Source organism: Benincasa hispida, chromosome 3, assembly GCF_027475165.1.
Source record: "Benincasa hispida cultivar pf3 chromosome 3, pf3_genome.v1.1, whole genome shotgun sequence".
In the NCBI taxonomy this organism is placed as follows: Eukaryota; Viridiplantae; Streptophyta; class Magnoliopsida; order Cucurbitales; family Cucurbitaceae; genus Benincasa; species Benincasa hispida.
In genome coordinates, this window is record NC_143480.1 from 50240803 (window position 1) to 50312891 (window position 72089).

A 72089-nucleotide genomic window follows, 5' to 3' on the forward strand; every position below is an offset into this window, starting at 1 on the left:
ATTGTCCGAAATGAATTTTCTCTTTGGATAATAGGTACTGTAACTAGTATTTCTGTGATTGATTTAGTCGGTATTTTCTTTTATGGTTCAAATTCTGGCTTAAGTTCATCTCTGTAATAATTGGATGAATCCTTCTGATAACATTTGAGAATACAAATTTTTGTTGTACCCCAAAAATGGATTTTTGTTATAATAATTAGTGGATGCAAAATTTTAATGCTTTTATTTTTCTTATCTTCAATCATTGATAAGAACTAAATGTCAAGGGTAATTCAAATTAATCACTTTGACTGATTGCTCTTACATATATTATAAGTAAAAATGCAGTAGGAACTAGAATGAACTAGCAATAAATGCAAGAATATTTACTTATTTACTACGGCAACGTTATCACTATATCTATTCCTTATTCTACTTCTTCTTCCAAGTGCAGGATAACCCCGAGGGGTTGCAGGTTTTTTTCTACTAATTGGGGCCCTCCCTTCACCAACCCCATGGGGATGGTTTATTAGGTTCATAACTACTCCTCTTACTACATTCCACAATCTCCTAGTCAAAATCAAGGAACTATTCATACGTTGTTGAATGGAAATAAAGAATGCCAATCTTTGATAATTTTGTCACCATCGAATTGTTTGCAAATGGATCTATTCAATGATGTAAAAGATTATCATGTCATCAAAGAATCAAGTAAAAAGGATTCTCTAATTGAAATTAGGAATTCTTTAGGACCTTTAGGGGCGGCCCTCAAATTGTGAATTTTTATTCATTGTATGACTTAATAACTCATAATTTGTTCTCCCTAACTAAATATTTGCAACTTGACAATTTAAAACAGGCTTTTCAACTACTTAAATATTATTTAATTGATGAAAACGAGGGGATTTTTAATTTCGATTCATGCAGTAACATTGTATATCTTAAAGTATAATGAGGCTACTACGAAATATTTACTCATGGGTGAGGCAAGTTCTTCTATTCTGATTTATGGTTTCTTTTGGCTATATGGTTCATCTAGAGGAGAGATCGAGCTTCAAGAAATAGTAAATGGTCTTCTCAATATACAAATGTATAACTCTAAGGAATTTTCAATTGTGCTTATATTCATTCTAGTAGGAATTGGGTTCATGCTTTCCCCAGCCTTTTCTCATCAATGGACTTCTAATGTATACAAAGGAGTGTGGTTCGTTCGATAAATTCCTACCTCTCTATCTATTTCTGAGATGTTTGAATTTTTAAAATTTCATGGACATGCAGAAGAGAATACTATCCACACTCTGACCAAGTCATAACTTTTACTTATTCAAATAACTATTAAAGTGAAGCAGGGTCAGGAACAAACATTCTCTTTATGATAAAAGATTCATTTTGCAATTTTGTTATCAAAAGTTTTCTATCAATGCTATTTGTAAATCGAATATGATACAAGTAGTAATCATAGAATAGATAAATTCCAAAATGAATTTTTTCTAAGTGGAGCCTAGATACTTCATTTTATTAGTACAATCGAGAAAATCATAAATTATTCTAATTGATAATATTAATCTAGATACCCAAAAAAATAGATCTAATTGTACTTCACACTCCACATTTTTTATAATAGAATATACAAATTATAGAATTAAAATAATAAAAAAAAATGTGTCACTATATAATTTCTAATTTCAAGTTTCTAATTATAATTACTATTATATTATTTATTATAATAATAACTTGTTATAATTAAAGATAACTTTTTCATAATTGAATGAAATTATACGGTTCTTAATTATTTTTTATTGACATATCTATTTTTCCCATCGGGAATCCTTAGAATTACTACTGCTTAGCTTTCAATTTGCCTCTGACTATCAAATAAAATGTGAATAATCCGTTCTACTCTCTTTGAAACAAGGGATTCTTCACCCATCCTAATTAAATTGATGAGCCCCATCCTAACGAAATTCATTTGATTGATACATGTACACACACGAATTGAACAATGATACACCCACGAATTGAACAATGTCATCATTGTTCAATTCGTGGGTGTACATGTATCAATCAAATGAATTTCGTTAGGATGGAGCTCATCAATTTAATTAGGATCAATCTTATGAGGAAACAATTTATTGCATTGATCAAATTCAATATCAATAAACTATTTTACCTATACTCATTAAATGAATCAAATTTTTCGTTCTTGAATGAGCGACTATATGGATAAGATATATTTATGGAAACTTAGAAAGTTCTTCTGTTAAGTCATGATCAATGAACCTACAAAAACCTTCAAATTGTATCTAATTAAACCCATATATTATAGACATTCTCTTATTTCCATTCCCAAGCATTTTATTTATTTTTCATTTATAAAAATCTCATTATTTGCTTATTCATCATAAGATGGATCGATCAAGCAATGATGGAATTTATATTTTGTTTACTTAATCACATGAGATTTTACCTAACTTCATAGGTGTAATAGATGTAATGCATGAAATATATATAAATTTAGGAATAAAGAGACTTTGATACTTAAATTATAATTTGCAACAACTACCAATGAAATACAAAGGAATCGGTAAATTCTATTTAAACTGATGGAGTTTTGTATAAAATATCTATATCAAAATAAAAGTGAGTCAATTTCTACTATTATTATGATATTCCAATCCGATTTTGTACTATAAATAGATTCGAGATTGGATCTATATAAACGATATAGATTTTTTTGTATTTTTTTATTTTAACAACATGAAATTTTTTCGTAGATTCCACTGTTAAAAAAAAGGGTGCCCCTTATTGCGAATAAAATATTTGAGCTTCCCTCATTCCTTTTATCGAACATAATAATGCGAATCGTGCTTTATTGAGTTCTAATATGCCGAATCAATATTTTTTAATTTAATTTTATGTTATTCTATATAATAATATATGTATGGAAGACATATCCGAGAACTCTTCTTCACATAAACCCCTCGAACTGTCACGAACTCCTTGAACAGTCACGAACTCTCCAAATAGCAACAAGAACAAACCAGAAATGTGAAGACACTACAACTTGGTGACCTCGGTATTCTCAGTGTGAGAACCCAGAAGTGGTGGCCTCTGGCTATTTTGGTTAGGAGGGAGTTTTTGAGTTTTGGAGGAGGAAGATGATTGAAGAAGCTTTCTATCATATAGTATGATGTCTCAATCGTGTAGTGTTAAAGCTCTATCGTATAGGCTCTCAATCTATCGTATAGATTCAATCACTAGTCGTATAGATTAGTTATGAAATAATGAAATCATATTTTATTTATTCCATTTACCATAAAATTCAACTAACCTTCCACTAAGGTGGTTAGAGAGAAAAAGGAAATAATTATCCAAATAATTAATAACATAAATAAATATGATAATCAACTTATCATATTATATTTATAACTTATTGCAATATAAACTATAGTTCTTTTCTCTATTTTATGGAAAATAAATCATATTTATATTAAATTTAACAAATATTTGAATCTCATTCAAATATTTATTTCCTCCAAATAAACTATAATATTTCAAATACATTATATCAATTATATCATATATAATTGAATCAATTTAATTATATCATATATAATTAAATTCCCTCTTATTAATTTGAACAATTCAAATTAACCCAAAAACTGATTCTCATCTAAATCCTTTTGAGCTACCAAAGAGACCTTATGGACCTATATCTTGAAGCTCCAACGGTACGTGAATAATTAATTAAATTCTTTAATTACATTATCCACCATCTGTTAACTGTCTGACACTCCACTAAAGACCGATAGCTACACTCTTCGCACTACAGATATATTTTTGTGTCTATTGGATATAACAAATCAATAGTATGATAACTCTTCACAAATTGCTCGTAAGTACAGCTGGGCCAAATTACCGTTTTGCCCTTATAGTTACCTCTAACTCCTTAAGTACTGTTGATCCCTCTAATGAACAATAGATCATAGTTCTACTATGACTAAACCTCTCTCAGGCCAAGAGAGGGTGTGGCGCCACATTGTTCAAGACCCAGAATCAGCCCTTAAGGAAGCAATTTATCTACTTATCCCTGCTTCAGGGAAGGAGTGAATTCCATCTTGTGTAGCTGAGCTCCAAGCTCCCAATCAGACGAATCCCAAAAATGGTAGACTTGTTGAATTGGCGATCTGGCCACTTTCACCCATACCAATCAAAGGACCGCCCTCATAGGCAGAAGTTCATAACTCCAGGATTAAGGTCATGTTAACTATAGTCATCCTAGTGAAATGAAAGTCTCTATTATGAGACTAAACATTTTGGGGTCCGGTCTTATACAAACTCCTTTTGTATAGAATATCCCCGCTCGCATGTCTAATACACGAATGATCAGGGTCAGATCATTTGTAGCACTTTACAACATTTGTAACTCTTATAAACCAGGCTATACTCGTAGTGTCACCAGGATAAGGTACCCAGCCTTATCCATATACTACAGACCATTTAGATTATCACTTAAACATGATCCACCTGTATGTCTCCACATACATGTTTAAGTTACAACGATAACCTCGGATGTTAGTTTATTGGTTTGTGGTTAATGTAACTAAAATATCACATATTTCATAGACAAAGTGAATAAAATATCAAATATTATTAATCACATACAAGTTTGTTCATACAAGGTTTACAAACTATAGGTCCCTACGAGATTTAGGGCATCAACCTCAACAATCTCCCACTTGTTCTTGTTGGGTTTTATGTCCTAAAACTCATGGTTTGTAAAAATGGAACTTATTCTGAAAATTCAATAAGTTGTTATTGAATATATTGCTTATTAGAAATCCAATAAACCTAAAAGTCCCTTGACTATTACACGAGTACTTGAACTTGTAAAGTGCTACAAACGATGTAATCCTAATTCATACATGTTATGACATGAGGAGTGGGAGCGTCCTGTGCAAATGAGTTTTGTACAAGATCAGACCACAAAATCAATCACTCTTACTTTATAACGTTGTTTACTATTTCAAAGCGATGACCTAGGTAATTGGACCTTAACCCTGAGCTAACTATGAATTCCTATTTTTTCGGGATTATCCTTTGATCTGCAAACGGTGAGAGTAGTCCAACAGCATTACTCAATAAGCCTCCCAATTTTGAGGATAAGACCGGATAGATAGCTGGAGATATAGGGTGCAAGACGGAATTCACTCCTACCCACTAAACAAGAAACCTCAACGTCTCATTGGCCCGAGAGGGACTCAATTTGTTGATTGGATCAAAAATCAATTGTTCATTAAAGGATCAGTGGGACTTAAGGAACAAGAGGTAATTTCGAGGATAAAACAGAGATTTGACCCAGCCGTTATTACAAACAACCTGTGAAGGTTAACTTACTAATTATGGTTATATCAAATGGACATAATATATCTATAGTCAGGGAAGTTCAACTATGAGCTTTAGTGGAGTGACTCATTAGTTAAAAAATGAGGGTTAATTTAGTCTAATGAGTTTAGCCAATTAATCTCAGATCGTTGGAGCCCATCTGTAGGTCCGCGAGGTCCCCCTACTAGCTCGTAAATGGATTAGCTTTAGAGTAGCGTGATAAGTTAATTTGAAATGTTCAAATTAGTTAAACAAAATTGGAGAATTACTATTTAAATATGATTTAAATATATGAAGGTGGAATTGTGTAAAATTAATTTAATATTGATATTAAATTAATTAGAATTATTTAAATTGTTTAAATAATTATTTATTAATTTTATAAAGAAAATTAATTTATGAAATTAATTTTGTAAAATTAATAATATTTTCAATTTTATAAAACAAATTGATTTTTGAAATCATTTTTGAAAAGTTGAAAAAGAAGAAAAACACAAAATGGAATTTGGCATTTTCCATTGTCTTCTTCAAGTAGCTCACCCATAACCCACCATCTTTAGACTTCAATTACTCCAAGCATCAGTTGCATCTCATGCAACCATCTTCATTGCATGATGGTCTGTAATATATTGAGTAGATTGGAGTGAATTTATGGCGATGCAATCGGTAGAATTTTTTTTGAAAAAATCGTGAGAAGAAGGTGTTCTTCCATTGGGTTGTTGTTGTGAGCTATTCTCCAAGTTCCCTTGATTCCAGCTTATTTTAAGTCTCATAACTCAATCTAGAGCTCCAAGAGAATAGTATGAAAGATCTTGAGGTAGTCTACAATAAGAACAAGATTCAGAGAGATTTGCATCTGGAATCAAGCTTTGAAGAAGTTCTACAAAGGTATAACTTGAAACCCATTTATTTTTGCTATAGCATACTTTCGTTTCTACCAAAATTAATGAATTAGAATGTTTATCGATCTTTGTCACTTCTGCTGCGTGCTGATACAATCCAACAATTGGTATCAGAGCATCATTTAAACGTTCAATTCAGTTTAATTTTGGTATGGTGGGTGCTTTATATGAGTTACATGAAACTATTGCATTGATATGGTTTTCTGAGCTTTGGCTTTTAATTTCTCTTTGATTTCTCAATTAAATTTGTAATTGGCTCTTGCTTGATGAGCATATATGTGTTCCCAAGAGTCTGTATTTTATTTGGAGTCATTAGAGTTGAAATTAAGCTGTAATTGAATAAACAAGTGAAGAAGGCCAAGTTACAGATTCTAGTTTATCGGCCTCCATTCATATCGTCGTTGAGGTTCAAAGCTAAACAATCGTTTAGCTTCAGGTGTTAGATGATGTGAAGAAAAGCTAGACGATCGTGTAGCTTCGGGCGTTGAGCATTGAAGTGTTGTGTGCTAGATGATCGTGTACCTGCGGGAGCTAAATGATGCGTTGAATTGCTATACGATGGCACTACACGATCATGTAGCTTCGTGTGGAAGCTAAATGATGCATTGAAGTGTTATGCGATAGCACTACACAATCGCTAACCTTTGTGCGCGCGTTAAACGATCAACTTCAGGTGTTAGACGATAGCACTACGCGATCGTGTAGTATTTGTCTAGCGCTAGACGATGGAGCTGCACGATAGTGTTTGACACTAAACGATCGTGTAGCGTTGTCCGACACTAGACGATGAAACTATGCGATAGAAGGAAAACACTACACGATCCTGTAACTTGGTCAAGCGCTATGCATTGCTGCTACACGATCACGCAAACACTAAACGATCAGGCAAACACATAACGATGGTCGTCATTACTAAACGATGAACTTTAGCGAGATTTTGAGCATGGAGCAAGAACAGCCGGTTCGATTGGTTCTCTTGAGGTCCGGTCTGGTTCAGCCTCAAATGGTTTTTGGCTGGTCCGATTCGGACGGTTCGAGTCTGTTCAAGCTATTTGTGTTTGTTTTGGAGTGGTCTAGAAGCGGTTCAGAAGTTTTTTTGTAATAATTAGGCTTTTGTTTGCTTTTTTATGCAAAAAATAAAACCGTATCAGTTAGTGTTTAATGATTTATGTATGTGATGTATGTAATAATTAAATAAATCTTGTATGTGCATACAGTATGTCATGTAGATTTTAAATCCCACCGTAGGAAGCATGTTACATGTATTGAAAGTATGTTATAAAATTTTATATATATAGTATGCATGTTAGGGTTTCTTTTATTTCATATAATAGTTATATTAGATATTTGAATGCCTTTGTTGTATGTTGTGGATATTTAGAATGTCTAAAATTTTGTAAAACTGTTATAAGATTGGGTTAGACATTTAAAATCCATAACAAAGAATAGCTACATGCTCACTTAGGTTAACCACTCATGTTAATAGTTAAAATAAGTCGTTAAACTTGTAAAACTCGGGTTATAAACTCAACCAATATATAATCTTGTAGAAGGCTGGGGGTACTTAAGTTGACGGTCTACGGAACACCTCTTACCTGGGGATTATGGTCGAATAATTGAGCGTTGGTAACCAATTTTATGAGCATATGTGAGCGGTATGAGGTAATAAAACAATTTATCACCTAGACATTGTAGGTTTAAATCCATTTATAAGTGTTATACTTGGATAAACCACTTAGACTTAGGGTTGTTTTATTAGCCGAAAAGAACCTAAGTATAAATTTATCCAAACATTTAGAACACTTTAGTGGGAGATTAACAGTTATTAGCTCTCACATATTCAAGATTTCACACCGTGAGATCCATGCTCGGTTTCGTATCGCTTTTACCACGACTGCTCCATTCGGACAGTGTTTGCATGGGTCAATAACAAGGTCAATGAGGGAAGTAATTCATAGTAAGTGGGTGAAGGAAATGTGTCAACATTGTCCTATGGTCTCCTCCGTTAGTTTGAACCATGAGATTCCTAAGTTGCGTCTGCTATCGTTTTTAGGCGGGATTAGCAGTGGTTAACCACGACGATCCCCTCGGAGAGTTGTAGCATAGGATTCGGAACAACTTAGGCTTCAGTAAAATGAATAGGATCTTATAGTTCCATCTTGGATATTGTCTTCTACTTCGGAGGCATATTCATGCCGTTCTATAAGATCTGAAAAAGGCAGGTCTACATTTACAAGAATTACTAATTGTTAGCAAAGATCTTGACCAAAAATGATAACTAAATAACTATCGGAACATGAGTTATGTTGGAGATAGTATTTGGTCAAGAATTGTCTTGCTTCTGCAAAGGAATTCTTGACTGTCCCTCGGTAGCAATTGTTCTAAATCACTAAAGTACCGTTGCAAATAAATAATGGTTATGGGTACATTATTATTACTTTGCTAAAACTTGATTGGATTTAAAAGCAATTCACTTATAGAATTTGTTTATAATTTCAGAATGACGAGTACAATAATACAAATTTTGGCTTCAAATAAACTGATCGGGGATAATTATGTGACTTGGAAATAAAATTTGAACATGATACTTGTGATAGACGATTTTTTGTTTGTCTTAACGAGGATTGTCCTCCCATTCCTAGCTCTAATACAACCCGAACTGTTCGGGATGCGTATGAAAGATGGATCAGGGAGAATGATAAAGCCCATGCTTATATCCTCGCCAGCTTATCTGATGTTTTGGCGAAGAAACATGAGGATATAAGTACTGCCAAAGAGATTATGGAATCTTTGTGTGCGATGTTTGGACAACCATTCTTCACCCTGAGGCATGATGCCATCAAGTACGTTTACAACAGCCGCATGAAAGAGGGAACCTCTATTCATGAACATTTCTTGGCAGAAGTAAACGATGCTATTATAGACGAAAGAAGTCAAGTTGGTTTTATTCTAGAATTTCTTCCGAAGAGTTTTCTGCAATTCGGTATGAATGCATGGATGAATAAAATTGAATACAGCTTGACTACTCTGCTGAATGAGCTATAGGCTTACCAGACTATATTGAGAACTAAGGATCTAGAATCAAAAGTAAATGTTGCTGCTGCTGAGAATAGAGGAATGTCCTCCAAGCCTGATGTTGCCTCCTCTTCGTAAAGTAAGAGTATTCTTGTGAATAAGAACAAAGGAAAAAGGAAGAAGAAACCCGCTGGTAAGAAAAGCAAGAAAAACGCTACAGACAAAGGGAAATGTTTCAACTACAACAAAATAGGGCACTGGAAGAGAAATTGCCCTCAGTATCTTACCGAGAAGAGAGCAGAGAAAGCTAAACAGGCAACTTAGTTCCTGAGGACCGCTTACTCAGTTTGACCAGTAGGAGATGTTGTTGCTTGATGATAACATTATCTGCTTTTGTTATCATGTAAAGAACATAATATATATATTTTTATTATAAATGAAATGTTCATTATAAAAAAAATATGTTTGTTCTATCTCATAGCAACTTTTGTTAAGAATCAAATTGTTAAAAGCCATTTGCAAATATTCAGATATTTAAACGGCTAAGATCAAAGTATAATAAGTTTAAAAGATTTCTAAATGTGACTATTAACAAGAGTTTTAAAGACAGGCCAGACGCGTCTTACTCAAAGAGTTGAGAGTACCTCAATGTAGTGGGAGGAAAGTGTACTTCCTGGTCATAATTGAGAATAAGATACAATCTCATATAGTTTAATTAAAAGTCTATTGTACACTAACATGTTTACAATGATTCTCTCGGCTAAAGTGTTTGATAATCACCTAGTAAGACTACGAATACCAGATTAAATAACCTAAGGCAAGTGGAAGCAATATTAGGTATGGGATACCGAATGGTAAACCATGGGTATGAGATGCCCTAGTTTATTGTATTTCTCTATAAAACTTAGAAACTCAGCCTTATATATTGAATATATAAGTTACCACTGGAGTTTTAGTCCAAGTGGGAGTTTGTTGGGTTTTATGTCCAAAAACTCATGGTTTGTAAAAAATAGAACTTATTTTGAAAATTCAGTAAGTTTATATTTAATATATTGCTTATTAGAAATCCAATAAACCTAAAAGTTCCTTGACTATTACATGAGTACTTGAACTTTCTGTGGAGACATAAAAGTGGATTAGGTTCGAGTAAATAGTCAAAAATGATCTATAGTATATGAATAAGATTGGATGCCTTATTCTAGTAACACTATTGGATGTGACCTACTCTGTAGTTGTTACAAAGTGCTACAAACGATGTGATCCTAATTCGTACATGTGACATGAGGAGTGGAGGCGTCTTATACAAATGAGTTTTGTATAAGATCGGACCACAAAATCAGTCACTCTTACTTTATAACGTTGTTTATTGTTTAAGACTGACTATTTCAAAGCAATGACTTAGGTAACTTGACCTTAACCCTGAGCTAACTATGAACTCTTGTTGGTTCGGGATTATCCTTATCTGTAAACGGTGAGAGTAATCAAAAAGCACTGCTCAATAAGTCTTCCATTTTGAGGATAAAACCGGATAGATAACTGGGGACATAGGGTGTAAGACGGAATTCACTCCTACCCGCTGTTAGAGATAGTAGAATGGTTGTTCCCTTTAAGTGCTGATTTTGGGTCTTGAACAAGAGGCCTCACCCTCTCATTGGCTCGAGAGGGACTCAATTTGTTGATTGGATCACAAATCAATTATTCATTAGAGGATCAGTAGGACTTAAAGAACAAGAGGTAATTTCGAGGATAAAACAGATATTTGACCCAGTCATTATTACGAACAACTTGTGAAGGGTTAACTTACTAATCATGGTTATATCGAGTGGACATAATATATCTACAGTGAGGGGAGTTTAACTATGGGCTTTAGTAGAGTGATCCATTAGTTAACGAATGAGGGTTAATTCGGTCTAGTGAGTTTAGCCAATTAATCTCGGATCGTTGGAGCCTATGATCTGTAGTTCCGCGAGGTCCCTCAACTAGCTCGTAAATGGATTAGCTTTAGAGTAGCGTGATAAGTTAATTTGAAATGTTCAAAGTAGAATTAAACGAAATTAGAGAATTAATATTTAAATATGATTTAAATATATGAAGGTGGAATTGTGTAAAATTAATTTAATATTTGATATTAAATTAATTAGAATTATTAAAATTGTTTAAATAATTATTTATTAATTTTATTAAGAAAATTAATTTATGAAATTAATTTTGTAAAATTAATAATATTTTCAATTTTATAAAACAAATTAATTTTGAAATCATTTTTGAAAAGTTGAAAAAGAAGAAAAACACAAAATGGAATTTGGCATTTTCCATTGTCTTCTTCAAGTAGTTCATCCATAACCCACCATCTTTAAGCTTCTATTACTCCAAGCATGAGTTGCATCTCATGCAGCCATCTTCATTGCATGATGGATTGCAATATTTGAGTAGATTGGAGTGAATTTATGGCGATGCAATCGGTAGAATTCTTTCTGAAAAATTCGTGAGAAGAATGTGTTCTTCCATTGGTTGTTGTTGAGAGCTATTCTCCAAGTTGCTTTGATTCCAACTTATTTTGAGTCCCACAACTCAATCTGCCAAAATTAATGAATTAGAGTGCTTATCGATCCTCGTCGCTTCTACTGCGTGTTGATACAATCCAACAGTCCTAAAGCTAGCAGGGTGTGCAAGATAATCAAATTATAAGTACACAAAACAATAAACTAGGGCATAACACGCCCTGTATAAGATCTCCCACTTGCCCTAGTCCAGCCGTGGTTTGTCCCATAGACCCATACTTTGCAGGTGACCCTCAAATACTGTAGCCATGAGGGCCTTCGTAAATGGATCAACAACATTGTGCTCTGAAGCTATCTTTGTGACAATCGCGTCCCCTTGATGCACAATTTCTCGGATGAGATAATACTTCCGTTCTATGTGTTCGCCACGCTTATGACTCCTAGGCTCATGGGAATTAGCCACAACACCATTATTATCAAAATAAAATGTGATGGGCTTTGAGATGTCTGGAACAACTTCCAGATTAATCAGGAATGTCCTGACCTAAGCCAAACGGCCTCCTTAGCAGCTTCACAAGTCGCTACATACTCAGCCTCCATGGTAAAGTCCGTGATGCACTCCTGTTTGGTGCTTTGTCATATTATAGCCCCTCTGTTAAGAGTCTATGTATCCCGTAAGGATCAAATCTTTATAACCATACACAAGCATGTAGTTCCTCGTTCTCCGTAGATACTTGAGAATGTTCTTAACGGTTGTCCATTGATCATATCCTGGATTACACTGATATCTACTGACTATCCCCACTGCATAGCAGATGTCAAGTCTAGTGCATAACCTCGCATACATTAAACTGCCCACGGCAGATGCATAGGGGACCCATCTCATTTCCTCAATCTCTTGATATATCTTAGGACATTGTTCCTTAGACAAAGTAACTCCATGCCTCAAAAGCAATAGGCCTCTCTTGGAGTTTTGCATCGAATATTTGATCAACATCTTGTCAATATATGACACTTGAGATGGTGCTAGCATTTTGTTCTTCTGATCTCGAAAGATTTGAATATTAAGAAAAAACTGAGCCTCTCCCAAATATTTCATTTGGAATTGGGTTGCTAGGCAGTTCTTAACTGTAGTCAGTAAACCTACATCATTCCCAATGAGTAGGATATCATCTACATACAACACTAGAAAAACTACTGAACTGTTGATGATTTTCTTATAGACACAAGACTCATCAACCTTTTGATCAAAGTCGTAATATTTAATCGCAGTATCAAATCTTATATTTCAAGATCAAGATGTCTGTTTCAGTCCATAAATGGATTGATTAATCTTGAAAACCTTTTTCTCTTGACCTTGGACTATGAATCCCTCGGGCTGCACCATATAAATGGTCTCCTCAAGATTTCCATTCAGAAAAGAAGTCTTGACATCCATTTGTCATATCTCATAGTCATAATATGAAGCAATGGATAGAAGGATCTGGATAGACTTCAGCATGGCAATAGGCGAGAAAGTCTCCTCATAGTCGACTCCCTCTACCTGGGTATAACCCTTTTCCACAAGTCTAGCCTTGAAGGTTTTCACCTTCCCATCAGCACCTCGTTTCCTCTTTTAGGTCCATTTATAACCTATAGGTTTAACCCCATCAGGTTGATCTACAAGATCCCAAACTGAATTGAAGTACATAGACTTCATTTCGAGATCTATGGCTTTGATCCATTCATCTCTGTCAACATTCTTCATTGCCTTCTTGTAAGACAATGGATCCTCAACCTCACCATCGGCTACCATAGCTAGGATTTTAGTTAAACCCATGTAGCGAATAGGTGGGTTTGCAATCCTCCCACTACGTCGAGGTTCCCTCAATACTTGAGGTTAATTTGACTTACTAGATGAACCTACTTCAACAACTGTTGTTGAGGTACCAGGCTCTTCAATAACTCTTGTTGAATATTCAGTAGTTTCATTGGAAAGCTCATTCAACATGATTTTGCTTCTAGGTCTGTGCTCCCTTATATGATCCTCCTCAAGAAAAGTAACATTTGTTGATACAAATACTTTGTTTTCTTTAGGATAATAGAAATAACCACCTCTCATTCCCTTAGGGTAGCCTATAAATAGACATAACCTTGAACATGTTTCCAATTTCTTAGGATTAACCTCAAGCATATGTGCTGGGCAATCCCAGATTCTGAAATGACGTAAACTAGCTTTACGACCATTCCATAACTCCAAAGGTATTCTAGCAACACTCTTGGAGGGAACACAGTTCAAGATATGAGTTGTAGTCTCCACTACATAACTCCAAAACGAGTCAGGTAAGGAAGCGTAACTCATCATAGACCGAACCATATCCAACAGGGTTCGATTTCTTCTTTTTGATACACATTTTCCTGAGGTGTACTAGGTGCTAAGAATTGGGAAACTATTCCATGTTCTATCAAATAGTTTTGGAAAGATGAATCCAAAAACTTTCCACCTCGATCAGATTGAAGTGTTTAAATAGATCTATTTAATGCGTTTTCAATTTCGGCCTTGGATTCTTTGAACTTTTTAAAAGACTCAGACTTCTGTTGCATTAAATAAACGTACTCATATCTAGAATAATCATCAATGAAAGTGATGAAATATTCATAACCTCATAGCTCTTACATTCATCGGACCACAAAGGTTTGAATGCACTAGCTCCAGAGGCACTTTGGCTCTATGACCTTTTCCAGTAAAAGGCCTTTTAGTCATTTTGCCTTCAAGGCATGACTCACACACAAGTAAAGAATTTTCTTCTAACTCGCTTAGAAGTCCATTCTTCACCAACATCTCAATCCTATTAAGATTAATATGTCATAATCTTAGGTGCTAAAGTTGGGCATTTTCCTTAGGAGACATTTTAAGTCGCTTATTTTGAGTTACGACAGTTTTAAACATCTTTATGCTATGGAGGGTATTTGTTGCTAATGGTCTAAGCACACACAAATTACTTTCCAGTTGAGCAGAACAAATATCAACACCATTCTTAGTAATAAACACTTTATTATAAGAGAAAAAGAGTTGATATTTACATTCAAACAGACACTAAGTTCCTTTTTAAATTAGGAACAACAAATACATCATTCAAAATGAGACATTTGTTCTGTAAAGTTAACCGGAGCCTCCCACTGCCATAGCTGAGACGACATGCTTGGTTCCAACTTGCATCGTCATCTCACTGCTGCCGTCAGGAACTAATTCTTTGAAATGAAAAACAAACATGGTTAGTGGCCCTGAAGTCAATAATCCAAGCAGAATCATCATTCTCCACTAAACAAGTCTCCAAAACAAGCAAATCACATTTACCTTGTTTGACCTTCTTCTTTTCTGTCAAATATCTGGGGCAGTTTCTCTTCTAGTGCCTATCCTGGTTGCAATGGAAACATTTTCCCTTGTCAATCCTCACTGGTGGTTTACTCCTTGGAGCAACAGGTTATGGGTTAGCAGACGCCTTCCCCTTACCACCATTCTTCTTCTTCCATTTTCTAGTGCCGGAGGAAGAAGGTGCAAACTTAGTTCCAGAGCTCAAACCTTTGTGGAACTTGTTAGATGATGAAGCAACATTTGTTTCACCCTTTTTCTCCTTGCTTTTTAACAAGAATTGGAAAGTCTGCAACTCGTTGAGTAGAGTTGTAAGGTTGTAGTCAACCTAGAGTTGTAAGGTTGTAGTCAACCCTGTTCAAGATAGTGTTGCTAACGAAATGAAGGAAACTTTCTGGTAAGGATTCCAGAATAATGCTAACCTGGCTGGCCTCATCGATGCTCGACCCGTTCATCTCAGCCACGTTGAAGTGGATTATCATGTTGAGAACATGTTCCCGAACAGATGACCCTTTTTTCATATGTGAGTTAAAGATGTACTTAAGAGCATCGTGCTTGAGCTGTGCGGACAGTTGTTCAAACATCCCCTGGAGGGACTCCATGATTGCGTGCAGTGACCATGGGCTCATGCTTCTTGGCCAAAACTTCATTAATGCTGGCCAAAATGTACGCTCGAGCCTTCTCGTTTGCCCGTGTCCATCGCTCATACGCGTCTCGAACGTTTCAAGCAACAGTAAGAGGTGCAATAGAAGGACACTCTTCTGTAAGAACGAACTGAAGATCATCGATGATCAAAATTGTATTAATGGTGTTTTTTCAACTAGTGTAATTTTTGTCAGTTAACCTATCGGCAACAAGTAAACCTAAGGTTACAGTAGCCATAAATAAATTGCTGGAAAAAAGAACAAACTTAATTAAGTCTACTTGCATTAAACCATTTTTATAAAACCAATCAAAATTTAGCAAAATATTCTAATGTACTCTAAGTAACATCTATTTTGTAATGATGCTTCAGTGAGGCAGGACAAAAGTCACCACAAGGTGATCAAGTGCTCCTTCACTAAAATGAGACAATCTCAACTACTAGACAGAAATAACTCCTTGTAACTGAATCGAATAGTCACCATTGTTTGGTCCAGAATTTGTTAACATCCTTAACAATTATGTGTAAGTATAACCCCACATTTTAGGTCCTAGAGTCCCGCCCTAATGAGCCAACCTTAGGGAAAACCCAATTAAGACAAGAGAATAAAGTAACCCTATCCATTTCTGAAGATCAAATAAAAAATTATGCAAAATTGTCATCTTTTAGGGGGACACCCACGATGCCACGAGGCGATTCATAAAAACTTTATCCAACCTAATGAGAGAGACCAAGGGATATGTTGTCACACGTCCCGCCCCCACTTACTATAAACATTCCCTCCATTCACCTTGGTATTGACCTACCCAAATGCCACCCATAGGGGGACACCCATGGTGTCTCGAAGCCAAGGATAGATCTCACGGTATGAACTTTTAGGGAGAAACGTGTAGAGGTTAAAGTGAAGTATCATATACCTCATTTAACTTCCACTGAATGTTCTACCTAGGGTTGATTAACTTAGAAAATCTGACTACTGATTTTATCTTAGTGATTTGTTTAATTTGCTCAAAAAATACATGCTTTTGATGATCAAACAACTTTGATTCAAGTCTCATTAAACTCTTTAACAAACTTTCATCAAATTTGTATGCATGTGTTCCCAGGTTGGGGTGCGACGTTTCCATCAACTTAAGTACCCTAGCCTAGCTAGAACCAGCCTTAGCCAAAAGGTCCCTTATAAATACATTTGTTACGTATTTAATCTTTTATTAGGAATCAATTTAATCCTATTAAATTGATTTAAAAGATTAAACTTAGATTTCTAATCTCATTAGAAACGTGATCTGAGGTCCATCTCAATCAAATTTTAAAATACTTTTAAAAAATTGATTAAAGTCTAAGGTGTGCATGCAACTCTTTATTATTTATTTTCATTTTAATTTCATTTATTATAACACTTATAAGTAATGAAACAATTAAAACCATTCAACATTGCAAGCTAGACATACATAAGTTATTTATAACCATTATAAATTAACTAAGGTAAAGCCATGCTTCATGCAATGTTCATTTATTACTAATGTATATAACTTTTATATAAACAAGTAATAAACTAAGATATAGCACACATTCCACATATATATACAACCTTATATTATAACATTTATAATATAAATGATACATGGATATGCTATAATGCATGCATATATTATAACTCTTATATTATATGATGTATGAGCATGCTATATTTAATTTAATCATGCATATTAATATATTATAACACTTATAATATAAAATGATGTATGAAAAAAATGCATAACATATGGTGGGTTCTAAAAACTATATGACATACATTATGGCATATATAATAAACATACATCACATGCATATTTAATAAAATTTGATGGACCGGGATAGTAAATCTCAAAACCGGAAAAGAAAAGGCTAAACTGTTAAAAAAGTTTGAGTCCTCTGGTTCGGAACAGGTAAATCGGGTCTTGAACCGCTCGCCTTAAAGCCTTGCAGCTTCATCGTGTAGCAAATCTCTTAATAGCCGAGCAACGAGCGTCGAGTATAAACGATCCTGTAGCAACGATCGCGTAGTTTTTGACAATGCGATGAGCATGAAAGTCCAAGCGATCGTGCAGCGTGCGTCAAGTAGCATATACCATGCGATCGTGTAGCTAAAGATTATGCGTTGGGCATGATAGTCTACACGATCGAGTAGCGGGCGCCCAGTCATATACTATGTGATCATGTAGCTACTGATTATGCGATGAACATGATAGTCTACACGGTCGTTTAGCACACAAGCCATGAGTCGAATATCAAATACCGTGCAGTCGTTTACCCCTAGAACGCCTACCTGATCTTGCAGCCAACGCAACACGATCTAGTAGACAACTCTACACGAACGCATAACCAAATCTAAACAATTGTTTAGCTCAAGCTACACAATGTGATCACCATTTCATCTTCTCCATCGAAATGCACCGCAACCTTCACGTTCGATGCTTCACGAACAACTCAAAACTTAAACAAGTACAGACTCAATTGCAAGAATAATGCCCAAAAAACTAAGGGCCCTTACAAATTAACTTTTGTAATATAAACAGAAAGCCAAAACTGAGATTACTACCCTGAAACATCCATCAACAAACCATCCACATATATTTAACAAATCCACCAAAATTGTAAACGATTTCAATACAAAAAATGGAATTTGGAATCAAAACTACAACCTAGCTCTGATACCAATTGAAGGAACTCGATTTACAAGATCCATGAGCGGAAGCAGATCATCCAAATCTCATTTCGATTGAAAACATACGTTTACGGTAAAACATTCAGTTTATGCATCTTAAAAAATATTAAAGCTTTTGAACAAGAAACAGGGTTCAAATGATTATACCTTTGAAGAACTCTTCGTCACGTAAATCGCTCGAACTGTACGAACTCCTCGAACAATCACGAACTCTTCAAATAACAACAAGAACAAACCAAAAATGTGAAGACACTACCACTTGGTGACCTCGATATTCTCAGGTTGAGAACCCAGGAATGGTGGGCTCTAGCTATTTTGGTTAGGAGGGAGTTTTGGAGTTTTGGAGGAGGAAAATGATTGAAGAAGCTTTCTATCGTATAGTATGATGCCTCAATCGTGTAGTGTTAAAGCTTTATCGTATAGGCTCTCAATCTATCGTATAGTTTCAATCACCATCCGTGTAGATTAGTTATGGAATAATGAAATCATATTTTATTTATTCCATTTTCCATAAAATTCAAGTAACCTCCCACTAAGGTGGTTGGAGAGAAAAAGGGAATAATTATCCAAATAATTAATAATATAAATAAATATGATAACCAACTTATCATATTATATTTATAACCTATAGTTTTAATATTGCATCACATACAATATAAACTATAGTTCTTTTTCTTTATTTTATGGCATTTAATATAAATCATATTTATATTAAATTTAACAACTATTTGAATCCCATTCAAATATTTATTTCCTCCAAATAAACTATAATGTATCAAATATATTATATCAACTATATCATATATAATTGACTCAATTTAATTATATCATATATAATTAAATCCCCTCTTATTAATTTGAACAATTCAAATTAACCCAAAAACTGATTCTCAACTAAATTCTTTTGAGCTACCAAGGGGACCTTATGGACCTATAGCTTGAAGCTCTAACGGTACGTGAATAAGTAATTAAACTCTTTAATTATATTATCCACCATCCGTTAACTGTCAGACACTCTAGTAAAGACCGATAGCTACACTCTTCGCATTACAGATATATTTTTGTGTCCATTAGATATAACCAATCAACAGTACAATGACCTTTCACAAATTGCTCGTAAGTACAGTTGGGCTAAACTATCGTTTTGCCTCTGTAGTTACCTCTAACTCTTTAGTATCACTAATGATAAAGAGAACTACCTCAATCACGTATGAGAACCCCTCTTTATTCTAGGTGAACCCCCACAACGATAATAAGAATAACCCCCAATCAACAAAATGATAACAACCCCAAGAAAGCTAAACAGATTTGGTTTGGAAGATTGATCAATGATGAAGAAGAAAGGAGAACTAGTTCCTAACTTCAAGATTTCGAACTCTCCACAATCTAATTGATCAAATTAGATTGAAATTTCTACTACATGCATTCTAAACACAAGAATATAAAGAAAAAGTATAAAGCTTGAGAATAAACTCTAATGAAATTCCATTCAAATCCAAAGTCTTGTTCTTTAAATGTAGAGATTACAACCCTATTTAAACTAATTGAATAGACACCATGAAAGGATGCAACCTTTCACCTATATTGGCACATTCATCTAACACCATTTAGACTACTCTAATAAATGTAAATTCATAACATTAATTAAATACATGGGATGTTAATAATTAAATGAATCTGAATTTTTAGATTCATGATGGCTTTTGGATGACCAAATGGCTCTTGAAGCTTCAATGGTTGCAACAGTTCACCATTGGCTGGAAACTTATCTCCAAAGCAAGCATTTAATCCTTCTAAAAGTCTTTTAGCTCTAGCTCGTCATTGGTTTATAGGGCATAATGATTGCCTCATGATTAGATTGACTTAGAAAGCTCTCCCATGGATTTTCAACATGAGCTTCGATTGAGCTGGATTGAGCTTGTTGAGCTTCATTTTTCTCTTATAAAACTTCATGTTCTCCTATAATGGTCAACTTCTTATCATTCTCCCCTTCTTCAAGAAGATTCGTCCTCAAATCTTTAGGATCTCCTTGTAAAGCAACTTTGTAATCATCGTCTCGAATTTTGGAAAGAAGTTTGAAAGGCTTGTCTTTTCCAAAATCAAATGTGAAATTTCTTTGAAGAGTACTCCTCCCCATTCGTCGTTGATTGAATCTTTCAAACTTGATGCTCTACTTTGCTTTTGATGAATCATAAAAAACACAGTGAAAATAAGAAGAGATAACATTATTTAGAACAATAATCTCACTCTCATGATTTTTTTCACTCAAATTTTTTTTCCTCTTAATCACACTATCTTCTTTTGTTTTTGTCACCCATGTCTCACTTTTGTTCATTTTCTTTGTCTCGAAACTGTCTTCACTTTGCTTTATGGAGTTTGTCATGACCTCACATACTACAAGTATCTCATCACTCTCCATAACTACTATGCCCTTTGATTCCTCTCTCAAACTTTGATGATCATAATCATTCATCTCAACACATAATTCAAATATCTCCTTGTTCACCTCAGCAACCTCACCATTGATATCTTCCTCGTCGACTTGTTGATCTCCATCATTGTGAATTGGTTGCTCATCTTCAAATATTGGAAAATCTTCTTGACTTGGAATAGGTTGGTTGACTCGATTCTTCCTTACTTGTTCTTGCAACCTCAACTCTTAATTCAATTGAGATATGTAGTCCATTGAATTATGTAATTCAGCCAAATTTTCTCGAATGTTCTTCCAAAAACTATCATCACTATGGTTTATCGCCCAATGATGTCTTCTTTTGTGAAACATAGCATAAGATTTTCTAATATCTCAAACTTTCAGCAAGTATTCTTATGAGAATCATGCAAGAAATTCCAATATGACCTAGAACGCAAAAAGTCACAAAATCTCAAAAAAAAAATATTTAAAAAAAAAAAAAAAGCTATGGAAAGGTGCAAAAGACAATTTCTTTTTTTTTTTCCAATTTTTCCAGCAGGTCTACTTAAATATGAAGGATAAATAACATAAAATGAAAGGTCATAAAAACAATAAGACTTTCTTTTCCACAACTTTTTTTTCACTTGTTTGTTTTTTTAAAAAAAAAAAATCCAGCAAGTGCACAAAAAATGAAGGAAATTGAAAAAGATGGAAAGTCACAAGAAAGATGGATAGAATAGAGTTAGACGGAGAAAAAACAGATAGAATGAAAATAGAACAAAAAAAATATAATCTGTTTAGAGCCAAAGCTCTGATACCAAATGATAAAGGGAACTACCTTAATCAGGTATGAGAACCCCCCTTTATTCTAGGTGAACTCCCACAACGATAATAAGAATAACTCCAATCAACAAAATGATAATAACCCCAAAAAGCTAAATAGATTTGGTTTGGAAGATTGATCAATGATCAAGAAGAAAGAATAACTAGTTCCAAACTTCAAGATTTCGAACTCTCCACAATCTAATTGATCAAACTACATTGAAAGTTATAATACATGCATTCTAAACACAAGAATGCAAAGAAAAAGCATCAAGCTTGAGAGAATAAACTCTAATGAAATTTCATTCAAATTCAAAGTCTTATTCTTTACATGTAGAGATTACAACCCTATTTAAACTAATTGAATAGACACCATGAAAGGATGTAACCTTTCACCTACATTGGCTACATTCATCTAACACCCTTTCAACTACTCTAATAAATGTAAATTCATAACATTAATTAAATACATGGGATGTTAATAATGTAAATGAATCTGAATTTTTAGATTCATGATGGTTTTTGGATGACCAAATGGCTCTTGGAGCTTCAATGGTTGCAACGGTTCACCATTGGCTGGAAACTTATCTTCAAAGCAAACATTTAATCCTTCTAAAAGTCTTTTAGCTCTAGCTCGTCATTGGTTTATAAGGCATAATAATCACTTTCAAGATGCCTTGGTGGTAAAATGGTAGACACGCGAGACTCAAAATCTCGTGCTAAAGAGCGTGGAGGTTCGAGTCTTCTTCAAGGCATAATATTGAGAATACCCGTTCAATTGGAAGGAATAAGTTTACTAAGATTTATTTATTTAATTAATTTAAATAATATACATAAATTTGAAATTTTGAATATATAGTTATAATACTTACACTATAGAATATCAAATGAAAATAGTGATTTGTAGTGATTAGAAGAAACGCCAAAAAAAAATAAAAAAAAATATTCGAAAAGAAAAAAAAATTATTTATGTATATTATAGAACTTTTTTTATAATAAAAAATGGCATGTCGCCACTCTGACTCAAACTCTAGGATCATCAATCGCCATAATGACCAAAGCAAGCCAAAGCTAAGTCAACCTAACCTTATCCTCACCGTCACTGCCATCTCACAACTTGGATTCGAACCAATCAAGCTACTTACCCTTTAGTAGATTGTGGTTTACAATAAGACTTAGTATAGAGCATTAGAATGTTATAAAAAGGGTTATGAGGTACTTGAAGAAAACCCAGAATAATGCAAAACCTAGGATTACACTATCAAAAGTTTTCCATTGTTCTGAAAGGGTACAACGATGCAACTTGGAACTCCCTCTTGGATGATTCAAAATTTACTAGTGGCTATATTTTTAATATAGCAAGTTGAGCTATCTCTTGGAAGTCAAAGAAATAGTCTATCTTAGCATAATCTATGATGGAGTTAGAAATGACTGCACTAGCAACAACTAGTGAAGAAGCAAGCTAGTTTAGAAGTCTGCTATCAGAGATTCCCTTATGGGAAAAATTGGTACAAGTCATATTGATCCATTGCGATAGTATTGCAACAATCGCAAAAGTCAAAACTGTTATTACAATGAAAATAGACGACAAGTACGTCGTAAGCATAGTACCATTAGAGTTCCTCACTACTAGTGCAGTTACAGTGGATCACATAAGGATTGATGAGAACCTAACAGATCCTTTGACAAAAGGACTGGCCAGAGAGAAGGTTTACAAAACATTAGAAATGACGGAACTCATGTAGAAATGATGGAACTCATGCCTATGGAAAGATGAATCACCGGTGAGGAAAACTCAACTTGTAAACTTGAGATCCCAAGAAACAGGTTCAACGTGTAATAAATGATCACCAGTGATATCAAGTGAATCATGCTAAAACGAACACAGAGTTCCCTTCCTATGACCTAGAGTCTGAGCATGATATCCTGAAGTGTAAGAAAGGTTGAACTTAGTTATTAATGAGATATATACTTGATGTAAAGTGGAGTACTTAGTTACAAGAGTACTCCTGATAGACTCATCTATGTGAATGTGGAAGTGTGGGCCATTTCTTATGGAATTTTAGACAAATTCTCTAGAGCATTCACGAAACTGGGATACACGTGCTAGGCCTTAAAGTACGAGCTTTCTAACTACACCCTAATAATGTTGTGTGTGAGATGTTGTTAGAGACAGAGTTCAAAACTAAGAGTTACAGTATATTCTAAATCATCTTCACTATGTAAAGGTTCAAGTCGTAAGACACCTTTGCTTATGCACAGAATTGTACAGACTGATATTGCTTAATGAAAAACTATTTTCTTATATTCTTAAAAGTTTTTCAAGTGGGGATTGTTGGTGAAAAACTTTAATAAATGAAAAATAATTTTTTTAGAATCTCACATTGCTAAGATTGACAAGTGGAACTTCCTTTTTAAACCCCCACTTTGAGTTTTGGATTTGGGCCCCAAAGGGTACCCATGTTTTAGAGGGGGTGAGAAGATAGGCAAATGTGGGTATGGTGGTCATCCCACATGCGTGCTGCTGCCACTATCCACTAGTCAATCGGGCGAGGCATGGCGAGGCACGCTTGTGTAAATTTATGTTTATTAAAAAATTATTAATATTTTTTATTAAATTTATTTTTTATTTTATTTATTTATCTTATTACAAAAATCATTTTCCATCCATTCTTTTAGTCGCCCGATATTGGCATGGTCATTTGCATATTACGTGGTCATTTGCATCCTCAGTTCACGCATGTCCTCCACCCATGCACAGTATGCACTTTACAGTTGGGCTTTCTACCTATAAATTGAATCATTTTCAGAAGAAGCAAAACACAATTTCATTCTTCTCTTCATTCTCGGGTGCCTCCACTCCTCTTTGTTCTCTGATTCATTCTTATTTCTCGAGCAAAAGTAGTAGAAAGGGTGTGAGTTTTTCGCATGGTTTCAATGCAGGTCAGTTTGAGAAAGTATTATCTTGGTTGTTTTATCCTAGGGATGGTGTGGCCATTGTTGAACTACTTGCATAAAGGGCAAAGACGCAAAACATCTTAAAGAGAGCGAGCTCCACAACTCAGCCTATAACAGTTTTTTGTTTTGCAGGTTAGTTTCTGACATCTGACGCCATTCGATTATTGTTGTCTTCTATTCACCAGAGGAAACCGTATCAACAATTACGCTAGCAAATAAGTATTGGATTGTCCAAGTATCGGACATAGACACGAATATATTAACTAAACAAATATTGGATATAGACACACATGACTTAACAAATGTTTAATACGTGTCCAATTAGTAGCCTTCTAACACGTGTAAATCTAAAAATTCAACATCACTTGTAACAAGAAGACAAACAAGGTGGAATCATATTCATTCTTTCTCTTTAAGAAGCAAGAACATGTAAATGATATGATCGAACGTAGAAACATGCATATAGCCAAAGAAAAATAAAAAGAGAAGTTCAATGTCTACATGCTCATTTAGCTTGGTAGCTATTGTCACAGGAAACTCGTATGCAAGCTTTGGTGCTCCTCTACCCACTCCTCTAATTTGGAGGCGTTGTTGGAGTTGATGTGCGTAAGAGTACTCGTACTGATGTAGTGTCAAACCAAGTACACTGCAATGTCTAAGTTAGTATATGAAGTAGTATTTAATTCAATTAAGCACAGAGAATTGCTTACCCTTAGAGGTTGTCGGTATGATGCTATTTATAAGGTCTTTCCTCTAACTCATGCTTAGGAATGTGTACAATATTGATGATGTCAAAATAGTACAATGTAGCTCTTGAGGTTGCAATGTTACAGTAGTGAGATCGGCTCGATCATTTTCCTTTTGATGAAACTTCTTCAGCTAAGTAGTCAATCCATAACTTGCAGACTCCTATGCAAACTTTTGTTCCTCCTTTGACTTGAACATGCCCATGAGCTTAGACCTTTACCTAGACAACCCTCATCGTTTATGAGATCATAATGAAGCCCTGTGAAATTTAATATTTATTTGAGAAGAAAATGTGGATATTTTTACGTAAATGGCAAGACATAATTTCAATTTCAATGGAACTCAGACTTTCTATTTAAGTATATCCAAAGGGAGAATGTCTTATCGTTTGACCTATCTTCGTAACTTATAACATATAAAAATATTAGTTGTATTGTTTCTTTTGGTGTAATACCTATTATTAAAGTAACAACACAAGATGGGTATGCATAGAGAAATAGTGAAACTATAAACGGTATAAAACTGGTTAAATTGACTAAAGAAAAAAGTATTTTTTTAGAAAATCATTTTTATTTAAACTATTTTGATAAAAACTATTTAAAATAAACTTTGAAAGTGTTTCAAAATTATTTTGAATATTTACCACACACTTCATTTTTTCCAAAACGACATATTTTCAAAAATTAAACATTTAAAAATTAAATCAAATATACCCTTAACATAATTTTTTCATCAACGAGATGGAGGTAACTACGAGTCCAATTCTTACGAGAGAATATACCTCATAAATGGAAATGAAATTTCCTATCCAATGGGAATTACCAATTTCCTCAACCCCATTTGCCGCAATTTCTGAAGCCACATGAATAAAAAATTCCAAGTAAATTACCAACAAATTTGCTTCTTAATTAACAAATATTAGTATTATTATATGTCCCCTACAACAAAAGCACCAGTGGTCTAGTGGTAGAATAGTACCCTGCCACGGTACAGACCCGGGTTCGATTCCCGGCTGGTGCATTGTTTTTATTTTATTCTAGATAATTATTATTTTATGATGTTGAATCTTTGAAACTCCTGTATCAATTATGCAGCTTTTTTTTTTTTGGAATTATTATTATTATTGTTTTTTTTTTATTATTGGAACTTCTAATTAAAAAGCGAAGCAATTGGAATAATGAATATGATAAAGACACCAGCATACTGCAATTGGAATAATGAATAAGGAAGAAATTACCTGGTAAAACCATTCTATTTGGTCTTTGAGTATTTGCATTGTATTATTTTGAAGTGGGGACGGTGACAAATTTGAGTAGAAAAATAATGAAGCCAAGAAATTAGCAAATGAGCATCTCTTTGGATTGACTTTTAAGATGTTTTAAAAAGTACTTCTAAGTATTAAAAAAGGAAAGAAAAAACAGTGGATGTGTTTTTAAGTGCTTACGACTCGTTTGGATAGTAAATATTGTTTTAGGGATATAGATCTTAGTTCACATGTACCCTAATAGAAATGTAATAAATCAATAGTAATCTAAAAAGTAAGCCCCATTTAATTACGTTTGTTGTTATTTACGTGTGTTTCATAATCGTAATGAAATATGAGGTCCAGTTTCAAGCATGTAATTGAAGAACATAATTCAATTAAGGCGTGAAGAATAAGCAATTCGATTGCACTTCAAAATTATGTGGGACCCACTAACCAATATCGTTACCGGTATGGTTACTGTTACAGTAGGAGAAAAATGAATCTACCACATTTATTGTTATTATTACCATTTGACCCTAACTGATAATGGTAATAGCAGCAGTAAAGGTAAATTTGAGAGATTTATAATTATAAGTAAACATAATCAAAAGTAATTTATCTATCAATAAAATTCCATTACAATAACATCAATTTTTATTATGGATTTGTAAATGTGACCTTAAATATTAGGGATTTAAATGTCTGGTATAATTGTTGTCTTTTCTTTAGATATATAGGATAATTAATGTTTGAAGTTAAATATCTATGTTTGATTCATCAATTTTGTATATAAAACCTAAAATTAAGTATTAATTAAATAAAGGAAACAATTAATGTAAATTAAATTTAGTACTATTTAATCTATTTTTATATTAAAGAATTATTTAATCCTTAAAATAAAAATAAATAAACATTTTATATTATACAGTAACGAAACTTAATTTAATTAATTAAAATAATTGAATAAATATAAACTAATAAGAATATTTAAATTAATTATGAAATTTTGTATTAAATAGTTAAGATAATAAAATATTGATTGTAATTATTATATTAGTTGACATTTGTTAAGTCTAGATAATTATTAATATTTAGTAACTAATTACCATTAATATTATGATAAATTGATATTAATTTATTAATTAATTAAGTTATATTTTTATTGTTCAGTTATATTTTTATTGTTCATCTTCACATGTTTAGAGAGAATATAAACAAAAACCTTATGGTAAGTAAGTTTTAGAGTTTCTAAATAACAATATCTTGAATTTTAAAAAATGAAATTTTGTGAAACAAATAAAAATATTTAAAGTCTTTCTGAAATTCCATAGCAAAACTTGTAAAATAAACCAACCTTGGAAAATCAATTTAAACAAACTCTTAATACAACAGAATTCCTTCCTATTCCTCTGGGTTCCACTCCATCTACCTGATTTTTCTTATTTAAAAAAAAAAAAAATTGAGTTGAAATATCAAATTGATTAAAAAATGCATTCTTAAGTTCCAAAATGGCTTTTGCTCTACTATTTAAAATTTAAGAATTTTGATATTTTGCTTCCCTCATCAGCAAATAATTTTCAAATTTACTCTTATATATTTTTCTCTTCCTCCTTCGATCTCTCTCTCTCTTTTTTTTTTTTTTGTAAATAACTATACGTTATATTGAATATAATACATAACCTATAGTTTTTATATTGTATCAAATATAATATAACCTATAGTTTTAATTTCTCTCAATGATACATGGTATTTAATAGCAATCCAATTCATATCAAACTTAATTATATGACTCTCATTCATATACTTAGTATTTGAATCATATTCAATTATTTAATTCCTCTCAAAATAAACTTTATATTATAATGTATCAAATACATTATATTAATTATATCACATATAATTAATTCTCTTAATTAATTTGAACAATTCAAATCAATCCAAAATTAATTCTCAATAATTCTAGTTGAGCTACAGAAGGGACCTTATAGATTTGTAGATTAAAGCTTCAATGGTACTTGAATAATTGATTAAACTTATTTAATTAAATTATTCAACATTCTTTATTGTCAGTCACTCTACTAAAGACCGACAGTAACACTCTTCGCACTATAGATATATTTCTATGTTTATTGGATATAACCAGTCAACAGGGCAATGACCCTTCACAAATTGGTTGTAGGTACAACTTGGCCAAAATTATCATTTTGTCCTTATAGTTACATATAATTTCTTAAGTATCATTGATCCCTCTAATGAACAATAAGTCTTAGTCCAACTATGACCAAACCCTTCTCGGGTCAAGAGAGGGTGTGGCGCCATATTGTTCAAGCCCCAAAATCAGTCCTTAAGGGAACAATTTATCTACTTACCCTGACATTAAGGAAGAAGTGAATTTTGTCATGTGTAGCTGTGTTCCCAGCTCCCCAATCAGACGAATCCCTAAAATGGTAAGCTTATCGAGTCAGAAATCTAACCACTCGTACCCATACAAATCAAAGGACTGCCTTCATAGGCAGGAGTTCACAACTCACTCAGGATTCAATCATGTCACCTATGGTCATCCTGATGAAATGTAATTCTCTATTATTAATGGCCTTATAATGAGACTATTCATTTCATGGTCCGATCTTATACAAACCCCTTTGTATAAAATACCCTCGTTCACATGTCTCTACATGAATGACCAAGATCAGATCATTTGTAGCACTTTACAACAATTGTAACATCTACAAAGTGAGTCGTATTCATAGTATTACCAGGATAAGGTTCCCATCTGCCACTTGAAACACCACTTCCCGTCCAACTTGCATGTGTTAAGAATGCTACCAGCGTTCATCCTAAACCAGGATCAAACTCTCCATGAGATTCATACACCCTCATTGTTTTCTTTTTTTATTCTAGAGAGATAGTTCACTATTAGACTAAGGGATAAGTAATTCAACTCATTTACATCCATATCATAAATGTTTGGAATCCATATTATGCAAGGAGACATTGTTTTTACTAATTCGAATTGAAGGGTGATATAAAATCAGTCTATTTTCATCATCATATCCAGAGTTAGCGCAGAGAAGAGCTAGTAACATTAATGCAAAAACGCATTAATAATGAAAACGAAAGTCAAGATTTTAGAATTACTAAGAAACTAATAGATTCACAATGTGAGTTGGAAATCAAACTTGAAAAAGAACTCCGTGAAGAGTTTATGGATGACTCCATCTATCCCACTCATGATCATTCGAAAACCTAAAATCGAGTTTCGAAAGGCATAGAAATAGCATTCCGTTTTCATTTCCTAAATAGAAATACACATAAGTACCCAGAGTAAGATTTTTCTGTTTCATCCAAGCCCACTGAAGCATCCAAACCAAAAGGTCCTGTTTTCCTCTAATCTTAAGAATCTGAAGCTTAAGCAAAATTTGAACTAGAATATAAGGGAATAAGTGATTCTCGTAGCCAAGCATGGGGTCTATAACTACAATAAGAATACCCGTGATCCGGGGCATGAAGCAGTTGAAGTTAATGATTTGTTTTTCGTCTCTACATACATGTTTAAGCTACAGAAGAAAACTTTGGATGTTAGTTTATTGGTTTCGTGGGTTAATGATACTAAATGAATAAAATATCTCATATTTTATTAAATAAATAAAATTGTTTGTACATTACAATTACAAACTACAGAACTCACAAGATTTAGGGCATCAACCCCAACAATCTCCCACCTGTCCTAGAGTAAATAAGGTATACATCATAAAAGTCACACAAATAAAAGTACAGAAAACAGTAAACTAGGGTATAAAACTCGCCTAGTATAAAATCTCCCACTTGCCCTAGATTAGATGTGGCCTATCTCGTAAACTCATACTCTTCAGGTGACCCTTAAATACCTTAGTTGTGAGGGTCTTCATTAATGGATCAGCATTTTTGTGCTTCGAAACTATCTGCGTGATGAACACGTCCCCTCGATGCACAATCTCCCCAATGAGATGATACTTCCACTCTATGTGCTTTCCGCACTTGTGACTCTAAGGCTCTCGAAAATTAGCCACAACATCACTATTATCACAATAAAGGGTGATGGGTTTTGACATGTCTGAAACCACTTCCAGTTCAGTTAGGAACTTCCTGAGCCACACAACTTCCTTCGCAGTTTCACAAGTCGTTACGTACTCAGCCTCCATAGTAGAGTCAAAAATGCACCTCTACTTGGTGCTCCTCTAAACTATTGCCCCTCCGTTAAGAGTGAATACTGATCCTGATGTAGATTTCCTAGAATCCTTATCAGTCTGAAAATCAAAGTTTGTGTATCCTATAATGATCAAATCCTTAGAACCATACATGAGAACATAGTTCTTCGTTCTTTGAAGATACTAGAGGATGTTCTTAACGGTCTAGTGATCAAATCTTGGATTAGACTGATATCTACTAACTATCCCCACTGCATAGCAAATGTCAGATCTAGTACATTGTTCCTTAGACAAAATAACTCCATGCCTGAAAATGAGTAAACCCCTCTTGAAGTTCTGCATCAAAAACTTGACGAGCATCTTGTCAATGTATGATGCCTAAGATAGGGCTAGCATTTTGTTCTTTCGATCTTTAAAGATCTGAATGCCCAGAACAAAATGTGCCTCTACTAAATCTTTCATTTGGAACTGGGTCGCTAGTCAATTCTTAATTTCAATCAACATATCTACATCATTCCCAATAAGTAGGATATCGTCTACATATAGCACTAGAAAAGCTACTGAATTGTTGATGATTCTTTTGTAAACGCAGGGTTCATCAACATTTGATCAAAGCCATAAGATTTGACTGTAGTATCAAATCTTATATTCCAAGATCGAAAAGCTTACTTCAATCCATAAATGGACCGATTAAGCTTGCAAACCTTTTGCTCTTGACCTTGGGTTATGAATTTCTCAAGCTACTCCATATAAATGGTCTCCTCAAGATTGTCATTCAGAAAAGTAGTCTTAACATTAATTTACCAACTCTCATAGTCATAATATGAGGCAATGGACAAAAGTATCCAAATAGACTTCAACATGACAACAGGTGAGAAAGTTTCATCATAGTTGACTCTCACAACTTGGGTGTAACCCTTTGCCACAAGTCTAGCCTTAAAGGTTTACACCTTTCCATCAGCACCCCGTTTTCTCTTGTAGACCCACTTGCAACCTATAGGTTTTACCCCATCAGGTTAATCTACAAGATCCCAAACTGAATTGAAGTACATAGACTCCATTTCGAGATCCATTCATCTTTATCAATATCCTCCATTGCCTTCTTATAAAATAGTGGATCCTCAACATCTCCGTCAACTACGATAGCTAAGATTTATGTTAGACATATATAACGAATAGACAAGTTCGCAACCCTTCTACTATGTTAAGGCTTCCTCAATCCTTGAGGTGGATGTGACCTACTAGATGAACCAACTTCAACAATTCTTGTTAAGGTGTTAGGTTCTTTAACAACTCTTGTTGAAGGTTTAGTAGTTTTATTGGAAATTTAACTTAACACTATCTTACTGCGGGTTTATGCTCCCTTATATGATCCTCTTCTTAAAATATAGCATTTTTCAACACAAACACTTTATTTTATTTAGGATCGTAGAAGTAACCACCTATTGTTCCTTTAGGGTAACCTACAAATAGGCACAGTTTTAACAAGTTTCAAATTTCTTAGGATTTGTCTCAAGCATATATGCTGGGCAACCCCAGATCCTGAAATGACGTACACTATCTTTACGATCATTCCATAATTCCAAAGGTGTTCTAGTAAAACTCTTGGATGGAACATAGTTCAAAATGTAAGTTGCAGTCTGTACTGCATAACCCTAAAACGAGTCAAGTAAGGAAGCATAACTCATCAAAGACTGAACCATGTCCAATAGAGTTTGATTTCTCATTTCCGGTACACCATTATGCTGAGGTGTACCAAATGCTAAGAGTTGAGATACGATTTCATGTTCTATCAAATAGTTTTGGAATATAAGATCCAAATACTCTCCACCTCGATCAGATTGAAATGTTTTAATTGTTTTATTTAATGAATTTTCAACTTCAGCCTTAAACTCTTTGAACTTTTCAAAAGCTTCATACTTATGTTGCATTAAATTAGCATACCCATATCTAGAATAATCATTAGTAAAAGTGATAAAATATTGAAACTCTCCTCTTGCCTTAACATTCATCAGACCATAGAGGTATGAATGTACAAGTTCTATGGGTTCTTTAGTCCTGTGACCTTTTCTAGTAAATGATCGTTTAGTCATTTTTCTTTTAAGGCATGACTCATATACAGGTAAAGAATTTTCTTCTAACTCGCTTAGAAGTCTATTATTGACCTGTCTCAATCCTATTAAGATTTATGTGTCCTAATCTTAGGTGCCAAAGATGGGAATTTTCCTTAGGAGAAATTTTCTATCTTTTATTTTGGTTATTGTAGTTTTAAACAATTCAGTATTTAGGAGAGCTTTAGTTGCTAACGGTCTTAGCACATGTAAATTATCTTCCAGCTTCGCAGAACAAATATTGTTACCATTTCCATTTCTATAAATAAACACTTTATTTACATTAAACGATGAAGTATAATTTTGTTCAAGTAAATACTTTACAGAAATTAAGTTCCTCTTTAATTCAGATACAACATATACATTTTCCAATAAAACATAACTATTCTATAAAGCAAGTTGGAGTCCTCCTACTGCTGAATATGAGACGACGTGCCCAATTCCAACACACATCTTCATCTCCTCGGCCTCCAGTCGCCGTCAGGAATTGATTCCCTAAAATGAAGAACAAAAATGGTTAGTGGCACCTGAATCTATTATCCAGACTGAACCATCATTCTTCACTAAACAAATCTCCCAAATAAGTAAATCGCATTTATCTTGTTTGTCCTCTTTAATTTTTGTCAAGTATTTGGCACAATTCCTTTTCCAGTGTCCCTTCTAGGTGCAATGGAAACAGATTCCCTTTGCAGCCTTGGCCTTCTTGCCCTTCTAGGCAACAACTGGTGGGTTACCTTTTCCCCTTCCACCTTTCTTCTTCTACTACTTTTTGGTGCTAGAAGAAGAAGGCACAAACTTAGTTCTAAAGGTCGAACCTCTGTAGAACTTTTTAGAGGACGAGGCAACGTTTGCCTCGCCCTTCTGTTCCTTGAATTTCATCAAGGATTGGAATATCTGCAACTCATTGAGCAAGGTGGTCAAGTTGTAGTCAATTCTGTTCATAACAGCATTGCTATGAAAATGTAGGAAACTTTCAGGTAAAGTTTCTAGGATGAAGCTAACCTGACTGGCCTCATCAATTACAGACTTGTTCATCTCAACTACATTAAAGTGGACCATCATGTTGAGAACATGTTCTCGAACAGATATCTCTTCTTGCATGTGGACATTGAAGATGAATTTGAGCACATCATGCCTGAGTTGAAAAGACGGTTGTTCAAACATTCCCCTGCATGATCTCATGGGCAGTGAGCATGGGCTCACGCTTCTTGGGCAAGACATCAAAAAGGCTTTCTAAGATGTACGCTCGGACATTTTCATTTGCCCATACCCAACGCTCACATTCCTCCTGATCGTTTCAAGTGGCATTTTGAGCTGGAACAGAAGGACAATCCTTTGTAAGGACAAATCTTAGGTCATCGATGATTAATATTGTGTTGATTGTGTTTTTCCATGTAGTATAATTTTCATCGGTAAATTTGTCGCCGTCAAGTAAATTTAGAGTTGCAGAAGTCATATTGTAATTTGCTAAAACATACAATTTTATTTGTATTAGTATTCATGCATTACCCAATTGAAAAACCAATAAGTTTAGCAAAATAATTTAACGCACCCTATGTGAATTTATTTTGCAATGATGTTTTAGTGAGACAAGGCAAAAGTCACCGTAGGGTGATCATGTACTCCTTCACTGATATCTCAACCAATATACAGAACAACTCCTTGTTCCTGTATATATCAGTTACCATTGTTTGGCTCAGAAATTGTTAACTAGCTTAACATTTTATCTCTCATTTTAGATTCTAGAGTTCCGCCCCAATGAGCCAACCGTAGGAAAAAAAACTTATTGGTGCAAAAACTAAAGCAATCCTATCCATTTCTGGAGTTTGAGTAAAAAGTCGTGCAAATGCCATCTTTAGGGAGACACAAGCAAAGGTGCCTCGAGGCCAAGCATGAAAATTTACTACAAACCAATGAGAGAGACCGACGGATGTGTTGACACACGTCCCGTTCCCACTTACTATAAACGCTCTCTCCATTTACCTTGGTATTTACCTATACAAACATCACCCGTAGGGGAACATAAACAAAGGTACCTCGAGGCCGAGTATAAATCTCACGGTGTGAACTTATAGAGAAAAATATGAAAAGAAAAAATGAAATACCATATACCCCATTTTCCTCCCACTGAGTGTTTTACCTAGGATTATTTAACTTAGAAAAATATTACTACTTATTTTTACTAAGTGATTGTTTAAATTTGCCCAAAAATAATACTTACTTTGGATAGTTAAACAAGTTTGATTAATGTATACTAAACATTTTAATAAACTTTAATCAACAATTGCATGTTTGTAGTAAATCTATCTAATTCACCTTTTTCAGGTTAGTTCCCAGGTAGGGGTGTTCTGTTTCCGTCGACTTAATTAAATACCCCAGCCTAGACAGAACTAACATTAGACAAAAGGTTCCTTATAGATACACTTGCTACAGATTTAATCTTTTAATTAAAACCAATTTAATCCTATTAAACTGATTAAAAGACTAAACTAATTTCTAATCTCATTAAAAATTTTGTGATCTTAGGTCTATGTGAATCATATTGTAAAATAATTTTAAAAAAAGATTTGAACCTAAGTTTGCATACAATTGAATTATTGATTTTAATTTCTAATTTCATTTAATTATAACAATTATAAAGTAAATGAAACAAATTAAAATCATACATTACATTTAATGACATATTTAGTAAAATTATAATATTTATAAAATTATCTAAAATAGTGTCATGCTTCATACAATTCCCATTTCATTACTTAACATACATAACACTTATATACTAAAGTAATGAAATTCAGATAATAACATTCATACATACTGCATACATCTAACTATATATTAAAACTCTTATTATATAAATTATGCATGACAATGTTATTAAGCATGCAAGCATATATTATAACACTTATATTTTATAATGCATGAGCATGCTATAAAATTAAACCATGCAACTATATATTAAAACATTTATAATATAAATGATGCACGAATAATGCATAATCTATGGTGGGATTTTTCTATATGACATACATTATGACATATAATTAAAAAAAAAATAAACCATACATCAAATACATAATTTAAACAACAATTTTTTTATCGGATTGGACTCCTAAACAATTAATTTAATTAATATAATATTTATATTAATTTAATTAACTAAAACTAACTATTACAAATAATAACTTAACTGGTTCAAAACAGGCGAACCGGACCTTGAACCGCACGAACCGGACCACCCAGCACCCGAACCGCCCATGAACCACTCGAACCAAGCGAACCAAATGCAAACCAGTTGAACCACGAATCAAACCGCGTGCAAATCGAAAAATCTTTCCATCTCGGAGCATTGCAACGTTGTGACCTAGCGTTGCAACGCTATGGAAAATGTTCATGTTTAGCCTCACTGCAACGTTGCAACGCTATTGTACAGCCGCCCATTGTACAGTTGCGATTTGTTTCATTTCTTCTCTGATTTCGGCTTCGTTTTCTCCGAAAAAAAATGTCGGAATCATCACGAACTCAAACAACAAATTTACAGACTCGATCGGAATTAATGCCCAAAAAAAGGGTCCTTACAAACCAATTTGTAAAAATAAAGTGATAAATCTACAGACCAGTCCCAAAACATCCATAAATTGCAAACCATTTGTTCATTCATTATCGGTATGAACAAAGCAGAATGCTACCCACCATAATTTGTAATCTTATTTCTAGAAATTAAAAATTGGGGCCAAAAACCTCTGCTCTGATACTAATTGAAGGAACCGTGAAGTCCACTGCGGAAGCGGGGATCATTCTCAATTCCCAATTTTATAGAATTATGGAAATATAGAACCCTAAGTATGCATTTTAATAAAATTACGATATGCTTTTGAAAGGAATTATGGTTAGAAATTACATACCTTGGAAGAAACCAATTTCTTCACGAAATTCCTCTCCAAAAAGTCACCAACCTCCAATGAATTTTGATCTCCAAAAACACAGTAAACCAAAAAGACACAACCAAGTTCGATCGCAAATTCTCTTTTGGGTAGAAAAATGGGAAAAGGTGTGGGTTTTGCTTCTTTTGGGAGAGAGAGAGAAATTTGAGAGGGATATTTTTCTTCTTTATGAATGTATTCTTTTTTAGAGGAAAAAAAACTCAAAGAGCAAAACTTCTTCTGTAAAGATGATAAAGACCATCAGAAAACAAAACCACTCACTCACCACGTTAAACTGAGAGAGGATTAAGGGGAGGAAAGTTATTTCCCTCCCTTTAATTTCAAAATTAAAATAAAACAAATTTAAATAATTATATATATATATAATAACTAACTTATTATATGTATATGTATAACTATATGTTATATCAAATATAACACATAACCTATAGTTTTTATTTTTATCAAATACAATATAACCTATAGTTTAAATTTCTCTCAATGGTACATGGTATTTAATATAAATCCAATTCATATTAAATTTAATTATATGTATCTCTTCCATATAATTAGTATTAGAATCATATTCAAATATTTAATTCCTCTCAAAATAAGCTTTATATTATAATGTATCAAATACATTATATTAATTATATCACATACAATTAATTTAAAATAATTATATTATATATAATTAATTCTCTTAATTAATTTGAACAATTCAAATTAATCCAAAATTAGTTCTCAATAATCCCAATTGAGCTACAGATGAGACCTTATGGACTTGTAGATTAACTACCGGTCACTCCACTAAAGACCGACAGCTGCAATCTTTGTACTACAGATGTATTTATGTCTCCATCGGATTTAACCAGTCAACAGTGTGATGATCCTTCACAAATTGCTCGTAAGTACAGTTGGGCCAAAATTACCGTATTGCCCCTATAGTTACATATAACTCATTAAATACCACTAATCCCTCTAATGAAAAATAATTCATAGTCCAGCTATGACCAAACCCCACTCGGGCCAAGAGATGGTGTGGCGTTACATTATTCAAGCCCCAGAATCAACTCTTAAGGGAGCAATTTATCTACTTACCCTGACATTAGGGAAATAGTGAATTTCGTCTTGTGTAGCTGTGTTCCCAGCTCCCCAATTAGATGAATCCCCAAAATGGTAGGCTTATTGAGTTGGCGATCTGGATACTCTCACCCATACAAATCAAATGATCACCTTCATAGGCAAGAATTCAAAACTCACTCGAGATTCAAATCATGTCATCTATGGTCATCCTAGTGAAATGTAAGTCCCTATTATTAATGGCATTATATAATGAGACTATTCATTTCGTGGTTCGATCTTATACAAACCCTTTTGTATAGAATCCCCCACTCACATGTCTCTATATGAAGGATCAGGATCAGATCATTTGTGGCACTTTACAACAATTGTAACATCTACAAAGTAGGTCATATTCATAATGTCACAAGGATAAGGTACCCAACCTTATCCATCTACTACAGACCATTTAGGTTATCACTTAAACATGATCCACCTGTATGTCTCTACATACATGTTTAAGCTACAGAAGATAACCTTGGATGTTAGTTTATTGATTTTGTGGGTTAATCTACTAATTGAATAAAATATCTCATATTTTATTAAATAAATAAAAATTGTTTGTACATTACAATTACAAACTATAAAACTCACGAGATTTCGGGCATCAACCCCAACACCTCCAATCTTGTTGTCGATAGCCGAAACATACACCTTAAAGCCGATATTGGTGAGTCGTCCCCCTACCATAGAGGTAAATCCCATGCCGCGACAACAAGACCCTCGCAGTCGCCAGGAATCCTCAACCCATTTCCCTTCCAGCCACAAGCAACCTACCTGCAGTCGTCGGGCCTTCCTGATCATGCGTTGCCTAGTTATGAACATCAAGGTTCAATTGGTTTATCTCTAGTAATGGTTCAACAACAGTTGGCTAATCTTCAAGCAAGCTTTCAGCGACAAATCGTTGCACTTGGGGAAGCCCTAGGTGCTTCCACAAACTTAAATTCTAGTACAGTGAATTTTGACATTTCTTCCAGGTTTACCATTGTATCCAGAGAATCTAGTAACCTCTTTCCCTACTTTAACTACTATAACTATTTATCTGGATCTATAGGAAATTCCTCAGGGTTAATTGCAGGAGAAAAGTTGAATGGTAAAAATTATTTCTCCTGGTCTCAGTCCATCAAAATGGCTCTTGAGGGGCATTACAAGTTTGGGTATCTAACTGGTGAGATACCAAGACCTAGGCCAAAGAATCCTCAAGAGTGCATTTGGAAAGAAGAAGACTCCCTTCTTCAATCACTACTGATTAATAGTATGGAATCTCAGATAGAGAAATCGTTGTTGTATGTTGCGACCGCTCAAGATATTTGGGATGCAGTTCAGAAATTATATTCTAAAAGGCATAATGCATCTCGTCTTTACACTCTGTGTAAACAGACTCACAAGTGAAAACAGAGGATTATGGATGTCACTTCATACTTTAACAAATTATTCCTAATCTAGCAGGAGATGGACCTATGTTGTTAAATTATTTGGGAATGTCCTTGTGGAGGTATCCAGTATTCCAAGATTGAGGAAGTCGATTTTGTTTATGATTTCCTAGCTGGTTTGAACTTCAAGTTTGATGTAGTGCGAGACCGTATACTGGAATAGAGGCCTATACCTTCTCTTAGAAGTGTGCTCTGAGGTTCGTCTAGGGGAAGACGGAGTCAGTGCTATAAACATCATGACTGTATCTGCTGTTGATTCTGCTGCTTTCAGTGCGGAATATTCTAGTTTTAATAGTGACAAGAAAAATGGGAAATAGACCCCATGTGTGAACATTGCAAGAAACCTGGGCATACGAAAGATCAATGCTGAAAGTTACATGGTAGACCACTGAATGGTAGAAAACTTCCTCCAAATGACAAGCCCAATCCTGGTCGAGCTTCTATGAGTGAATCTACGAGTGCCTCCCAATCACAATTTCAGGTGAATTGCCAAAGTGACTCTGGTGTCTCTTCTCTTGGGGTTGTTGCTTAATCAGGTACCTTTCAATCCTTAAGTCTCCTCAACATAAATGGTAAGAAACCATGGATACTTGATTCGGGAGCTACAGATCATTTGATTTAATCTTCTAATAATTTTCTATCATATCTTCCGAGTGCTGGTAATGAAAATATTTGGATTGCAAATGGGTCCTTTGCTTCTATAGTAGGCAAGGGTCATATTTCTCTTTTTGATGGTAACTTTACAGAATGTGTTGTATGTACTCAAAATATCTTACAATTTATTATCTATTAGTAAGATAACTAGATACCTGAATTGTCAAGTTGTCTTCTCACTAGATAGTGTTTTCTTTCACGACTTGAGCTCGAGGAAGACGATTGGCACTACTCGGCACAATAAAGGACTCTATTTCCTTAATGATGATGCTTCCTTTAGAAACTGTTATAGGACTAGTTTGTTGTCTTTTTATTTTTCAACTTCAGAAAAAGATTGTATGTTGTGGCATTTTCGCCTTGGTCACCTAAATTTCCAATATATGAAATATTTATTTCCTCATTCATTCAATAAAATTGATGTCTTTTCTTTGTCTTGTGATATGTGCATTTATGCAAAACAGCATAGAGTCACCTTTCCGTCTCAACCTTACAAACCTTCTCAACCCTTCACCCTTATTCATAGTGATGGTTGGGGTCACTCAAGTATTACCACCTCTTGGGGGAAACATTGATTTGTGACCTTTATTGATCATACCTGTATTACATGGGTTTTTCTCTTCACTGATAAATCTAAGGTTTCATCGATCTTTCAACAATTTTACACTACTGTTAAGACTCAATTCAACACCAAAATTGCTAATCTTCACAGTAATAATGGCCTGAGTTCCTTAATCATACCCTTCATGATTTTTTGTCCTCTAAAGGCATTGTCCACCAAATTTTGTGTGCTTATACCCCTCAACAAAATGGGGTGGCTGAAAAGAAAAATCGTCACCTCCTCGAGGTTACACGGTCTCTCATGCTGTCTACTTCACTTTCATATTGCTTATAGGGGGATGTAGTTCTGACTATGGGTCATCTTATTAATCGAATGTGTTCCCATGTCCTCCAACTCCAAACCCCTCTTGAATGTCTCAAGGAGTCATACCCTACCATGCGGCTTATTCCTAATGTCCCTCTCCGAGTTTTTGGGTGCACTGCCTTTGTCCATAGTCTGGCCCTAACCAAACTAAGTTTGCCCCTCGTGCTTAGAAATGTAGTTGGGTATCCCTTTCACCAGCGAGGTTATAAATGCTTCCACCATTCTTCCTGAAAATACGTCATCTCCATGGATGTAATGTTCTTTTAGGATAAACTTTTTTTCCCCATTAGTCATCTTCAGAGGGAGAGTACTAGTGAAGAGACTAACTGGTTCACATCTTCAGTCCCTACTGACCTTCCTGAACTCCTTTCTGAACCCATTCTGAGTGCCCATGACACTGTTCTACCCACTGAACAAGTCCCTTGGATAACTTACTACAAGAAGAATCTCAGAAAGGAAATGGTGTCCTCTACCGCTCCGCCAACTCCAGTCCATGAATCTAAACCAACACAAGCTCAAGGTACTACTGGCCCTGATAATATTAACTTGTGTGTTGAGGATGATATTGTTGATTTGGTAGAATGACAAGACTGACATGTTAGTTCCAGAGAATAACAGGGTTGCAACTAATGACGAGACTTCGACAGAAACACAAAAGGGTGAGACTCTATCTCAGGCTGAAAAATATAATTAAAATCCCATTACAGATGAGGAATTAGAAAAACCAAGGGGTTATGATATCTCTCTTGACATGCCCATTGCATTAAGAAAGGACACCAGGTCCTGCATTAAGTACCTCATATATAGCTTTCTGTATTATAGTAATCTGTCTTTTGAGTTCAAAGCGTTCACTATCAGCCTTGATATAGCAACAATATCGAAAAACATACATATGGCTATGGAAATTCCTGAGTAGAAAACTGTCGTCATGGAAGAAATGAGAGCTCTTGAAAAGAATAATATGTGGGTCCTTGTAGCTCTTTCTAAACGGCATAAAACAATTAGGTTCAAATGGGTGTTCCCTTTAAAGTATAAATCAGATGGAACTCTAGACAGGTATAGGGCCAGACTTGAGCAAAAGGGTTTACTCAAACTTATGGAATAGATTATTCTGAAACTTTCTCCCTTGTAGCGAAGTTAAACACAGCCCGAGTCCTTCTTTCTGTTGCAATTAATAAAGACTAACCTAAAAATGCATTTCTGAATGGTGAATTAGAAGAAGAGGTTTATATGAGCTTTCTCCCAGGCTTTGAAACTTAGTTTAATCATCAGGTTTGTAAACTCAGGAAGTTTTTGTATGGTTTGAAACAGTCCCTGAGAGCGTGGTTGGACATGTTTACTACCTTTGTTAAGTCCCACAGTTTCACTCAGGGACATTCTGATCACACGTTATTTACAAAAAGTTCAATATCTGGGAAAATTGTTGTTCTAATTGTGTATGTAGATGATATTGTCTTGTCAAGAGATGATACTGCTGAGATCACAAGGCTGAAAAAGAAAATTGTTTACGAGTTTGAGATCAAAGATCTAAGAAATCTAAAGTATTTCCTTGGAATGGAGGTGGCAATATCAAGGGAAGGGATCTCTGTCACACAACGAAAATGCACTTTTGACCTGTTAAAAGAAACAGGTATGACTAGATGTAGACCTGCTAACACTTCTATTGAATTCAATGTGAAATTGAGAGATTCTATTGACAAAGTTCCTGTTGGTAAAGAGAGGTATTAGCATCTAGTGGGAAAGTTGATTTACTTATCTCACACTAAACCAAATATTTCCTATGTTATTAATGTTGTTAGTCAGTTTATGCAGGCACCTTATGAAGAACATATGGAAGTTGTGAATCAGATTCTGAGATATTTGAAAAGTTCGGAGAGCAAAAGTCTGACGTTTAGGAAAACTGACGGGAAATGCATTGAGACTTATACCGTCTCTGATTGGGCAAGATTAGTTATTGACAGAAAGTCTACCTCTGGATACTGTACTTTTGTGTGGGGTAACCTAGTTACTTGGAGAAGTAAGAAGCAAAGTGTTGTTGCTAGAAGCAGTGTTGAAGCTGAATACGAAGCTATGAGTTTAGGAATCTATAAAGAAATATGGTTTAAGAAAGTTCTATTTGATCTTCACCAAGGCAGTGTTTTACCTATGAAGCTTTATTGTGATAATAAAACGGCTATAAGCATAGCCAATAATCCTATACAACATGATAGAACAAAACATATGGAGATTGATAGACACTTTATAAAAGAGAAACTGGACAATGGTAGTATCTGTAATCTGTATACTCCATCTAGTCAACAAGTTCTTGATGTTCTCACCAAAAGGTTACTCAGCCAAAAAAGTTTTGACTCGTGTTAGCAAGTTGGGTCTGATTGACATCTACGCTCCAACTTGAGTGGGAGTGTTAGAAATAAGAGGCTTTGTTGATAGTTTATAGCCCGAGGTTATTTTAATATTTTACTTTACCTTAGGTTTATTTCCTTAAGACTTACTAGAGCCTATAAATATGACTTCTCTTGTAATTTTCATTTTATGTTAAAATAATAAAAAGTGATTCTCTATCGTGGTTTTTTCTCCTTGTTTTAGGATGTAAACAAAGTGTTCTCTATTTTATATCTTTTAACAAAGACCATGCACCAATGTTGGTGCATCCAAACGAGTAGCTCTAACTGTCTTCTTCTTCTCTCCCTTTATTCAATTTGTATTGCAAAGCGAGATCAAAAGCGAGACCATGACAAAAAAGAGAGAGAGAGGAGAGCAATATGTGAGATAAAATGAAACGAGACGGCAAGAGTGAGAAAGCCTATTGCGCATGTGCGATGTTTGTTTTTTGTAATTTCACCCAAATTTGATGTTAGCAAATGATAGAAAAAACTTTATTTTCAAAAATGGGACAAATCTCTTTTCTTTTCCTCAACTTAGGTCATCCATACAACGAGGACAATGGAAAAAAATAATAATAATAAAAAAAAAAAAAAAAAAAAAAAAAAAAAAAAAAAACCAACCCAAATTCATTCATGTCCATAGACTTTGCTTCTACCTTTGGTTAAAATCCAAAAATTGAGCAGTAAAACAAAGAAAAGATAACAGCCATTAGAACTCTTCTTTTTCTTTCACGATCGAACCAAAATCTCTTGCATCTACTAAGGAGGAAAAAAAAAACAGGCAAAAGGAAGAAGACGAAATGGAAGGAACAATATTGAACAAGAGAGAAACCATTACAAGATGTAGAGGTACCATAAACCATATTATGGGTATTGATTGACTGAAAAATATACACCATAAATTATCTGTCTTTATTTTAAATACAAAAATATCTTCTTCAAGCAAACACAAAGCTTCAGATTTCTCAAATTGTTTACTGCTATAAGTCTGTTCTGAGAGAATGCACCCATCATATATATCGAGCAATGGTGGATTCAGGACGTTTAAGACTTGACTTGGAGCAGAGTGACAAGCAGCACCAATGGAGACCTCTCATCTGTAGCTAGGTATGCAAAGCCATGAACAAGTTCTGCTTACGAGCGTGCTCTGGGATGAGTCGATTAATGGTATCAGGTGGTATGCCAGCAAGCTCTGCCAAACAAAATAAACCCGAACCTCAGCATGAAAGGCGTGCATGAAAGTAAATAAAATTCATGTCTGATAGAAATAAACTCATCAAGATGTCAGAGATCTATAATCTACTGGTGACAGAAATTTTTTATGCACTAAAACTTGATAAACTCATCAAGATGCAGTATTGTTAGGCGTTGGTTTCCCATCCTTCACTTTCAGTGGATGCTAAATCAAGATCTACGGTTTTCAGTTTCGTTGGACATTTTAGAAGCTTATCCTCAGTTGTTTTGTTCTCTTGCGGTTATACATTAGCTTCCTGAGTTTTGTTTTGGAAGATTTCTTTGAGCCTTTCAAGATTAGTCCCTTCCTTAGTTTATTAGTTGTGACATCGTTTTGAGTTTCGTCTTTAGATTGTTTTAGTTTTTTGCAAAGATTTTCTGCTATGGCATAGAAGAGTTTGTTGTCTCATTTTTATAGATTTGAATCTTTCATCATTTTAATGAAAAGTTATGTTTCTTAAATTAAAAATAATAATAATAAATAGAAAAAAAAATTGATAAAAAGCATAACAGAATGCTGCACAATAGATACTTGAAATATAATTTCACTCCTCAAATGGTTTCATCCATAATGAACTGGTTAACGTAAATGATCAAGATACTCAGTCAATAATTGCACATGTAAAAGATCTCTGTAGCTCGGAGACAGATTAACACAAAGCAACAGGTAAAACTGGAAACTCACCCTGAGGTTTAAAATTAAATAATGGAGGAAGTGGCCGGCCATTAGGAAGGCGTGTATTTGGGTCCCTTAACTCATCAAAGAAGGGGTGGACACAAGCTTCCAACTGAAGTAAACCACAAAAAGATATTACAAGAAATGAATATTGCGTTACTCCCAATAAAAGTTAAAACAGCGGAAGCTGAGCTTACAGCAGTACACCGCAAATTCGGTGAATACTGGAAAAACCTGCATACAAGGTCCACGGCTTCAGGAGGTAGACGTTTCTGGAAAACCTGTCCATGAGTATGATATTCCAAATAAATCTCCATAGCAAGTCAATTCCTTTCCTTTTTCTCTCTTAGGTAAGGGTATTTTACAACAACAAAGTAGAGTACGAAGAAACAGCTGCAACTCTCTAAATATTAGAACGCCAATGTGAGATGAGCAAACAGTACGAGACATATTAACAGAATGCAGCACCAAACAAACAAACAAAAACCGCTGGAGAAAGAAGTGGATTGATGGTTTAGGACAAGGATGCAGACAATAGACAGGCCAAAAAACATGTTCAAGGAAAAACTACAAAATATCGTTCCTGGCATGCTCAAGTCTTTCCCCTGCAATTTATCCAATGTTCCAAAACTGCGACTACCCTCTTAAGTAATTAACTAATTCCATGCACAAGCTACTAGTCAAATTCCAAGTGCTTATATTAATGAAGAATAAACACTCAGGCCTCAGGCATTCAACATAATGATACCACTAGAAAGGATCCCCCAAAGATGGAACTTTTTGTGACTACTTAAACGAGCAGAGAACTATGAGTATAGCGGCTGAGGAAGGGATGATCCATCATTACTCCATCGGAGATACTAAGTAAAAGTTATTTAAGATTCAATAAATTACACTTGAAGATCCAAAATGTTAAAGCAATACTGTATCCAACGATGAATCAAGACATAATAGTAGCATGCCTCTTTCAAATAGCCGCCTTTATTTGGAAATAGATGCAAATCTCTTGAAGCTAAATATAAAATTACATTGACAGCATTTAGAAGAGAAAGGAAACATGGGCTTGCCTTATGCCAGGGATGAGGCTTAATCTGTGGGAACTTGAACTCAGTGTAGTTTGGATTCATGCATTTTATTTCTTCTCTGGTTGGAGTCCCCAAAACCTGTGTACGTGATTGAAATGGTAAGTTAAACGAGATTTTGTAAATGAGATCAGTCTCCAACTGCAGACATAAATAACAGGCAGGTATCTCATTTGATAACATTGAACCATAATGTCAAAATTTTCAGCTATGTTTGCCAAAAGTACAAGGTTAATTAAAAACAAATGAACTCGATAAATGATCAAATCATAAGAACTACAGGAAACCTATCCAAACATGAACTCTAAGACAATATCATCCAATCTATTAGTTAAGAGCACTCCCTAATTCTCCTAATCAACAATACAGATTACATATGTTATACCAAGTTGTACAAAAGATAATTTTACAAACTTGAATGCTATAACTAACCTGCCAAGACCAATTGACACTTGAACGTAGAATGTGAAAAGGAAAAAATGAAAAAGAATTAAAAGTGAGAAAATAAATAGATAGACCCACCTTGATAATCTCAACTAGTTGGTCAACTCCACTTTCACCAGGAAAAAGGGGCTGAAAAAGTTAACAGAATTATCAGTATCATGAATAAAACAGGCGCAAGATTCATATAGTTAATCTAGTAGACCACCTTTCCCAGAAGTAGCTCAGCCATCACACATCCTGTCGACCATATATCAATTGCAGTAGTGTACTCAGTGGCACCAAATATGAGTTCTGGGGCACGATAGTATCTTGAGCAGATGTATGAAACATTAGGTTCACCTTTCACCTGAAAAAATGGCAAACAAAATTAAATAAATTCAGAAGAAAAAGACAACATCCCTCCCCTCCATTAAGAGTTCAAAAACTACTTACTAGGACTTTAGCACTCCCAAAGTCGCAAAGTTTGAGCTGATGTGTATGTGGATTCACCTGGAAATGAAAAGCTCATCTTGAGGCATCACTCAAAAATAGTTTGGTAAATTTGTAATCCATTTCTTCTTTCCTTTTAGTTTCATTTAGTTAAAGCTAAAAGAATAAAATAAATAATGGACACAAAAACATGTGAATCCATTCTACTAACAAATCCATTAATCCTAATATCCCAATCAGCCAATCAAATACTTGTGAAATTTGTATATAGGTGAACATATAGACACTAAAGACTTGAAGCCAAATTATATGGCTGACCAGAATTTATTACAAGAGCCAGCTCCTTGTATGGGAAGTAACAGTCAAAAGATCAGAACAAAATTTGTGCTGATAGCAATAGCCAATAGCATTGGGATGCATCCGATAGAGCCTTCCACTTTAAGTCAAGTTAACCACCAAACAAAATCTTCTCATATTTATAAATAATGTGTACAACTAATTCAATAGTAACGTAGAAATTTTTCAGTACCAAAACTCAGAGCACTGAAAAGTGATAACCCATGCAATTCTCAAAAAATTTTAAAAAAAAATTAAAAAAAAAAACACACTTAAATTTCAGAAAAATTTAAATTTGCACCATGTTTCATTTCTCGTGTTAGATGTTTCTGGAAAACAAAATAATAATTCCATTATAAAATTAAAAGAGATGAAAAGCTGGCAAGAAGGCTACCTCAAAAGGCAGAAAAAGTAAATGTGTAAAATACAGGAATATCATCTCAAAGACCTAGCCACGAGATCCCAAAATGGTGCGAGAAAAGCTCTAAACACCACATTAGATGGTTCTTTTTTTTTCCCCCTTAAGGTGACATAACATGAAAACAAGTAAACATGAATCGAACTATATCATAGCTTATAAAACATTATACAAAGTCTCAAATGTAAACCTCAAACTTGTGAGGGAAGAATCTTACAAGTAAGTTTTGAGGTTTGATATCCCGGTGACAGATACCAATGCAATTATGTATGTAAGCCAGTGCCCTACATATCTGCACCGTAAAAGAGGAATGATCATGAGTCTCTAATAGCAAAATTACCAAACTATAAAATCCACATAATGTTGATCTAGAACCAAAATGCTGCTTGTTATTAACTTATAACATTGTTACATGCAAAAACATATGCTTAGAGCCTAGAAGCCCAAAACATAAGCAAAACCTTCAATAGTAAGTGATACAAATAATTCGACAAGAAAATGGAACAAGAGCCCTTCCACTAAGAGGAGTGTAAATATGATCATTGTCTATACTATGGAGACATGATGCAGAGTGTAACGGTCATGCTTGTCCAGGGCCTGTTGCCCATGGCCGCATGCCCAATCCAACCCCCTTCTAGCATACTTTCATATCCTGTATTGTATTAGTTTAGTTAGCTTGCTTTCTTTACATTTTCATTGTAAGTGACCACTCGCACTTTTGCATATGCAAGGGTGCCAGTTGGCTTTTTGTTCAGAATGCACTATATGGGGATAAGACTAACCATCATTTCCTCATACCCGGAGTAGTACTCTATAAAGCCGTTGTTGTTGCTTATTGCTTTCTAGTCTACTACAATCTTTCTTTCTTTATACACACTCTCAAATCTTCTTACGAAAACCTTTTCTCTAAACCCGTTTTCTAAAACCATTTTCCCTCAAACGGGATTGGAGGTTGCAAGAGGCACTCGGTGTGCCATCGGCAGTCCGTATTCGAGTTGGCTGGCTTGTTCGTGAGCGGGAACAAGTGCCGCACAATCGCTAAGAGAAGCTTCCGAAAGAGCGATTGTGACAGTTGGTATCAGAGCCAAATTGGCTTATAGAGGGAAGATCAGTGATCATGTCGGCAACGAAGAACCTGAACAAGTCCCATGTGGACAGATTGGTAGAGATGGAAGAACAAATGCTCTACCTGAGAGAGGTCCCAGATAATGTTCGTTTCCTTGAGACTCGGCTACAAGAAGTTGCCGAGAAAGCCGATGGAATTGATGCGGTGGTAGGCCGCCTAGACGGATTACCCGTCAGAGAATTGATGATGAGGGTAGAGACCCTCGAGGCCAAAACAGTACGGTCCGGCAGCTTTGAACGAGGCGATAGCTCCTCGGGCTCTGTTGCCCACATAGAGGAGCGTGTCGAAGAGCTGGACAGCTCCCAAAAAGCAATACTTCAGATGGTAACCGATTTATCTGAAGACTTTCGATCGGCCCTGGATGTCGTCAGAGCCGAGATAGCGGATGTGAGTGCTAGGGTGAATCTCACCATCCGAGCGGTAGGGAACCAAACCCCACCTGGGGGAGCAATGGCAATGAGCCGAATAAAAATCCCAGAACCGAAACCCTTCTGTGGGGTGCGAGAAGCGAAAGCCCTGGAAAATTTTATCTTCGACCTTGAGCAATACTTCAAGGCGACGAACACAGTGACTGAAGAGTCGAAAGTCACAATAGCAACGATGCATCTAGTTGAAGATGCGAAACTGTGGTGGAGATCACGGTTTACAGACATACAGGAAGGACGCTGCACTATTGATACTTGGGATAGATTGAAACAAGAACTTCGTTCGCAGTTCTTCCCTGAAAACGTCGAAATCTTGGCTCGACGAAAACTCCGAGAGCTAAAGCAAACAAGTAACATCAGGGACTACGTAAAACAGTTTGCAGGACTCATGTTGGACATACGAGATATGTCCGAAAAAGACAAGGTCTTTTGCTTTGTGGAGGGGCTGAAACCGTGGGCGAAAGCAAAACTATACGAACAAAGAGTACAGAATCTCCCCTCTGCCTATGCGGCAGCTGAACGACTATACGACCTTAGTACTGACTCACAAGATGTGAGGAAGCAATCAACTTCCTCAAATGAGGAAAACAGAAACAGCCATTCCAGCCCTCCCAGGCCTGGAGGAGGAGACAAGAACACAGGGGGGGACCGTAAATCATCTCAACCGAGATCAGGAAACAACTGGCGGGGACCGCCACAACAGCATAACAATTACAATCGCCCCCTGTCTTGTTTCATATGTAGAGGGCCACACAGGGCGCGTGAATGTCCAAATCAAACTGCGTTCAATGCTTTTCAAGCCACATTAGCCTCTACCTCCGGAGACGAGGCTGAACTAGAGGAGACGGTAACCGAGCCAGCGGCAAAAATTGAGAATCCCAGGATGGGGGCATTGAAATTCCTGTCTGCACTTCAGAAGAATATGGGAAAGGCGACGGAGCCACTAGAGAAAGGTCTCATGTATGTGGACGCTTGGGTCAACCAAAGATCGGCCAAAACCACTATGGTTGACTTTGGGGCTACCCATAACTTCATGGCGGAAACAGAAGCTCGCCGCCTGAACTTGAACTGGGGATGGAATTCCTACTTGAACATAAAGTCATACCAGTGCCCCTCGCCAAATGTTTAGTCATTACCGGATCTACACCGACTGTAGTCCAAGCCAGTATCAAGCGGCCAAATGGGGTGAGAATGATCTCAGCCCTCCAATTGAAGAGGGGCCCGGCCCACGACGAACCCACGTTCATGACCATCCCAATAGAATCGGTTGAGTCCACCGAAGAGGAGATCCCAAGAGACGATCTATTTGTCTTGGAAGAGTATCGGGACGTCATGCCGAAAAGCTTGCCCAAGCCCTTACCCCCACGAAGGGGGATTGACCATGAGGTTGAGTTGTTGCCAGGGGCAAAGCCGCCTGCCAGGAAGGCATATCAGATGGCCCCGCCAGAATTGGCTGAGCGTCGGAAACAGTCAGACGAGTTGTTAGGTATGGTTCAGCTCAGCTTCAATAGCCAGCAGAGTTCCGCGATCGGAAAGGCGGCCCTCGAAGTGTGCGGCAGACAGCCACTCAGGCCACACTTGGTGGACCACCCTTATGCAGGCAAAAGTCCTCAGGCACATAACTTCACTAAAGAGTGGAGCAAAACCCCTGAGATAGCTCGCGCCTACCTAGAAAGAGCATCAAGGAGGGTGAAGAAATGGGCTAGTAAGAAGCAGAGGGCCCTTGAGTTTCAAGCTGGGGACAAGGTCCTGATCAAGCTACGACCGGAACAGTTTCGTTTCCGAGGCCAGGAAGACCAACAGCTAGCAAGGAAATATGAAGGTCCAGTGGAGGTAATTGAGAAGGTCGGGAGAACCTCATATAGAGTTCAGTTACCCTCATGGATGAAGATTCATCCTGTCATCTGTGTGAGCCTCCTGAAGCCCTATCATCCCGAACCCGAGGATGGACAGCGGATCATGCCAAGGCGCCCACTGGCCACGACGAAGAGTTCTGATGAGAAAGAAGTTGCACAAATCCTAGGTAAACGTACGCGCCGTAGTGGAAGACCCAGACGAGAACTGACAGAGTTCTTAGTGAAATGGAAGGATCTCCCCGACGAAGAGATCAGTTGGGAGCGGGCCGAAGACTTGAAGAATGTAGCTCCGGCCATCGCAGGTTTTGAACAAGGTCGGTTGACGGGGACGTCAACCAATTAAGTGGGGGAGAATGTAACGGTCATGCTTGTCCAGGGCCTGTTGCCCATGGCCGCATGCCCAATCCAACCCCCTTCTAGCATACTTTCATATCCTGTATTGTATTAGTTTAGTTAGCTTGCTTTCTTTACATTTTCATTGTAAGTGACCACTCGCCCTTTTGCATATGCAAGGGCGCCAGTTGGCTTTTTGTTCAGAATGCACTATATGGGGATAAGACTAACCATCATTTCCTCATACCCGGAGTAGTACTCTATAAAGCCGTTGTTGTTGCTTATTGCTTTCTAGTCTACTACAATCTTTCTTTCTTTATACACACTCTCAAATCTTCTTACGAAAACCTTTTCTCTAAACCCGTTTTCTAAAACCATTTTCCCTAAAACGGGATTGGAGGTTGCAAGAGGCACTCGGTGTGCCATCGGCAGTCCGTATTCGAGTTGGCTGGCTTGTTCGTGAGCGGGAACAAGTGCCGCACAATCGCTAAGAGAAGCTTCCGAAAGAGCGATTGTGACATAGAGCGGCCACTATAACAGAACTAACCAAAATTGTTCCAAATTCGGTCCCCCATTCTTTAGTGCAGTCCCTTTGTTTTTTTTTTTTTTTTTTTTTTTGGGACTTGGTTTTTCATATACCTTGTACTCATTCATTTTTTCTCGATGAGAGTGGTTATTTATTAAATATTTATGTATGTATAAGAGTGTGTGTGTGTGTATATATATATATATGTTTTCCAAATTTTACAATTGCAATTCACAACTATCATACCTCATACTTTCATTCATGAAATCATATTATCTATTAAATCTACTACAAAATGGAACAGAGCCCTCCACTAAGAGGAGTGTAATTATGGTTATTGCCTAAATTATTACAGAACTAACCAAAATTGTTCCTTGGTCCCCTATTCTTTGGTGGGGTCCCTTTGGTTTTTTTGTGGGCTTGGCTTCTTGTACCTCCTAGGTCATGAAATCGTATTGTGCAAATTCTCTTGTAGTTGTGAATACCACAAGAGCAAAAAATCAATTCTACTACAATTATTGTCAATTAAATACCTGATAGGTATAAAGTTTAACATAGATTAAGGGCATTCGCTGACTGATCCTGCTGTAGTTCCTTGCCATACGGTTGACAGTTTCGGGAACAAATTCAAGCACAAGGTTCAAATAGAGCTCCTCTTTGTCTGTTGTTGAAAAGAAACAATGCTTTAGGGAAACAATATTCGGGTGATCCAACATTTGCATAATCTGCAGCTCCCTATTCTTGTATCGCTTGTCTTGAAGAACCTTCTTGATTGCAACAATTTCTCCAGTTTCTCTACATTTTGCCTATCAAAAGTGACCAGGTTAACTCAATCTTTCAACTACGAAATCACATGGAGGAAACATAGAATAAGCATTACATACCACTAATACTTACTTGATAAACAACACCAAAAGAACCAGTTCCAACTACATGTTCTGTAATATAACTGATAGACTGGCATACCAACGTAAAGCACATGTCATAGAACAATTAAGACACTGTCATCAATGATCAAATAATCAAATGCTACTTGTAACATTTTTGCCTCAAACCTGCTTAGATTGACCATTTCGACCACCGATGGTGGTTCTTATCACATGCCCTGCTTCAGCACCCACTCCATCAATGATGTCTGGCTCACTATCCTACAGGAATGAAATCATAAAGATGCCAAAAGAAAAATGGGGAAGTAAAGGTGCAGTGCTGTCATCTAGAATAAATAAATTGGCTAAAGCTTCCGCTGACTAATATAAGAGATTGCAAAAGTTTCATTAAACTGTCAAAAAAAAAAAATTGAGGTAGAAAATATAAAAAACCAAAATCCAATAACTTACTCGGTCCTCATCAGTATCTGTCTTATCCCTCAGTCTCATCTCAAGCATCTCTCTCCCAAGCCAGTCCACTGAACTAGATGAACCCTTGAAGCCATTGATAGACCTAGAACTACCAACTCCCCCATTTCCTAGGGTTGCAGACGCCATTATATTGTCTCTGTTCATTAGGAGTACTAGTATTAATTACCATCACGCGTCTTTGTACTCCTGCACTCCACAAAACCTGAGCACCAAGGTTTCTATTGAAATGAACAAGAAAAGGACAATTAGCGAAAAAGACGATGAAAAAAGCCCAAGAAAATATAAAAATGGTAACAGATCGAAGGAGATAAATTCCAGAGATATAAAAAATACGATTGCGATGCTCTGACAAAAATAGATTATGCTATTTAGTAAAGAAGGCAAACGAGATTCCTCCATTATAGTTCGTTTTCTTTTGAACACCGAAAATGGGTTTTTATAACAATCACAATCAGAATCAGAATGCGAATAAAGTATTCAAGCATGATCTACCTACAGACTCAACCAATAAAGCAAACATCCTCGGTCGGATCTAAACTTCAATCACATAGCTTTCACTTGCAAAACAAAACCCAAAATTCAATTTCAAAATACAGGATGAATAAAGAACGGCAATAAGACAAAAACGTACAACCAATCCAATTGAGTTGGAATAGAATCGGCAAGGAACGAGCTGAATTAGGTGAATGAACCCTAAAAACGGTGAGAGAATCGTAAATTGAAGCAGATCGCTAAGAAAGCATATTAACCTGGGAGGATTTTGGCGGCGATACAAAGCAATGGTGGTTCATCATAAGCTCCCGATGAGAGAATTTGGTGGGTGATTATTGTATGGCTATGGGTCTGCTTTGTATTTTATGGAGTTTCCATGGTGGGGGAGTGGAGGTTGGATTTTCTCAGTTAGCGTGAAGTGTAGTAAAGTAGGGGAGAGAGTCTGTAGAGCTTTGCGATTCCGTAAAATAAAAAGAAGATTTGAAAAATAAAAATCAAAACAATTAAAAAAAAAAAAAAAAACAAAATACGTTTTTTTTTAGTTTAAAAAATAGTTATCAGATTAAAATTAAAATGGTGATGTTAGGAACTTCAGACTTTAAGATTGATATTATAGTCATGTTTGATGAGATTAACAATTTATGCTCAATTTCGCCCTTAGAGATATTTTAGGAAAACAATTGAATTAAGAAATTAACAATTTATGCTTTTTAAACGATAACATATTTATTACTTATATTATATTTACATTAGTAATATTTTAGTTTTTTTTTACTTTTATGAATTTTCTTACAACATAATAGAAATATCGTTTCACTTCTTACGTTGATGTTGAATTTATAAAAATATAGAAATATCAGCATATCGATATAATTTTTTTAATATGCGTATAGGTAGAAATTTAATCCTATTGTGTTAATTTGATATATAAATTAAAATTACAGTATTGTTATTTCTTTTAGTTTAAGAATTTAAATTTCTGGTGGAATTTTTATTTTTATTATTGTTTTTTTCATGTGAATTTTTGTTTTTCTTAGTCTTTAATGGATGGATATTATTAAGAAAAATATTTGGGTATTGTCTGCACAAATGTGCATTTGTCCAATATAATCGTTTTATGTGACAAATTTGTTCAAAAAGTAAATTTAATTACTTTAACTTTTTTATGTGTAAAAGTGAGGATACATGTGATTAGGTGGAATCTAAACTATATTGAATCGTCAGTCTATTATTATTTATGAGCAAGGTGTAAATTCACTTAAAAACAGTAAAAGTTTTTCAAAATCGAACTGTGAGTAATGCTCGGATGATGATCTAATAAATTTATTCTTTATTTGATAAAGTCTTTAAAATGTATATTTTTAATATAATTATTTAAGAAAAGATGTAAAAACCAATCAGCACACTCTTTACATTCTTCAAATATGAAATTGAACAAAATTTGAAAATTATAACATTGACTATTTCCTATAAACATTCTTTATCTATTTGAAGAGTGTAAAGAGGACAAATGAAAGTCAATAAACATAAAGTTTGCGAACATTACCTTTTTTATCGGTTGGTTTCATTATCTTGTTGTCTATTTTTGATAAATATTTTAAAATTTAAACCAAGTTTCGAAAATCAATTGAAAGTAGTTTTTGAAAACTTTTGTTTTGTTTTTGAAATTTGATAAATGTATAATTTGTATATACTTTATATTGGTTAAACTACGCTCATTTGACAATTCAAAGACAAGTTATTGATTTATTGACCAATAAAGTCATATTCAAATGACAAAAAAATATAAATTCTAAAAGAAATTTATGTGGTCTCCTTTTATATAATTGGTTAGAGAAACAACCCTATACAGGAATACAATCACATGTAAGATGGACTATTCGGTCATTTCATGGAACCAAAGGCCTAAATTCTTTCCATGATAGCGTTGGTTTATCCCCTCGAAAACTAGGGATGTTCAAATAACCCGAACAACTCGGATTACCCAATCCAAAATATAAGGATTTGGTTGGATTAGTTTTGTTTTTGAGTTAGGTTAGGTTAAACTTTTTCTATTTTTATTGGGTTGAGTTGGATTGTGGGTTGGCTAGAAAAAATTTGGGTTGACCCAACCCAACCTGAGTTTTATATATATAAATAAAATATACTATATATATTTCTTTTTGTTTAAAATTTGATGACTTTGTATTGATTAATTTGTGAATTTTAAATATATTATTTTTAAAATTGTTATGATATTTGTCTTTATTTGAAGTTTGTAATAAATATCTTAGATATTTGGTATTTAGCATTTGAATTTTATGAGATTTTAGTTATTATTCATGTGTTGTATATAAATATATTGTTTGTGAATTTTAAAATTTGATGACTTTGTATTGATTAATTTGTGAAATTTAAATATATTGTTTTTAAAATTGTTATAATGTTTGTCTTCATTTGAAGTTTGCAATAAATATCTTAGATATTTGGTATTTAGCATTTGAATTTTATGAAATTTTAGTTATTATTTAGCATTTGAATTTTATGAGATTTTAGCTATTATTCATGTGTTGTATATAAATTTATATATTTTTAATTAAAAAAAAAGTTATAACCCGACAACAACCCAACCTGAATTTTAAGAATTGGGTTGGGTTGAGTTAGAGACTTTATTTTGGTTCTTTGGATTGCCAACCTAATCAATCCGAATTTTCGGGTTGGTCCGAAAAACACCCCAACCCAACCCATGTACGCCCCTATCGAAAACTTCCTTCAATTTCTCTCAATTACCCATAATGTCCCTCTTAGCATCTTTGTTAGTGATTCCTTCTCCCTCACTTTCACCCCATATCAAAGTATAAACCGAAGATAAAATTTTCATACTTTAAATTTTTAAATGAGAGTGTTTAGCACACAATAAAGTTTCTTTTCCCAATCTCCCTCTCTCTTTTTTTTTTTTTTCATGGATCGTATCCATCTCTCCATCTAACGAACCTTTTTAAAAAATTTATTGTTCTTTTATCCTTTCAAGTTTAACAAGAAAATCAGACAATTCAAACACTTGATTTAATATCAAATGTATATAGATATATTGTTATAACGAAATGGAGCTATGTTCGAGTCGATAGAATCTCTCCATGGTCAATTATGTCACTGTTAAATCAAATAGCACCAATAACCTATAAGATTATACTTTTTATAATATATGAATGGTTACATTTCTTTTTAGATTTTGAACTTAAAAGAAAATACCACAAAACTTTATTGTCTTCTCGAACTGTTGATTTATAATTTTATATAATCAAGTTAGTTAACACTTTCCATTAAATAGTATCATGAAATGTTTACTAATAGACATTAATCGATTTAGCATGGTATGACACGACACGACACGACATAGATGATATTGAAAAAAATGGTCATTTAAACAAAATAAAATGGCACACGTGACATATTTTTCATTATTATAACAATGTGTATAAGTTAACTTTTATTAAATATATCATTATATATTTACATCTAGTTTCTCTACTTCCTAAAATAGTAAAGTATGATCGTGATCATCCAATTGAGTGGTTAGAGTAGCACGGTATGATGAATATGCTAGGGTTCATGGAGTTGAAACAATATATTACTTTTTTCATCAAAAGAGAATAAATGCTTAATGAATACGTTGAGTCGAATGTAATAAGCCATAAAATTCGTATTAAGTTTGTGATACGATGTTAATGCCAAATGAAAATGTCATTCTTTGACCTCCACCAGAATATTAATGTCACGTTTGACCAATTAAGTAATGACATGATTACTAAGCTATACTATTACATGTAATAGATAGATAGGGCATTGTAACTATTGAAGAAAAAAAAACATTACTCCCTTCTAATAAATATGAAGTGTAAGGTTCATTCGCAAGGTAGTAACATTTCTCCTTCCTTTTCCTCCTTTTTTTTTTTTTTTTTAATTTTTTTAGAAACTTCTCCTTACTTAATACATTATCAACTTATACTTTATCTTTATATAACTATTTTTAGTTCAAAGTATTCTATAATTGTCTTCACCTTTTCCTTCACTTTTTTTTTTTTCTTTTTCTAAGTTGGTACTATCCATACAAATTAGATAAATTTGACATGGATTTAACTTTATAAAAACATAGATAAAGTACAAAAAGATACACTAGTTCTACTTTTATAGATATAAAGATTTAAATTTCTAATCTTTTTAAATAAGATGGAGTTCCATCTCTAATCAATTGGTAATGATTATTTAATTCATATTATGAAGTTCCGCCATCTTTCTAATTTAAAATTTTCAATATGTCCCTTAAGATAGTATTCTTTGCAGTTCATTATTCTTGGATGGATCCAAATCTTTTCTTGGATTGAATATTTGTTCAATTTAATGAATTATAGTGTCATGTTATATAAATAAATTCACTCTCGAAATTAATTAACAAGAGGAGCAATTGGTGTAGGTAAGATCTCTTTTATCTTTTTAATTTTATAAAGATGTATTGTTTTTATATTTTTGAATTAGAAATGAGATTTATTTGGAAGGAATTTTAAAAATAGAAAAATAAGAAGAACTATTTAAATAAAATAACAAAATATTATTTATTATTATTATTATTATTATTTTTATAGAGAATCATAGAAATATATGAGCGTCTTCTATAAATATTTTTTTTATTATTTCTGTAAATAATTTCACATTCTTTTTATCCGTAGAAATTTCGTAGGGCACGAGGGATAGAATGGGAAATGTTGGTCCAAATTAAAAAAATAAGTTGGATAATGGCAGGGACAGATGCAACGAATATAACGCTGCCACACTGACGTGGCAATTTGTTGTATTTTGACTGAATAAAATCTATCACATGCCACGTGGCTTTATATTAGCTCGCAAGTGTTCGTGGCTGATGACGTGTCAATATTCCACTAAAATAATCGTTACAAATGGGTCCCATCTCATCCTAGAAATAGAATTTGAATAATTTTTCTCAAAGTCCTTTATTAAACTTATTGACACTTGCATACTTTTTATTTTTTATTTTTTTTTAAGAAAATTGCATACCAGAATTAATTTGGAATCTAACCTTATTTTGATCTAATCTTAAACTTTTAATTTTATCAAAATAAATCTTACACTTCAATAAGTGTTATAGTTTTTGTCCACTAACTTTAACCTAAGATATATTAAAATTATTAAGCTTTGCACAAAAATATGAAAAAATGAATTAAATTAATACACCACGTCATTCGAAAATATATTCAGAAATAGATCCAAAACTTCAGGTTAGAGGAACATAAATATATATAAGATTAGAAGTTTAACCCATACACTTTTAATTTTTTATTTATATATAGTTTTTAAACTTTAAAAAATATTTAATCGACAATTAATTATTGATTTTTGCGTTAGATTATTAAAAAATCAATTATGCATTCAATAAATCTCTTACATATTTGAAGATGTTAAAAATTAAATATTATTAGACATTAAATTTAACTTTGTACTTAATAAGTGCGATTGGACATCTTTTAAAAAATAATTTATCTATTAACAACAAAATTTGAAATTTAAGGTTCAATTCAACCCAAACCATTCTTTTTTCTTATAAAACAATTATTTTTTAAACATTTTTAATATTTCTAGTAACAATTTTTAAAATTGAGAGACTAAACTTCTGATTAACCTACATATAAATGTAATTTTAAATGCATTGATATATCATATCTATATTTAGTAATACTAATTACAAAATTACTATGCTTATTTATAGAATTATTCACCTAAATATATGTGAAAAATAATTCAATCAATTTTCATAAAATAATTTTATAAAGATGAATTTTTTTTGTATTTTTATATTATACGAGAGAAAATTGAAAAAGAATTATACCTTCGTAACCTGTTTCAAATCTACTAAAAACTAAAATATTATTTTTTTTTTAAAGTAACAAAATATAGTGATTCAAATAAAATGTAATTAATCCGGTGTATAATTGATTTATATGTAGATATATATACTTTATATATATATTGGTTTATTAGAAATGCGAAATTAGTTCAAAATTAAAATAGAACTGCATTCTTCAAGAATCAAACCCTGGACTTGCCGCGCATTGAGGTGAAGTGAGTCCCTGCTCATCACTGCAGGTTATATATAGGTAAAACATCACTAGTTGAGGAACACGCACCCTCGACCTCTATCTATTCTTGAATATATTATTATATTTTACGAGTCATACAAATTTTAAATATTTTTCTTTTTATATTTAGATCATGTTTATCAAATCGTAATGAAAATTATGTAATCGGAATGAGATTTTATTGATAGATGAATTATAATAGACCTGAATCAGAAACATAATTGGATTACTTTTCATCGTGCTCATCTAGAATTATAAATCTGTCACATTTTATTGTTACCATTACTGCTTGACCCTAACAGTAACAATAATAGTAGGGGTAAAGATAACAATAAATGTGGGTAAATTCATAAATTTTATACTATTACAGTAACAATATCCGTAAAGATAACAATAATGGTAACGATAGAGATAATGGGTCTCGCATAATTTTCAACGACAATCAGATTAAGCACCATTCATTGCTCAATTAGATTATACGATTTGATTACAAATTTCACGGCAGACCTCACATTTCATTAAAATTACAGAAAACATATAAAACATGTAAACAACAACTAAAGTAGTTAATTGGGATCCATTTTCTACATTATTATCGATGGACCACCTTTTAAATTTCAATGGGTGTAAACGTAACCTTAATAAATAGAGATAGTATAAAAACTACATATTTTGATAATAGCATAAAATTATTTAAATTAATATTTTCTTATATTATATGGTTTTAAATTTTAAAATTGATAGTATAAATTTAGATTTGAAGTATGGTAAATTAATTTATTATTAGATAAAATGTCAAAATATAGAGGAAAAGAGCACATAATATGATAGTGGTAGAAATATTTGGGAAGCACTCATCACTATGAGCAATTTCGAATTGGAAGCCTGCATGCGTGCACAAATGTCATGATTTACATCACCAATAAAGATCTCTCAAGATTTTATTTTATTATTATTATTTTTTTTAAAACTTCGACCTTTAATCTTGTGATTATAATATAATTTTCATCTTGAGATTTGTTCAATTTTAATTAATATATTTTCAAATGTCTAATCTTTATTTTTGTACTGAGCCAATCTTACTTTAAAGTGTAAAAGTACTAAAATTATATTTTAACGTAATCTTTTTAAAACATCTGTTTTACTCTTAAGGTATAGATTTTTCTCATTCTTAGAGAGTTTGCATCAAATTTATTATTTTATTAATAGTTTTAAATATCAGAACTGATTACTTCAAATTTAGTTCTATAACTATTTAAATTTGTTTTTTTATAACAAATTTATTTATTTAAAAAATTATATTTGTTTTTTTTAAAAAACCTCTATACTATGTTTTCATATTTCTTTATTCTTAGCCAAAATTGAAGACACATCTTTTTTTCTATATACTTTATACTTAAAATTATCCTCTTTTTTTTTGTTTTTCTTAAAAAAAAATATTTGAATTCATGACTAAATTCCAAAGCAATAATGATAATGATAATAAATTTTTTAAAACTATTTTTTCTACTTTGTTTAGATTAAAAAAAATTCTATATTATTAAGGATAAAATAAAGAAATCTATAGATATAAGTAGTGTTTAGCTTATTTTCAAAAATTAAACCATGTGATTACCAAATAGAACCGTAGGTTTTTTACTTTTTAAAGTTTGGGCTTATAATTACTACTTCTACACCTATGATTTTTTTTTTTTTTTTGTTATCTATATTTTAGAAATGTTTTCAAAATTTAAACTAAATTTTGAAAATTAAAGCCTTATTTGAATATATTTGGAGTAGAGAATATTTTAGTATGTATTTAAGAAGTCTGTGTACTAGAGTGCTGATTTGTTTAATATGAAATTTTGAAATATGAGTTACCACTACCTATTTTTTCTTTTTTCCTAATTATAAATGTGTTGCGGGCATAATACTTTGCAAATAGAAACAAAAACATTTGTTTAACATGTAGTATGTTTGAATTGCCTAGGACAAAAAAAATTCAAAAAAATTCTTTTTATTTAATCATTTTTCAATAAAATGAATGTTTTCATTTATTCTTTTTGTAAAAATAAAAACAAATAAAAGAAGTGTTGTAAAATTAAGGAGCAAAAACCATGGGAACACGAATATTAAAAATATAGTATAATAAATAAATAAATTTAGAAAATAATGAAATAACAAAATATGAAATGTAGAAATTTATGGAATTCTATAGAAATGTTCTTCGTCATTTCTCACCAATATGCACATCTCTAAAATTCACCAAATACCACTATTCATAGGCAATTTAGTAAGTAGGATTATGACATTATTTGGACACTAAGAGTGTATATTCACAAGACACATGGACAACATACATAATTACGCAATAGTAACAAGAGAATGATATTTGGTCTTTTAAAACATTAAGTATAACATCTTATTTAGGATAATTATTTTAAATAAAAAATCTGAAAAAAATATTTACAACTAATAATAAAATATCACAAATTATTGTGGTAGACTACAATAGACGGTGATATTTTACTATTATTATAAATATTTTGGTTATTTTTCTATATTTGAAAAGAACTCATCTATTTACTTATAATATTTATAATATAAAGGTCAAAATGTGGGAGGGAGAGAAAATTAACTTTACTCCCTTGGTAAAATTATATTTTACTCTCTCTAAAATTTGTATATTTTCTCCAACTCCTATTTCTTCAATTTCTTTCTTACTAGTAAGTGGAGTTAACTAATATTCTCTTTCTAAGTATTTTGCTCTCATCTTTTCACACTTACAAAGTATAACTTTCTTTCCAAAGCTATTATACTACTATGTAGAACTTTTCCCTCTTAAAAAATTTATGTTGATGTTTCGAAATTTTTATTTTCATATATTTAGATATTTTTCTCTCTCCAAAACATATGTTCGTCTCTCTAATTTTTAAAAAATTGAAAATAAAAATAATTATCAAATAAGTTTTATTTTTGTTTTTTTTTTAAAACAAGAAACGGTTATCAAACATATGTGATTTTTATTCTTTAAAAATAGAAACAAAAAATTGGCAATCAAATGAGGTATTAAAAACGAATTCAGACTCAATAGAAAATTTTTATATCTACATATAAGTAAGAAATCCCTATATTATATCCCAATAAGATATCTTACTGCGAACAATCAATCACTAATAAATATTAAGGTCACGTTTGATAACATTCTCTTCTTTTGTTTTTGGTTTTTGAAAATAAACATGTTTCTTTTCAATTTCTTACAATGATTTATATCTTCCTTTAAGTACAAGAATTGAATTCTTAACCAAATTTTAAAAACAAAAGCAAGTTTTTAGATACTACCTTTGTTAGTTTTCAAAATTTGGCTTGATTTTAAAAAAAAAAAAGTTGCTAAAAAGTAGATAACAAAGCAAAAAATATAGAGGTATAATAAGTATTTATAGCCTTAATTTTCAAAAACTAAACATGAAAAATCAAATGGTTACTAAATAGGGTCTAAATTGTAATTACATGCTAAAGCTTTTTTAGAAGGTAACATACTAAAGTTTGGAACCATATAATTTTCTAATCCATTGAAATGAATGACCTTAGTTTAATTGCAATTTGAATCTCACTAGGGCCAACAAGCTAATCTATATAGACATATTAAATTAGACAAGGAAAATGACATCGGGTTGAGTTATAAAGTTTAGAGGGTTAATATGTTGGAGTTAGAAAGTTTGTGTTTGAGCCTAGAATTGTAAAATAGAGTTCCTCAATGAATGTGTATAATAGAGAAAAAGAGTAAGATAGAATTCATCGATAGATGTTCAAGAATGTTTACTATTAAAATTGAGTTGTTTGACATCAACTTATTAAGTTGGTGGGCCAAACTGAAGGAACTCTTATATTAGAGTACCTCTGAGCGGAAGCGGATCGTTCCAAATACATTGTGACAAAATTACCACATTTACAATCTACCAGAATAGATATGCAAGAAACTACAAATTACCGTCATGCTTTCAAAAATAAATAACAAGAGAACAAGAAATACGTACCAGTTGAAGAACATTTCTCCATAGAAAATCTCGTTCTCTCCAAGGGACTGCTCCTCTCACTCTCGCTGGAACGTCCAAGCAATCATTCACCAAAACACCGGTCATCTACCCACGAACGACCTCCACACGAACACAAGAATGGGGATGACACCACCACTTAGAACTCTTGGTATTCTCGGTGTGAGAATCCAGAAGTGTGGGCTCTGTTGGATTTGGTAGAGGGAAGGAGGAATCGAAGATCGTATATAACGACCAAGTAAGTGAGAGAAGGCTAAGTCTATCGTATAACTTGATCGTTTAGAAGAAAGTATACGATCGTGTAGTAAATAGGATGCGATCGTATAGACGATCATTTAGTAAACGCTCGGGCGCTAGATGACCGTTTAGAAAAACTTATGCGATCGTTTAGAAAGAGGCACACGTGTATACAACGTGTAGCAACGTTGAGCTATCGTGTAGTCTTTTGCTTTGCTATGCGATAGGCTGTATACAACTCGTGAGCGAATTATGTGATCTCTTTGCAAAATGAAAACGACTTTCATTTTATTCTTCAGTTACAAAAACAGAATTAAACCTCCCACTAACACATGGTTACGGAGAAAACGCCGCACAATTATCTTATAATTGTCCAAAATTAAATAATAAATATAATCATATTATATTCATTAACCTATGGTTTAATATCACATATATATCATAGTGTTTTCTCCTCCATTAGATATAAATCATATTTATATCCATTTTCCTCCAATTAATGTATCTTATACATAAAGTCAATCATATCATATATAATTAACCAGTTCAATCATATCATATATAATCGAACTCCCTCTTGTTAATTTGAACATTTCAAATTGACCCAAAAACTTATTCTCAATTTGAATCCATTGAGCTACCAAGGGGACCTTAACCTATGGCTCGAAGCTCCGACGGTACGTGAATAGTTGACTAAACTCTTTAGCCACGAGATCCACCATCCGTTAATTACTAGGCATTCTACTAAAGACTGACAGCTGAACTCTTCTTACCACAAATATATTTCTGTGTCCATCGGATATAACCAATCAACAGTACGATAACCCTTCACGGATGCTCGTAAGTACAGTTGGGCCAATTTACCGTTTTACCCCTGTAGTTACATCTAACTCCTTAAGTACCACTAATCTCTCTAATGAACAATACAACATAGTCCTACTATGTGTGGACACCTCTCGGATCATGAGAAGATGTGTGGCGCCATATCGTTCAAGCCCCGGGATCAGCTCTTAAGGGAGCAATCTATCTACTTACCTCTACTTTAGGGAAGGAGTGAATTCCATCTTGTGTAGCTGAGTTCCCAGCTCTCAAATCAGACAAATCCCCAAAGTGGTAGGTTTGAGTAGGCGACCTGGCCACTCGTATCCATGCAAATCAAAAGACCGCCCTCAAAGGTAGGAGTTCTCAACTCACCTAGGATTGAGGTCATATTACCTATGGTCATCCTAGTGAAGTGAAGTCTCTGTCATGAATGGTGTTATATAACGAGACGTTAACACTTCGTAGTCAGGTCTTATATAAACTATTTGTATAGGACGCCCCCGCTCGCATGTCCCCACATGAATGATTAGGATCAGACCATCTGTAGCAAGTCACAACACTTGTAACTATTCTACAAAGAGGGCCGCATCCGTAGCGTTACCAGAATAAGGTTTCCCTCCTATATACATATACTACAAACCATTTTGGTTATCACTTAAGACATGATCCACTTGTATGTCTTATGCTTAAGTTACATATGACAACCAGGGATTTTAGTTTATTGGTTTGTGGTAAAGCAAATAAAACATCCAATGTTCAAAGACAATATGTGAAAAAAATATCATATATTATATATCACAAGCGTTTGTTCAAAACTGTGTTTACAAACTACAGGACACGAGAGTTTAGGACATCATCCCTAATACAAACATTACATTATATTATCATATCTACTTTACCTAATTGGTTATGCTACCAAATATTAAAATATATACAATTAATCTTCTCTATATATTCCTTAACTAGAATATCTAAGATTAATAAAAGAGTTATTTTCAAATATAACAAAATGGGTCAACTTATTTGTAAATATAGTAAAATGGCAAAAAATTTCCTCAGTCCATTAAAAAAAAACATTTTTTTACTACATATAAGTGTGATAACCCTTCACAAATTGTTCATAAGTACAGTCATGCCAAAAATATCGTTTTGCCCCTATAATTACATATAATTTCTTAAGTACCATTGATCCCTCTAATGAACAATAAGTCATAGTCCAACTATGACCAAATCCCTCTCGAGCTAAGAGAGGGTGTGGTCACATTGTTCAAGCCCCGAAATCAGTCCTTAAGGGAACAATTTATCTACTTACCTCGACATTAGGGAAGGAATAAATTTCGTTTTGTGTAGCTATGTTCCCAGCTCCCCAATCAAAGGAATCCCCAAAATGGTAGACATATTGAGTCGGCGATCTAACCACTCTTACCCATGCAAATCAAAGGACCGCCTTCATAGGCAGGAGTTCACAACTCATTCAGGATTTAGGTCATGTCACCTATGGTCATTCTCGTAAAATGTAAGTCTCTACTATTAACAATGTTATATACTGAGACTAGTCATTTCGTGGATTAGTCTTATATAAACTTTTTGTATAGGATACCTCTGCTCACATGTCTTCTCATGAATGATTAGGATCAGATCATTTGTAGCACTTTATAACACATGTAGCATCTACAAAACGGGTCGTATCTGTAGTGTCACCAAGATAAGGTACTCAACCTTATCCATCTACTACAAACCGTTTAGGTTATCACTTAAACATGATCCACCCCTATGTCTCTACATACATGTTTAAATTACATAAAATAACCTAGGATCCTTGTTTATTGGATTGAGTGTATGCTCACAAAATAACAATTATTTTAATGGCAACAATTTGTTTATACAGAGTTTACAAACTACAAGAATACAAGAGAGATTTAGGGCACTAATCCCAACGTAAGGTTGGGTATCTTATTCTGGAGACACTATCGAATGAAACTAACTTTGTATTTCGTACAAATGATGCGATCCTGAATCGTTCATATGAGACATGCGAGTGGGGGCGTCCTATGCAAAGAGTTTGTATAAGACCAAATCAAGAAATAAGTCACTCTTACTTTATAACACTATCTAATGTTTAAGAATGACTATTTCAATACCATGACCTAGGTAACTTGACCTAGGGGTGTATATAGTCTGGGTTGGACCGGGTTGGAAGATTTTGGTGGACCAACCTAAAATTTTGGGTTCACTAATAATGAACCCTATTAATTCTTTTTTGGAGGGTCAACCCAACCCAAAATTTTCGAGTTAGGTCGGGTTGGGTCACCGATTCTCTATCTTTTTTTTTAATTATTTTTATTTTAAATTTGACTTTTTTTTAACTTATATATATATATATTCGGGTCGGGTCAGGTTGACCTGACCTTGAAATGGAGTAACCCTAGACACAACCCGAATTTAATATTTTTTAACATTTTTAACCTAACCCAACCCTTGCGGTTTGGGTTGGGTAGTCCGGGTTGGTCGGGTTACCGAGTTTTTTGAACACCCCTTACTTGGCCTTAATCCCAAGCTACCTATGAACTCCTGTTTATTCGAGATTATCCTTAGATCTACATAGGTGAGAGTGGCTCATCAGCATCAACTCAATATGCCTCTCATTTTAAGGGTAAAATAGGGTAGATAGCTGGAGACATAGGGTACGAAACAGAATTCACTCCTATCAACTTTTAGAGATAGTAGAGAGGTTGTTCTCTTAAGTGTTGACTTCAAGTCTTGAATAAGGGGCCCCACCCTCTCACTGGCTTAAAAGGGACTCGGTTTAGTGATTGGATCATAAATCAATTGTTCATTAGAGAGTCATGGGACTTAAGGAACAAGAGGTAATTACAGAGTAAAACGGATATTTGATCCAACTGTAATTACGAATGACTTGTGAATGGTCGATTTACTGATGATGGTTATATTGAGTGGATAGAAATATATCTATAGTGAGGAGAGTGCAACTATTGGGCTATAGTGGAGTGTCTTGATAGTTAATGAATGTTGGTTAACTAGGTTAAAGAGTTTAGCTGATTAATCTCGAATCGTTGGAGCTCATGATCTGTAGGTCCATTAAGTCGCCCTGCTAACTCATATCGGATTAAATCTTAGAACACTATGACGAACGAGTTCGAAGTTTTCATTTGGTTTTTTGAGTAAAGTGTTAAATATATTTAATATATTTGACCTAATGTTTAATTATGAATTAAACATATATAGGGAGTAAAGATATTTAAATAAGATTTGAATATCAGAATTTTCTAAATAGGGATTCAAAAACGGTCAATTGAGACTGATTGTGATTATTATGGTTTTAAATTAATTAAATTATTTAATTAATTATTTATATTAATTTTTAATTTAAACAAGTCAAAATTGGATTGAAAGTCAAAATTGTTGACTATAGATTTTGAAAGTCAAAGTTTGACTATTTGATCAACTCAGTGGGAAAATTCAAGATTGACTTAGTGGGAAAATCCCATTTTTGTGGTTTTGATTAAAATATTTTTGCTAGGTGTTCATCCCACTTAGAGTTAATGTAATTTTGAGTGTCAAATTTTCATTAACTCAACTTTGCATGATTTGCATGTTTTTGCCTATAAATAGAATGATTCTATGAAGTTTAATCTTTTTGGCAAAAGTGGAAAATTTTGAGTTTTTTTTTAAAGAATCCTAACCCTAATTCTCTCTCAAACCCTTATACATTTTCTCTCCAAAATTTTTCACTCACTAGATCCTACCATCCTGATATAAAGTCGAAGAATAGTCGAAAAGACTCTCATGGTGGTCTAAGAACCGATCGTGAGCAAAATTGATGATAACCAAGGAGGACTTTGGGCTACAAAGATTATATATTCCAACCCTATTTTAGAGGGCTTTAGATCTAATTTGCTTACAGTGTGCATGTTTACGTTCCATCACTTAATTTGTTTAATATGAGATATTTAGACTAATTTAGATGTAAATTCTAAAATTAAATATCGTTAGTGTGTCATGTGAAACTAATGACAAAGTTAAATGTAAAGAATTTTTTACAAAAAATAAAATCTTTTCGACATACTTGAGGATTTATTAGAAACTTTGTAATAAGATCTAAAAAAGAACCTTACTAAAAACAAAAGTTTTTGTTTTTTGAATAAAAAAGAATTTATCTGGCCTCATGGGCTAAAATTGAGAGACATCCTTGTCAGCAATATTAAGAAAATGGGCTGGAAAGTCCCTCACCCATGCACCAATCAGAGTACTGGCCCTAGCCCCTTTTGCCAATGCATCAGCTACACGATTACATGATCCATTAACATGCCTAAAAGAAATACAAATAAATTTCTTCTTCAACGATAAAACTCATTCGACGCAACTCCCGATTTCATTCATTGCAAATTGTTTCTCATTGATTAGTTTTACAACCAGAAGACAATCAGATTCAACTTTAATATTTAAGATCCCAAGTGATAATGCCAAGTTCAAGCCTTCGATGATCGCAAGTAATTTAGCAATAGAAGGGGAAAAGTCAAATTCCCAGTTTCTTTTATAGTAACGTGATTATAGAGCCATCAGAGTTTCGAATTACTGCACCCAGTCTAGTTGAAGCAGGGGAAGAGATCCAAGCTGCATCTACATTAAGTGAATAGAAACCTTGAGGAGGAGGAAGCCATTTTTCAATAATAGCAGCTTGATTCTTGCACATTCTATCTTGAAGTATAGCTTTTTGATAAAAAGCTCAAGTAGCAGCTTGCTCAAGGTAATCTCTAATCCATCTATTTTTAGTCTCTAGAAGAATTAGATTTTTTTTTTTCCATTTAGCATTTAATTTATGTCATTCCACAATGCCCACCAGGTTAGAGAAATTAATTCTAGAGTTTTTTAGGGAACGGAAGTTGTCTAGGGCAACCCATCTATCTATGAAGCTGCCATTGAAATTATCTTTAGATATTCAAAATTGATTCCCAAGCCGCCTGGGCTCTTATACAGGTAAAAAAAATATATGGCCTAAAGATTCTGCTTCACACTGACATACTGGGCAAATTTGATAGTGAATCCTTATTCACTATCAAGATTTTGTTGAGATGTATGCCTTAAAACCTTGTAGTTTTATGTTATTTGAAATAATAGTTGATTATTTTATGTGCAATAATCCATTAAAAGAATATTCAAGGTTATTTTATGTAACTTAAACATGTATGTGATTGATATACAAGTGGATCGTGTTTAAGTAATAACTTAAATGATCTGTAGTATATGGATAAAGTTGAGTGTCTTATGCTAGTGACTACGGACATGACCCACTTTGTAATTGTTACAAAAATTGTAAAGTGTTACAAGCGATTTGATCCTAATCATCTATATGGAGACATGTAAGTAGGGTATCCTATATAAATAGTTTGTATAAGACCAAACCACAAAATGATTAATCTCTCTTTATAACATTATTGATTAAAGATATTAACATTTCATAGGATGACCATAGTTGACTCGACCTTAATCGTGAGTGAGTTATGAACTCTTGTCTATGAGGACATGCCTTTGATTTGTATGAATGAGAGTGGTCAGATTCGTCGACTCAATAAGCCTACCATTTTGGAAATTTGTCCAAATAAAAAGTTGGAAACATAGCTACACAAAATTAAATTCACTCATTCCCATCTTTAGAGAAAGTAGATAAATTGCTCCCTTAAATGCCGACTTTGGATCTTGAGAGAATAATGTATATGAATAAGATTCAAATTTATAATTATAGGTTAAATTTAATATGAATGAGATTCATATTAAAACTATATGTTAAATTTAATGTGAATGAGATTCATATTAAAACTATAGTATATGAGAGGAAATACATTTGAATATGATTTAAATGTGATAATTATTAAATATATGATATCTAATTAATTGATATTAATTAGATTAATTAATATTTATTAAGTTAAATAAAATAAAATTTAATTTAATATTAAATTAAATATAAAGTTAACTCCCTGCAACTAGCAAGGGAGTTAACTACAGGGAGTTGAGTTTAACGGAAGTTATCTCTCCTCCTACTTTTTTTTTTTTTCACAGAATGGTATTGCGAGTTTAAGAATGAAGATGAATCTCACATTTTTATCTCTACAATACAAATTCTCTCTCTCTCAAAAGGATTTTACAGAAAATTCTTCTCTAAAAAAATCCCCTTCTCCAACGTGGAGACCCCACCATCTTGATTTTTACTAGAGAATAGCAAGGAAGGCTTAGTGGTGATGTCCTATTGGAGTTCGTGCAAAGAAGTTCGAGAGAGATGTTCGTGGTACAAAGTGTTAGTGTTACAGAGAAGGAAGCATTGAAGAAGGTCTTCAAAGGTAAGTCCTCTTCTTCCTGTAAAAGAATGCTTATGTATTTTGGTTTATCCTATGTTCTGTATGCTTCTCTATTTATCATGATTTCCAAAATGAGTTTCAGGAGCACACACGTCCACACGCTTCCATTGAAGAATTTGATTTTTTCAATTAGTACCAGAGTCAAATCGTGCCTTTGATTTTTATTTTGGATTGAAAAAATAGAAAAGAAGTGAGTATCTTTTTGTGCATTTGATGTATGGTTTTCAAAATAGGCAATTGCAAAATTTGGCATTTAGATTACAGTTTTACATTGATGATATCGATGTAACCCATTGTTTTGGACATTTTATTTATGTAATTGAGTCTATAAATTTGTGTCGGTCGAAGAGC

General features: G+C 33.8%; 1 protein-coding gene and 1 non-coding gene across 5 annotated transcripts; one reads left to right on the forward strand and one right to left on the reverse strand.

Annotated features, from left to right (window-relative positions):
- The first annotated feature begins 26370 nt into the window (after positions 1-26370).
- Positions 26371-26441, forward strand: TRNAG-GCC (transfer RNA glycine (anticodon GCC)). The gene has a single exon. It is a non-coding gene; the product is annotated as a tRNA-Gly (tRNA).
- Positions 26442-44204: 17763 nt separating this feature from the next.
- LOC120073748 (shaggy-related protein kinase kappa) lies at positions 44205-54746 on the reverse strand. Of its 4 annotated transcripts, none has more exons than XM_039026574.2 (13): positions 54395-54746; positions 53625-53863; positions 53343-53435; positions 53185-53244; positions 52821-53093; positions 48239-48313; positions 47271-47327; positions 47044-47184; positions 46917-46967; positions 46380-46475; positions 45510-45593; positions 45322-45424; positions 44205-44595 (listed from the first exon to the last, which is right to left on the reverse strand). In XM_039026574.2, exons 2-13 carry the CDS (start codon positions 53787-53789, stop codon positions 44507-44509), a joined length of 1287 nt encoding a protein of 428 aa, XP_038882502.1. In that variant the 5' UTR covers positions 53790-53863; positions 54395-54746; the 3' UTR covers positions 44205-44506. The 4 variants fall into 4 exon arrangements, with proteins under 4 accessions (XP_038882502.1, XP_038882504.1, XP_038882503.1 ...); XM_039026576.2 differs by having other exon boundaries at positions 53343-53430; positions 54395-54599; XM_039026575.2 differs by lacking the exon at positions 53185-53244 and having other exon boundaries at positions 54395-54601.
- Positions 54747-72089: the final 17343 nt, after the last annotated feature.

Excerpts from the sequence above, each read along its gene's own strand:
- LOC120073748 (XM_039026574.2), bottom strand. The coding sequence starts at position 53,789 with ATGAACAGAGACAATATAATGGCGTCTGCAACCCTAGGAAATGGGGGA. Across the intron at positions 53,436-53,624 it reads CAGATACTGATGAGGACCGA|GATAGTGAGCCAGACATCAT; the intron begins GTAAGTTATTGG and ends TCATTCCTGTAG. Across the intron at positions 46,476-46,916 it reads AACTAGTTGAGATTATCAAG|GTTTTGGGGACTCCAACCAG; the intron begins GTGGGTCTATCT and ends TCACGTACACAG.